This window comes from Puma concolor, chromosome D3 (assembly GCF_028749965.1).
Source record: "Puma concolor isolate L17-30 chromosome D3, mPumCon1.1.hap2, whole genome shotgun sequence".
Lineage (NCBI taxonomy): Eukaryota > Metazoa > Chordata > Mammalia > Carnivora > Felidae > Puma > Puma concolor.
In genome coordinates, this window is record NC_141678.1 from 70,899,200 (window position 1) to 70,971,288 (window position 72,089).

General features: G+C 41.3%; 1 protein-coding gene and 1 long non-coding RNA gene across 2 annotated transcripts; one reads left to right on the plus strand and one right to left on the minus strand.

The window, feature by feature from the left end:
• Positions 1-9,850: 9,850 nt before the first annotated feature.
• On the minus strand, positions 9,851-31,439 carry MEX3C (mex-3 RNA binding family member C). Its single transcript, XM_025931132.2, has 2 exons — positions 30,306-31,439; positions 9,851-12,885 (listed from the first exon to the last, which is right to left on the minus strand). Exons 1-2 carry the CDS (start codon positions 31,051-31,053, stop codon positions 11,660-11,662), a joined length of 1,974 nt encoding a protein of 657 aa, XP_025786917.2. The 5' UTR covers positions 31,054-31,439; the 3' UTR covers positions 9,851-11,659.
• A 13,257-nt stretch (positions 31,440-44,696) lies between these two features.
• On the plus strand, positions 44,697-56,450 carry LOC147575626 (uncharacterized). The gene is made up of 4 exons (XR_015242568.1): positions 44,697-46,641; positions 48,545-48,633; positions 50,693-50,828; positions 56,366-56,450. It is a non-coding gene; the product is annotated as an uncharacterized LOC147575626 (long non-coding RNA).
• Positions 56,451-72,089: the final 15,639 nt, after the last annotated feature.

Here is a 72,089-nt window from a genome sequence, read left to right on the forward strand (position 1 = left end):
GTGGTAGGTGCTCGGTAATGTGGAATTAAGATACACCAATGTCCAGGAGAGCCTGATTATTATGAACCCCATGGAATAGACGGGTATTTTTATGAATGAAGTACTTTATACTCGGGGGGACTCTGTTTGACCATAGTTAATATAAGGTATGAATTCAGAGCTTTAAATGCGGAAACGTTTTGAGTAAAGGTAGGTTCCAGGCTGGCCCTGAGGGAGACTTCCAACCAAATGGGCAGCGTGGGCTCAGCCTCCCCAGTCTTCATTCTGGCTCAGAGTCTCCTGGCTTTCAGTTCTGACAAATCTCTCGGAGCCTCATCTCCCCCCACCCCCATCTGCAAAGTGGGGGGAACTGCCCTACGTCATAGGATTGGCAGAGGCATCAAATATAATCATATAAGGAACTCTTTCTGGAATGAAGTCAGAAAAAGGAAGTGAGGCATTTAAGTGAGAGACCTGAAGGCCCTGAGTCTGGAGACCTGAGACGAAGAAAATTCTCTCCCTGGCTTGGGCTTCTGTGTCCCCTGCCGTGTGCTGTCAGGGTCCTCCCCCATTTGTACCATCTTTCCTGATCAAAATAGAATGTTACTCAAGTACAGAGCTGTTCGTTCCTCTTTTGGGTTTAGAAGCAACTGCAGCCTATGAAGTCCCTGAAGGACCTGACCTCGGGGAAATCCAGGCACGGATTCCAGTGAGGAAGGGGTTCCCAGACGCCCGAGGAAAATCATCATCTGTCGCGAAGCCGGAGGATTTCTTCTCGTGACGTGGTTTCGTAGACAGCGAGAGCACAAAAGGTTCTTAAAGATCTCAGTTCCACCTGCCACGAAAGACAGCACTAACACCAGGGATACGCGGTATGTGATAAGCACCTAGGCGCATCGGTTTTACTGTTAGAAGTGCATGTGGGGAGTTGAGGCGTTTTGATATCAAATAGGGATGTTGTTTTGGAAAATGCAAATTGCTCACTGATCAAGATTAAACACAAGTCTTCCAAGAAGTGTCGGGCTTGCAGCTTAAAGCAGTAATCCACAAGTCCGGCTTTGGGAGAGTGCAACCCCTCCACCTCCTCAGCACACAAGGCCTGCGTGGCCACCCCACGCAGACGGAGTCAGGACCTCCAGGGTGAGGTCTGGCCTCAGAGCTTCCAGAAAGGCTCCCAGGTGACTCTAATGTTCAGATGAAATTAAGGAGTGTGGGCTCAAGGGTGTGCTTGCTCTTGAAACTCAGGGTAGGGGCTGGAAAGGTCTGGGGCACGCTCCCTCAGCACTGGGTTCCGGTCCCTTTGTAGATGAGCTCGTGATTTCTCTAAGATCCGACTGACATCATGACAAATCCATCGGGGAGCTTTGCTGGATCAAACCAGTGTTCATATCAAGCCCTAGAGGAGGAGGACGTCCACCGAGGTTAGCCCCAAATCTTGTCGCGCTGCACAGCGTGGCCTAGGACACTGTATATAGATTCGGCAAAAGGAACCAAGGTGGTAGGTGGCTTTTTCCATCTTTTGATAATGAAGAGTGAACTATCTAAGGATGTCTCACAAAGCCCTGCAAGAGTAAGATAGCATCCCCCAACCCCTCCCACGGCCTAGAAGGTTTCTGAAGACCTCTGCTTCCTTCATGGAACCAGGGTTAAATGGATAAAACAGAAAAATTAGACTTCTCAGAAAGGTGCAAATGTCCTAACTTTTTGAATAAGACCTTGGCACCAGTTTATGGACTTTTAGGCAGCTTAGCCCTTCATTGTTTGCTCCACAAAATGAGCAAAGCTTCATTGTTTGCTCCATAGTGTCTTTGACCAAATAGCTTTTGGGGTGTCTTTTTTTTTTTTTAATTTTTTTTTTTAAACGTTTATTTATTTTTGAGACAGAGAGACAGAGCACGAACGGGGGAGGGTCAGAGAGAGGGAGACACAGAATCCGAAACAGGCTCCAGGCTCTGAGCTGTCAGCACAGAGCCCGACGCGAGGCTCAAACTCACAGACCGTGAGATCGTGACCTGAGCCGAAGTCGGCCGCCCAACCGACTGAGCCACCCAGGCGCCCCTGGGGTGTCTTGATACAGACACCAGGCTTGTGGACAGCCTGTCCGAGGTGGTAGGTGAAGCGGAGAGAGCCCTCAGTCCCTGGAAAGTGCAAGAGAAGGCTTTATGAAGAAGCAGGGGGAGTGCCTCTTAGGAACACCACCTGTGGCATCCCAACCGAATATAAACTGCTCAAGGGCAAGGAAGTAGTAAAGAGCACGGGTGAAGGAAGGCCTCAGAATCCCACCAGCCTGCGTCAATGCCAGTTCTGCCCCTCACTGTGTGGCCTCAGGCAGGCTCATGCATCTGAGATGGTCTTGTCATCTGTAAAAGAAGGGGTACTTCCTTCTCAGAGTTTAAGGATTAAATGCGGCTATATAAATACTTAATAGAACGCTTAACTCAAGTACTCATAAATGGTGGCTATTTTAACCATTTAAAAAGTTTTCTGTCCCTTGCCAATAGAATGTCTAGTACCTAGGATTTAGTCATGTTGACTGGCTGAATGAGGGCTTGGTCAAATGTTTACCTCAATAAATTCAAATGTTTATCTAAAGCAATGGTTCTCAAAGGGGCAATTTTGCTCCCCCCCCCCCCCCCCCCCCAGGTAACAATCAGCAGTGTCCAAAGGCATTTTGGATTGCTGCAACTGGGTGTGTGCGCGTGCGTGTGCATGTGTTTGTACAAATGCCATCTAGTAGGTGGGGAACCGGGATGTTACCAAACATCTACAATGCACAGGACAGCACCAATCCCCAATTATTTGGCCTGAAATGTCAGTAGTGCGGAGGTTGTAAAAAGGGAGAAGCGGGGGTTAGCCCACTCAGATGAGGGGACAGAGGGAAGCAAATAGACTGAGTCTGGGGTCTGGTAGTAAATGAAAACTCCTGCAGATATCCCTGGAAGAGGAAGCCTCATCTCACTGAGGATAGCATTAGCAGTTATAACACATAAGGTTAAGTTAGAAAACCTGGATTCTGAGTTGATACTCAGAGATCAGAGATCACATCTTTGGTTAAGATGTGAAAAGGCAACAGAAATTAGAAGATCAGGGGTGCCTGAGTGGTTCAGTCAGTTAAGTGTCCGACTTTGGCTCAGGTCATGATCTCACCGGTTTGTGAGTTCGAGCCCCGCGTCGGGCTCTGTGCTGACAGCTCCGAGCCTGGAGCCTGCTTCGCTTTCTGTGTCTCCCTCTCTCTCTGACCCTCCCCTGCTCATGCTTTGTCTTTGTCTCAAAAATAAACAAACATTAAAAAAAAAAAAAAATTAGAAGATCAGAATGGGAAAGTGGCTGGAGGTTGAAATGGTGTCCAGAAAAGAAAAAAAAGGCCTCACATAGTAGTAATAGATGAGATCCACCCCTGATTTTTAAATTTTTTAAAAAAGATTTTATTTGTGAGTAATCTTTCCACCCAATGTGAGGCTCAAACTCACAACCCTGAGATCAAGAGTTGCACACTGCACCAACTGAACCAGCCAGGAACATCCCCATCCCTCATTTTTTATTTTCTTCCCAGGAGAAGGCAAGCTACTCACTAAGAGACTATAAAGCACTAAGCAAAGGGAAGCTTCCAAGATTCCGTAAAGACCAATTCCTCAGAAAGTCAACAAAGGTATCTGGCTGGGCCAAAATCTGCTCATCCTAGGGCCTCCAAGATGAAATTAAAAACCTAAGTAAAAATCCCGACTTGAACACGGTTTAGGCCAATTTTGACATTTCACTTGCTGGCAGGGCGCTTCGGTGCTCAGTAGGAGTCCACAAATCAATTTTGAAACAAGAATTGGTGCCTTAGCCCAGTCCAAGTCCTTCTCTGTCCTGATAGTTTGAGAATACAGTGTGGCCCTATTGTGGGCTATGGAGACCTTTGATGGGAGTGCCCATGGACTCCCGAACCAGAGTTCAATGAAAAATGCTCACACCTCAGTTGTATAATCTTTCTGAAAATGTTTTCACATTTGGGGATTTTTATTTTTGCCTTAAGCTAGTTAAACTTTTAAGCTTCAGCTTTTTTCCCTGCAAAATGGAGGTAACAGTCCCTGCACCCTGAGGGCTGCGGGAAAGAGTCCGTGAGATTATGTACCTGAGTTCACTGTACCAACCGGGTCACCCAACAGTGGTTTTCTAAAACCCAAAGGCTTTTTACTGTTGGTTTACACTGCTCTTTAGCAACACTTCATATTTTCTCAGGGCTGTGCAGAGATTTAAAAAGAACCAGAACAAGAGGGATGCTATTTAGGAAAGCAAATTAGTCCCCTCACGGCACCTCTAGGTCTCTGTTTCTTGAGTTTCAGGCAATCCTCACTGGTAATTACTCCCATTTCACAGATAAAGACAATGAGGCTCAAAGTATACAATCTGCAAAATATGGGGTTAGATGCCCTCTACTGAAGCCAGGAAAGGGAACTTGAATTGAAACTGAGACCAACACTGAAAAATAAGCTTTGTGGGCCTAGCCCAGGAGCGGCTTCCAAGATGAAATGACCAGCAAAGCACAGAAATGACAAAAATGAGACGTAGTCCCTATAAGGTGGCATGCTCAGTTCCTCTCAGTGCTCTACTTGGACTTCAAGGCCTCAGAGAGACAGTCTGTCTGATTCCACCTTTTACCTGGAAAGATTCGCCTAAGGATATCCAAATGGTAGTGATGGAAGAGACGGGGGAAGAATGCTAATGCTAGCCAAGTTACAAGAGGTAGGGGCAGGAGCTGAAGGGCCACTGAAGAGGGTGACGAAACAGAACACCAAGCAGGCTGACCTATTAGCAAAGAAAGTAAAAGCAAAAGGGCCATTTCTGTAATTCTTTACCACAAATACAATCTTTAATCGGAGGCTAGATTTTCCAGAACATACTAGGAATCACCTGCTTGGGAAGAGAAAACATAAAATATGATCCTGGCTCAAGAGTCCTCAGCATAAGCTTCTAGCATGAGAATAAGATTTCTTTGATTTTCATGTGGATCAAGAAAAGCCACTGGGATAGGCGAGGAAAATTAGACACTTTCGGAGCTGGTTTTCTCAGCTTTGAATGAGACGGTGGCTCTCAGAATGTCAACTCTGGGAAACTTCACCATGTACTGAAAAAAACAAACCTATGTCTAGCCTCTAGATACTGGAACTTCCAGAATTAAAAAGAAATATCCTACGCAATACTATCGGGTGACTTAACACACGTGCAAAGAAGAATGTCCTTTCCAAGAAGTACGAATTCAGTAATGTACAGAATAACAGGAAAGCTGCTACTGAATCCAAACACAACCGAGAGCCCATTCATCATCTTTTCTTGGTTTTCCCCAATAGTCTGATACAGAAAAAAAAGTCCTCAGCTGAGGTAGTACAGACTTTTAAGAAAGAAGCTTTAAGAGCTGCTTTCAGACACCCACACAATTATTTTCACACATACACAGTTCTTAAAATTATTTCCACCAAGTTCTTGTAGACTCCACCAACATGGAAGAAATTAGCCCATCTCTCCTGTGTTCTCTGTGGTTTTAAAGTCTTACTTTCAGAAAAACTTTTTTTCCTAAGTGATATTAACCATTTCCTAACAATAAATAGGCATGGCTTTTCTTACTAACTCTACCATCATATTCTTCTAATTGTCACCCAACAGTGAACCTTGAAGACTTTAAATAAAGGTTATTTACAAACGTTCAGCATTAGCGAAATCCACAAGCTAGCAATCCTTTTTGAAATCTTAACTCTGAAAGTTGTAAGTTCATGTTTCAAGTACAAGGCCTAGTTTCCGTATTTCAGCACATCTATGACTCAGGTAGACGTGAAATCACTACCCCATTCAGGTCACTTGTTATGTCTTGGTAATTCCCTTGAAATTGCAGGAACAGAGAATGTCAAAAGTTCCACTGTTTGCTTTTGATCTTGGGAAATGTCACGGAAGATATGAGCCTTGATGCTTTAAAATAGAGAAATACCTACAATTCATTTCCCAGTTAAAAAAAATTGCCTTCTTACAGTTCCAGGATCACATTTAAAAAGCCCTCTAATTTTTGTAGTTAGTAGAGGCTAACTACTGTTGACTTTTCCAAGAACATTCTAACTTAACAGCCTCTCCATCTGTCTCTGGGGGGGCATAGGTCATCTCTGTATTTTGAAGTTTTATACAGCCTTTAAGATGGTGAGACCACCTTTTCCCATCTTGATGCTCAATATTAATGTATGCCACAAATTATGCAGAACACTGCTGGAGGCTTTGGGTAAACACTGAAATGTTGCTGGGAGGCACTGAACAAAAATTTACATAATCTTGGCCCTCATTTCCCGTTTCAAACTAGCAAGCTTCATATTACTAAGCCAGTTCTTTTCAGTTTTGTTGTGTTGAGCTGTGTTGAGCTGTGTTCATAGCTCCTCCTTAAGACTTTCATGTTTAATAAGTTATTTATGCACACTCTCACAAAGATTGAAGATTTATAATTTTTAAATTTTTTTTTAAATGTTTGAGAGACCAAGCTAGAGGGCACAAGCAGGGGAGGGATAGAGAGAGAATCCTAAGCAGGCTCCGTGCTGTCAGAGCAGAGCCTGACACAGGGCTCCATCTCACAAACTGAACCCTGAGATGACCTGAGCTGAAATCAAAGGATGCTTAGCCAACTTGAGCCACCCAGGTACCCTGAAGGTTTATAATTTTTAAACACAAACACAAAGGCAGCAGCAACTCATTTAGGCAAAATGTTACACCTCCATTTTCCATTAGATGTTAAAAAAAAAACACCCTGACGACCTAGAAATGTGTGGTTTCTCTTCAGCTCTTTTCCTCTTGGGTTATCAATCCCCATCTCGGATCAATGCACTCTGTTTACCATTTAAAGTATCTAGGGGCACCTGGGTGGCTCAGTTGGTTAAGCATCCCACTTGGGCTCAGGTCATAGCTCACGATTCGTGAGCTCGAGTCCCATGTCGGGCTCTGTGCTGACAGTTTAGAATCCCTGCTTGGGATTCTGTCTCCCTCTCTCTCTCTCTGCCCCTCCCTGACCCATAGTCTGTCTCTCAAAAATAAATAAATGTTGAAAAGAAAGTTATCTAACCATTTATCCTCCCAAAGGAAGTTCTCTTGCATTGGTGTACCAATGCTACCTCTAAAATGTAAAAGCAGGGGTGCCTACATGGCTCAGTCTGTTGATCATCCAACTTTGGCTGAGGTGATGATCTCACAGTTCATGAGTTTGAGCCCTGCTCAGAGCCTGGAGCCTACTTCAGATTGTGTTTCCCTCTGCCACTCCCCCACTGGTGCTGTATCAAAAAAATATATATATATAAAAGATATTTTTTTTTTAAATTTTTTATTTTTTCAACGTTTATTTTTGGGACAGAGAGACAGAGCATGAACGGGGGAGGGGCAGAGAGACAGGGAGACACAGAATCGGAAACAGGCTCCAGGCTCTGAGCCATCAGCCCAGAGCCTGACGCGGGGCTCGAACTCACGGACCGCAAGATCGTGACCTGGCTGAAGTCGGAGGCTCAACCGACTGCGCCACCCAGGCGCCCCGATATAAAAGATATTTAAGATGTAAAAGCAGATGAACATTAATACGGGGGCAGCATAGAAAGTCCCATATGGTAGGGAAATCTAACATTCAACAACTTTCAGTTATTTCACATGGTCAGCTTGAAGATACGTAATGGGAATACTCTAAGATACCCAAAAAGGAAGGTATGGCAGTGTAAAGAAAACAGCTATTCTGAATCTTTATTAAATGGAATCTCATTAGGTTACTCAACACCCCTTCCTAATTCATCAGTGCTCCACTGCCCATAGTTACTTAATCACTAACAGAAAACAGTTAAGGTGTGGAATAGCCATAAAACAGTATTACTGCAACCACTGAATTATGTGCTTCAGGAGACTGAAGTATACAGACATGAAAGACATGTTTGCAGTATATTATAAATAATCCTAATCCTTATTATTTACAAAAAGTTTTGGAATGAGCAAAGTAGAAACTTAAGTGGGGCTGGGAGTAGGGGGAGTTGGTAGCATATTGAGAACCATCGTCTGGTTTTTATGCTAACAGATGCACTGATAAGAACAATTGGAAGTGTTGTAAGTACCTGTTCGTGCTTTCAAAACGTAATTATTCTAGCCTCTTCATTCTTGCTAAAAACCTGCTTTGCAAGGGACTTTTGATAAAATCCTGTATTGAAAGAATTACTGCTAGCTGTTTTCAGTTCAGCATCTACCCTCCAAGGCTGTGAAAATGGAATACAGGTGACCTCCGCTATCTGAAAGTTTGCACTGCTTTGCTTTTATGAAAGACCCACATTAGTACCCGTTTTCGTCAACCAAAGGAAATCTGAAGAGGATTTTTACTTTTTAACTGCTTCTATGTCTGTTCGGTTTACAAAAGTTTTCACAGGAACACTTCAATTTCAGCTAGGGGGGGAAACATGTAATATCAAGTACTCAGTAGGTCTGCCTAATTCTTAATTGTTCACGTTGTGGATTATCCAGTGGTGCAGCAATTCCCTGGTAACACGGGTCCACAGGCTTCCTAGAGCCTCTCCTCTCCAATACTTCTAAAAGCAAGAAAATTAACGCAAGCATCCAAGGAAAGGCGGATCCAGACTTAGAACTTGGGTAAGTGCTTATCCGTTTTGCTAACATTGGTTTCAGATAGTTTCAGTTTCCTCTGGCAAGGAAAGCCTCCAAAGTAGCTTATTTTCAAGGTCCTCTGAAAGATCTTGACCTTATATTAGGTAAAATAAATTCATACTCACTGGTCAGCCTGCATTGGAGCTGACCATGAGCCCTAAATTTACTGTTTTTCCTTATACGTGCATGCCTACGATCAAGTTAGTTTATAAATTAGACACAGAAGATTAACAAGAATAAAAACAATTATAACAATATGTTGCAATAAAAGTTATGTAAATGTGGTCTCTCTCTTTCTCTCAGAACATCCCCCTTCTTTCGTGATGAGAGATGATAAAATGCCTACGTGACGAGATGAAGTCGGGTGTCTGTCTCCAGACCAACAGCAGCTGACCGTGGGTCACTGAAATGGCAGAAAAGGAAAACTGCGAATCGGGGGGACAGAACCTGGCACTGTAACACACCCCAAAATTTCGCCCTTGTAGAGATTAATCCTAAAATTAGCAAAGTAATTCCAGGGCCGTGATCTTACCCATCATCAAATCTATGTCTTCCAGTCTCCTAGCACAGCCTCAGAATTTGTCCAACACCTAGTATGGAAGGACTTACTATGGCTGTGCAATCTAAGAATGAACAGAATTTTGGTTTCTTTAAAACATCTTAGAAAGGTCTTTATTTTTGTTTTGTAACAAATGGCAACAATTTAATCAGTATCAAATTGTTTCATTAGTGGAGTAATATTTTTATCAACCACAAACCTTTCAGAAGGTACTAAGCAACTGAAAGTTAAAAACTTGTTACCTTCGTATTAGAAAGAAATTGTTTTTGTAGATTTAGTGATAAAAAGATAAAAACCCGTAACAAAGGATAGAAACTGAATAGAGTCTAAATGGATTCAGGATTTTAGTTAACGTCAGTGTATAAAAAGTCATTTACTGTTTTGTCTAATGTACTTGTGGTCAACTACACAAACAAGCAACCAATCTAACACTAGCTAAAATCTCTGATTTTACTATAATGTAACACTCATTTAAGGGAAAAGCTAAATTTGGGTAGGAGCCTAAGTGACACATTTAACACTAAGAACACACTAACAAAAACCACTGCAAGAAGGAACACAGGTAGCTGGCGTGTGAGAGGGGCAGTTCTGTAACAGACATGTTCAGTTTTGGTAAATGGCTATCCTCCAGTCTAAACTAATGATGGCATGAAAAACACCAGGGAGAATACATTCAAGTTAATGGAAACAAGTCTTTATTAAGTAACTTTTAATATCAGAAAAATAAAACTCTTATAATTCTCTTTACAGCAAATATATAATATCAGTGCTTTGGCCATCTTAAGTTAAAGGCCCTTTATCATAAAATATATGGTTTTAAACTTTACTCAAATTGAATTTATAATCCCTATGACTTCCCTACATATACATAACAAAAGAGTGTAGTAAAATTAGCAAATACTAAACTATATTGATAATTTATCATTCTTAGTTTGTGGTTTTTAGAAACAGTACACGCACCTAATATATGTCGATTCCTTGGCTTATTAGTTGCAGTGTACGATGCAACAAAATACAAAATACATGCTTGGTGAACATTCGTTCGTATCTACAAGACGGCAGCTAAAGATTAGGTTTCAATACTGACATTTAACTATCCTACAAGCAGTTAGCATTACATCATAATATGCCATCAAGGCAATTTTTATACTGAAAAAATCAAAATAAAAACCGTTATTTGTAAACTTTTATACGAAATGTAACTCTTCAAGTGGAAATAAAAAATAAAATTTGTCTATTTACTATTCAATACACATAGGATTTTCAATTTTTGTTATATTGAGAAAAAAAGCTCTTTTGTGTTGGGAAAATAATGCTTCAAAAAATAATTAGTAGAAAAACCCACCAGTATATTGTTTTTGTCCTTTCAATGCCAGCACAGATTTGGGAACATACTGAGGATGAAGTTACAGACATCCACAGGTGAAATGTAAAAGTGTATCTTAAAGAAATCTTTCCTCGTGATTGGAAATAGTTTTGAAATGAAGTAAACTGATTGAAAGTCATCACAGCTGCTTTTGTAAATTATGCTAAGGGCATTATTATCCCTCTCTCCCTCCCCTCCCCTAAATTACTAAAAAATAAAAATATATTTATAATGTGCAAGACAAATATGGATTGAACATAAAATGTTTCACATTTTGATCTATAGTCTAAAAATTAATCAACAGCTTGATCAGACTAATGAATGGAATGTTCGCATCCTCAATTATTAGCCAATATAGGTGCATCCCAAAGCCCTTCCCGAAATGGGAAAACCCAGGTGGTCATTTCCACATTCACCGAGGGAGGCAATGGGTAGGAATTCACAATCGACACAATTGCATTCCTGATCCAATGATCATACCAGCCGTGAGCATTCTGGGCGAGATGAAGGTCAATGTAGCAGTTTTTGTCCCAAATTATAACCAGTGATCGAGTAAACTGCCATCAGCCCTATTATTACCAATAAGTAATCACAATGCATTAAAAAGTTACTTGCAATCCTGCAGAATTAGGCATAAGTTGTTGTAAAATAAAAAACGAACCTGTTTTGTCAAAACTGGCAGTGTAAAGAAGGCAGCACTGGAAGTGTCTGAATCATCTGTAATGCCAAGTACCCTCCATAAACTCTTAATGTGGTTAGGCTTTGGGACCCACTGTTTTGAAATCTAGACGTATATACTTTTCTCATAGGCCACACAACCTATGATTATCTTCACTCAGCCAAGCTGAACTTCAGTTTTAGCAATTCTTATACAAGCTATGTCTCTGGGTCTACAGGATAGTATTAATAATTCAAACCAAACTAATAGACAAGAGACCACTTAGGTTTAGTGTTACCATAGCAGCCTTTTATAAGTTTACTAACAACTTTAGCCTAATCCCAATAAAGCCTGATAACAGTCATAAGAATTCATTAGGAAGTTTACTGGGGGTACCATTATACCCATGCCTTTACGAGTCCATATAGAGATATAGTATTTATGTATATATATATAGTTAAGAGTGAATCTGGATTGCCTGAGTAACAGCTGTCTGGCAAACTGGACATGATGGCGTTCTCTTTTCACAGATCTTGTTGGCACATTCCATGCAGAAGAGGTTGTGGCCACATGGAACTAGGGCAGCAATAACTTCATTCTCAAAGCAAATCACACAATCGTGCTTTCGTCTCGATTCTGGAGGCGAGCTAGAGGTGGAACCACCATTGGAAGAAGAGTAACTATTGGTACCATTAGAAAAAGCAGGGATGTATATTGGAAGGCCGACATGGTTGCCTGTACTAGGTGGGTCGCTCCTAACCCTCCGAGCAAGTGGGTGTTCAATGCTCTCGGGAAACGTAGGAGACAGACGAGGAGTAGATGGCTGACTTCCTCTACGCTGAGTCTTCATGTTACCAGAAGGATCACTCCCAAAGCCAGAGAGTGGGTTAACTGGTTCAAAGGGGGTCCAGATAGTTTGAGCAGACGTTGGTAAAGAGTCAAAGGCAGGAGAATCAACCGCAAGATCTTCTGAGCCTACAGATGGTAGTGTATCTCCAAACCAAAAGTTCCCTGTGCTAAATGGGCTCGTTGGACTAAAGTCAGCCAGCCTATTGCTTCCAAAGTAGGAATCTGTGGAGCCGCTTCCCAGAGAACTGGAACTATCGTTTCGGTAATTGGAGATCATTCTTGCGCGGCTAGGAGGAACCGGATTGGAGGAGAGCCACGCGGAGCCAAGAGTGCCACCTTCAAAGCTTACGTCGGTACCGTTGTAATGGAAATCATTCTCTTCGTTGAGCTCAATATAGTTTCCTGTACGCATGGCAATATGCATTTCTATTTCTTCTCGCGCTCGGTCGACATTTTCGGGCATCCCTGTCACTTCAAAGACAGGCTCCTTATCTCTGCTTGGAGTTACTATGTATGTGTGGGTCTGCTGCTGAATTCTTTTAATAGTTGCTCCTTTCGGTCCAACTACCAATCCCACGACACGATAGGGGACCCTCACTTGAACGGTGGTTTGACCGGGCAGATTTGGACTACACGACAATCCTCCCAGGGCAGGGCCATTTTTGTTTCGAGATGCACGAATCATGGAGAAGTGCTCTGCAGCTGAGAGAATCTCTCTTTTGGCCATGGCAACATCTTCTTTCCGTCCAGTGACAACAAAAATGGGCTCCTCACCACGAACAGGTGTCTTGATATATGTGTTTGTCTTGGCTCTCAGTGCTTTAATTTTACAACCTGTTAGAAAGAACATATTTCATAAGAATCAACATTTATGTCAATGATATTGATAAAGACAAATCACAGAAAGCTCCGTGCAAGCCAAATGTCTGCTTCTGGACAGCTGCGTTTTTGTTGTTGTTGTTGCTGTTGTTGTTTTAATTTTAGTTTTTCTTCATCATAAAAACTTATCACTAGATGAGAAAGCTTTCCTAACTCCACAAATGCTCCCTGGTCCTCCGGTATACTTGTGTCCTGGTCTTTCACTTAGGAAGAGGCGGTGCCTCTACCAGGAGATCTTAGAAGTCATGCTAATTGTTTCCTTTCTCTTGTTATCAGTCACTGCAAATGATGCACGAAATCCTCTGTACGGGCAAGCTAGACCACAAGCAGGTCTGACTTTCAGAACGGTAATACTTAGCTCGCTTGCAGGATGTTGGTGGCAAAGAAAAAACCACTAATGCATATGTAAGACACTGACCATCTACTGTCTCATTCAATCTATACAAGAACCCTAAGAACTTGATTATTACACTTTTATTGATAAGGAAAATGAAGCTCAGGAAAACGGTTAAACCCAGTCTAACTTAAAATCTATGGTCTTTTTGTCAGTCGAGAATCTCAAATTTCATACAACTATACTATAAAACAGAAGTTCTTTAACAGCTTTCCACTTAATTGTCATCTTTTAACATTACTCTTTCCTCTGTAAACTCACCTGATGAGCAAAATGCTCATGGCCCAAAGGCTGTCTCACATCTGCTGCCATCAGTTGAATGTGAGGCTTACTAAGTAAGGTATCCCCATAACTGCTTATTCTAGTTGTACGCAAGCACTAACTCAATTAACTATGACACAAACCAGTGAAACATGAATGCAAAAAGACACTGTACTTGTATGAAAATTAAGATGATTATTTTTGAAAGTCTCAATAAATATATGTAGCTTAAAGAAGAGAAGGGTGAATTATGCATGAGTGAGATGACTGTAAAGGCCTGGGGTAAAAAACTAACACAGAATGATGCTGCACTCACTGTAAAGTTCTTGCTAAATTCAAAAGAAACATATTGGAAATTGTATGGAATATGGGCACTGGATGGATTTTATTAAAAGACTACTCAGATTGGCAGACCCACTCTCAAATGAAAGGTTTTGGCCCCAAATCCTAAATGCATTTAAGTTAAAACAAAATATTGGAGATGCACATACATAACAATCCATTAATTTTTTAATTGACTTTTTAGAGCAATCACCTATTACCAGAACCAACTACATGAGATTAGAGGGCTTCAAAGTGTAACTTAAGTGTTAAATGGACAACTGAGCCATGGGGTTATAGTTTTCAAAGATCTTACCATGAAGCTTGCTAGAATACATCTGTTCTCATGAATATATTATGTTATCTAGGTTCCTCAAAAGGAAGAGGACAGGTTTTTTTTGTTTGTTTGTTTGTTTTTAGAGAGAGAGAGAGAGAGTGCAAATAGGGGAGAGAGGGAGAGAGAAAGAGGAAAAGAGAATCCCAAGCAGGCTCCATGCTCTACACAGACCCTGACGCGGGCGGGGCTTGACCCTTGGGATCATGACCTGAGACAAAATCAAGAGTCACTGGCTGAGAAACCCAGGTACCCTGAGGCCAGGTGCTCTTAAAGACACATGTCACACTTTGGGGGTGGTCTTTTTCTTAAATCTTTCCTCCCTTTTTTGCCCCCAATGAATTCATAACACATACAAACTGAGTCTTTACATATATCATTTCTAACCTGCTAACTGTAAAAGCTCCTCCTCCCCCAAGTCTTCCTGCCTCCAGTCCCACCTCACTCCAACCCATTGGCTATATTCATTTTAATCAAATGATGGTTTCTAAATAAAGCACAGATCACATGATCACTTCTTTGCATAAAGTGCTTTAATGGCTCCCTTTTACCACAAGGATAAAGTCCAAGCAATTTGGCACACAAGGCTCCTCTTTACCTGGGAACCGATTACCTCTCTCTAGATCTATCTCTTTACCACTTGCTTTTTCTCCTTCCTCACTTCTGTAACTCTGCAGTGTGCTCTTACCGTATTAAACTCCTTACCCATGCTCCCTTGCTTCTGTGACTAGAATGTTCCTTTGTCCTTGCCTCTTTACTCCCACCTCTGCTTGCTTTTTAATTCCTGCTGGCCTTCATATTTTAGTTTAGATGCCTCATCCTCTACAAAGGTTCCTATCCCTCAGGACTGCTTTGTGTACCCTTTTAAGCATAAGCATTCCCAAACCACTGGATGGTTGACTAGAAGTATATACCTTTAGGGCGCCCATACAGCACGTGTTGAAACAAAGATTGGTTTCCTTTATAAACACTGGGCCTTTCTTATACATATTGCTTTGAATGTAAGGTTGTTTTTTGCTGAGCTTTTCAAGACTTTCATCTTCTAGCCCCACATTGCTAAGGCAACTTTGTTGAAGGGAACTGATTATGCTAACTTCAATTGTAACATATGCAACACAACTTTCTTCAACCTACCATTGGATTTTTGGAACTTAACCCACACCTATTCCCCCTTTCAACAAACTGTAAAACTTACAAAGAAATGGCTTGTTTTCTCACTGCTGGATCCTAGGTGCCTATCATAAAAACACTTTGAGAGTCAAGATTACTCTAATTCAAAGATACTCATTTGAGAAGATTTGGCAGGGAGGGGCTAAAAGCAAAACTGCAAGGAAAGCATTTAGTGCAGTAACTGGATAAGGTAAGAAGGGTCAAGGGGGGGAGGAGGTGGCTTGGGGGCAATCAAGAAATTACTTCAGTGAGTTGAATTTATGCTACTGTAAAACTCGAAAGTTTTAACTACAAAGACTCTGCTGTAGGGGTGCCTAGGTGGCTTGGTCGGTTAAGTGTTGAACTCTTGATTTTGGCTCAGGTCATGATCTCACGGTTGTGGGATGAAGTCCCGCACTGGGCTCTGTGCTGGGCACAGAGCCTGCTTGGGATTCTCTCTCTCCCTCTGCCCCTCTCCCTTGCTTGTACATGCTCTCTCTCTCTCAAATGAATGGATGAATGAATAAATAGTGCTGCTGTAAATTTACATTTATAAAGAACTACAAGAAGATTGAGTTGATAGTGAGAACTACAAGAAGATTGAGTTGATAGTGTTACTTTTGACTATAAGGCAATGCTACTGCTTTTGCTCCACAATAGAGAGTGAATTAGAAGACACGAGCAATAAAACTTCCATATCTATTTTTTTATATAGACTGAATCTTCAGAAGACTCCCTCTTTCAGCACAAAAGATGTTGCTTAGGGCTGTGAACCGAGAGCACTTTCCATTGGCCAATATGTGACTGATGGAGAGCTATCTAAGAAATTCTAAAAGGCTGTGATGTGAACAAATAACTAACTGTTCACATTATACATCCAGGGGAGTTATTGTTATTATTCAGATACTCTGGGCTACAATTTAACAACAAGGCAGTCTGCTGGAATCACATTTCTAACAAAGAGGGTCCTGTTCATCCTGCAGAAAAACACTGGGAATTTCTATTAAGGACAAAGAGAGAAATAACCAAAGAGTTTGAGGTTAGTTCCTCTCAATCCTTACTGATACTGACCACTAGAAAATTGAATTAAGTAAACTTCTCCAAATAAATACTTTTGAGACTAGAAGCAACCATCAGTCGCATGATACAACACTTTTTAATACCTAGTAGGAAGAAAATATGCCTAAAGGTACCCAGAATGCTATCTGGCCTAAGGCCGGTACTAACAAAGAGGTGTTTAATAACTGGCTCTGGAGGACTGAAGACAAATATTTTGAGTGGGGACCACTTCTGAGATAGGGGAGTCAGATAGGCCTATCCTGCCCCAAAGGACTGTGTACTTATTTAGGTCTTCCAGGTCAGAGGAGGTAATGGGAAGGTAGCAAAGCCCAGCCCCTCTAAGCCACTGCCAACAAAAATAAAAGAATGTATTTCTTCTCTCTCCTAAATTTTCTAAGACAGTTTTAACACAATAGCCTCAATTTGGATTAGGACTACAGGAAACCTCATCAATCATAATGTTGTTTCTATAGGAACATATACACTGAGGTTCAAACAACCAACACATGATTTCCAGGAATGAATGAATATATATATATATATATATATATATATATATATATATATATATATATATATATAACAAAGTTGGGGACAATCTGACTAGGGAGACTTCTAAATAGGCAACACAAACTAAAGAAAAAACAAACTTGTTTTATTATTTTATAGGTGAAGGAGGTCAAAGGTTTTTAGAGTATTTTAGATTAAGTTTCTATTTGCAAAGTCTAAGATATTTAAAAAATCACTGAAGAATTTATAATCTCAGAGTGGCATAAAATTCAGAGGCCATAAAAGTACAGATAAATTAGATTACACTTAAAAAATCTGCTGCATGGCAAAAGTCACCAAAAATAATTTAAAGAAATAATTATTTACAACTTATACCACAAATGGCTAATTTCTCTCTCTTACATACATACATATACCTGCCCTACGTATCAGAACACCAAAACCTAATTTAAAAAAAATAAAAGAAACTGTTCACAGAAAAGGAAATCTACAAATGGCTACGAAACATGAAAATTCCCATTTCCATGTGAACTGAAGGGTCTTTTTCCACCTATAAGAATATCAAATATCAAAACAAGTATCAAAAACAGTGCTACTAAGAACAGGGAAAAGGACCTTTATATTTAGTTGCTGGGAGTATGAACTGCCCAAGGGCAGTTTGTATTATTTATCAAAATTACAACTGCATGGATCCTTCTGCTCCTACAGTCCCACTCATAGAACTGATCCTGCAGAAATACTTGCACAGGTATAAAATGACCTTTGTATTATATTACTTAATTATATTAGCATGAGGCCAGTACAGCTATATAATGGAATACAATGCAGTCATAAAACTGGTTCACTTAGGGGAACAGGGTAGAAGGGAGCCTTAATTTTCCTCCACACTCTTTATATTATTTTAATAATTTTGAACCGTACAAATGCATTAGTTTTTTCCAAGAAGTATGATTAAGCCAGAAAAGTTTTTTAAAATATAAAGAAATGACACATTTTACTGGACTTAGCATATATATTCATTAGACTTTTGGCTAGTACTGACATTATTTTAAATTGTATGAACTGCAGGGTAAATGATTTCATAACCTGAAATCTGAACAAGGCTTTTTAATTCTAAGAGGTGAGGTCTAACCATGGTCTTCTTACAGCTACTGATAAAAAGAACAGATGTCAAGCTTTGTACCAGAATGTGTAGATGTAGAACGTGTAGATGTAGAATGTGTAGAATGTTAAGAACTAGGATAGCACAGTTTTATAGTTGTAATTCTGTTTTGATTTGGAAGTAAATCCCCCACATGAAAAAGTCTCCAATCTAGCCCTAGTATAAGAACTCATTTCCCCTTTCTATCTATATCACTTGGCTGGGGCTGGGTTTGCCTTAAAACCCTGGAGCTGTGGCCCGATTCATGGCCTTCTTGCTCCCTGGTGAGCAGAGGTCCGGTCCCACCTTGCTTCTGCAGAGTAAAGAGAACCTGTCCTGCCAGAGGCCTCAGCAGTTAAGAGGGACCCGTCTCTCTCTCATTGCTGGGAGAGGAGTTAAAAGGAAGAAAAAGAACTGAAGCGATGGATGTTCGGGGTTTCTCAAACCTGGGGTTGCAGTATCAATTTAATAGGCTGTAATCAACATTAAAAACAACAATTAAAATTAAAAACAATAACGAAACTCAACATGTTCCAAATATTTCAGTACAACATGTGTAAGAAGGGCTGCAATGCCAAATGTTCTTTTAGTGGGGGTGGGGTGGGGGTTATCAAAGAAAAGTTTAACTGAAAGTAGTAGAGAGAGGTGATGTGCTCTGGATAGCCTGCGAACAAGCCAACAGTCCCCACTGTGAACTGCCTAGGGAGGCCTTCTGGCAGGACACTGTAGGTGGACTCTAGGAGCTGGAAGGAAAATGGAAGGCTCAATCCAGAAATCTTTCTCCGTTCTTTAATTTTGCTTACTATCTGCCGCAGATTTCTAATGCTACCAAAGTTACCACACACAGTGAAAGGTGGACACATCTTCAATGACAGCAAGGGGTTTAAATTCCATCTTGTAGGGGCAAAGAGTCTTTTTTTTTAATGTTTAGTTATTATGAGAGAGAGGGAGTAGGAGGGAGGAAGGGAGGGAGAGGGGGAGAGAGAGAGAGAGAGAGAGAGAGAGAGAGAGAGAGAGCGCGCGTAAACGTGTGCGTGGGGGAGGGACAGAGAGAGAATCCCAAGAGGGCTCCACGAGGGGCTTGATCTCAGGAACTGTGAGATCATGACCTGAGCCGAAATCAACAGAGTTGGACACTTAACCTACTGAGCCACCACATGTCCATTTTTTTTTCTTTCCTTCTTCTTTTTCTTCTTCTTTTTTTTAAAGAAACAAGCCCCAAATGTTATGTGAGCTGTTGCTGATTTTTCACAGAGTATTTTGTTTTCTAGAAGTTCATTGTATTTTCCATTCACTTCATAAATTAGCTACATATACCTTAACTTAAGGTGACTTGAGAAAGCTAAACACCAAAATTGCATTATGTATATATATCCACTTTGGGTCATCCTTGGCATGTACCTTTATTCAAAACTTCTCCCCAAGAGTGTTGTTTTAAGGGTAAAGAATCCTACTAGGATATCGGTGTAGTACACACACACACACACACACACACACACACACACACACACTTTAAATAAGTCGTGGTGGTGGTAGGGCGCCTGCATGGCTCAGTTGGGTGGCTCTGCATTGACAGTGCTGAGCCTGCTTGGGATTCTCATTCTCTCTCTCTCTGCCCCTCCCTTGCTTGCAGGCTCTCACTCTCTCTCAGAACAAATAAACATTTATAAAGAGATAGACAGATAGACAGACACACAGACACACAGATAAGGAGGGGGAATGAAACTCTGTGAGTAGCTCTTTTACCTTTGAGAAAATTAGAACTCCTTGGCCTGACATTAAAACCACCCGCTGCCCCCCTCCCCCACTTCTCTCCCATCGAGTAGCCATAACCCAGCTTCTTCTAGACTTTATCATCTCCTAAACATGCCCTGTTCCTCCTGTTCCTCTTCTGTCTCTGCTCAGATACTTCCCTAAATAATGTGGAAAACCCATAGTACTTCTGCTCCACACCTTATAGCTTCTGAGTAACAACCATGGCCGTTTGGAAGATGAGGCTGTACATGTGAAGGCTGGCTCTATGAACTCAAAATAGTACAAGGTGCTATTAGTAAAGGTGCAGACTCATTATTACTGCTACCACATATGAATCTTCCAAGGCATAGTTTAAAGGAAACAATGTAAGAAGCAAAATACTGATCATCTGAAGGCCTGGGTCTTAAGTCTATCACCAGTTTCTCCCCCCCCCCCCCCCCCCACCCCGTTTCTACTCCTGGTTTCAATGTCAGGTCATTCAACCTCTAGGTCCTTTCTGATGCTTACATTTTTGACCAAGTCCCTCTTCTCCTAGGAAAAAGTCACTGTTTCTTTTTTAAAGTCGTAAAAGAACTTGGGACAATCAGATACTACCTTATTTCATACACATATATCTTTTCTTCCTTTCCTCAAGGAAAAGTAGGTTGAGTAATAATGGTTGGGAACATTGACTTCGGATGATCACTAACCAGCTTTGTGAACTTTAGCAGGTCAGTAAACCTTTATCCTTCCTTCATGGGTGAGGAACTACGATTAAAGATACTTTTCTCACTTGGTTCTTACAAGGATTAAATGAAATCATGTATTAAAAATGCTTATTACAATGCCCGTTTTTCAAGTAGGTGGCTCTGTAAAGGGTAACTTTTTTTTTAAGTATTTATTTTTGAGAGAGAAAGAGCACACACATATGTGAGGGAGGGAGGGGCAGAGAGAGAAGAGGACAGAAGATCTGAAGTGGGCTCTGCTGAGAGCATTGAGCCTGATGCGGGGCTCGAACCCATGAAATGAACTGTGAGATCATGACCTGAGCTGAAGTCAGACGCTTAACCTACTGACCCCACCCTGGCTCCCCAGTAAAGGGTAACTTACAAGACTACCCAACCATGCCCAACCACTCTTCAAGTATTTCCTGAAATAATAATGATAAAATAAAAATCTGTAGCACACTTTTCAGTCTTCCAAACTTGTCTAGATTTATTCCCATTTAATCATCATACCAGTGCTTTAAGAAGGGCAGGAAAGAACCTGAACTGCTCAAGATCTCCCAGTGGGAAAGTCAGATCTCAAACCCACGTTGTCTTAACAACCCCACATGCCTCTTATGACTCCATACTATTTTTTTCTAAAAGCACCGGAGGAACATATTATTTCATGTTTCATGATATATTAGAATTAAGAGGGGATCCTATTCCTTGAGGGATAGTCCAGACACACTATTCAAAAGCTCCTTTAACTTTACAGGAACTCAATTTCGGTATTATGTTTTCAAAGACTGATGGATATCAGCTAAATCCCAATAAGAGTGTTTCTTATGCATACTAACTTAACCCAACAGTTACATTGTTTAGATCAGCAATGCAAACTATTCATAAATGCACAGTATCATAAATGCTTTCCTTTCTAGAGTTCAAGTGAAGTGTCCTTGTAGCTCTTCTAGTCAAAATCCTCAAATTTTTTGTGAATACAGTCTCACTGTAGATATCATCATTCTGTCAGCACTTCAAACAGCTTCATTATTGTGATTTTAGTTTTGTTATTATTGACTTTTAATGCCTTAAATCAAGAAGGCTGCTACTGGCCATAAAACAAAGCTCCAAATTAAGTTCAGGTTGACTGGCTCCTTACATAAAGGGTTGGGGATAAAAGCAAGAGGGAAGAAAACCCCAATTACCACAATATGGAAATTAAAACAGGAATAGTAAATGGCAAGTCTAATCCAACAATCCAGTTAAATACAATAAACATCACAAGCATCTACCTTGCTTTGGGTACTTTATCAAGGATGCAAAGATGACCAAGATTCAGTGCTGCCCTCACTGACTTGTATCAGTTTCAAGCACCAGAATGATCTGATGTCTACACATGTTCATGTACAGATATCAGTCTCTCTTCTTATATTGTAGACAGTATTCAAACCTTCTGTGTCTTTGCTGATCTTTTTGTCTGCTTGTTCTACCACTTACTGAGATAGCAGTGTTTAAGTCTCCAATTCCATGAGATTGAGACCCTGGGTAAGTTACTTATATCCCCATAGATCTGTTTCCTTATCTGTATGGTGGGAATAAGAATGGATCAAATGAGACGATACACTGTCTCACACACTTGAAGGTTTATAATTAAAAAAAAAAAAAAAAAAGTTGTTTGACTTTGAATCAATTTTCTATAGGAAGTTGAAAACACTTAAAGGATTTATCTCCTGAAGATAAAACTTAACATTTTGATTATATAAAGCATGCTGAAATATTATCAACTTTACTGAACTTGGAGGGGATATGTTGAAGTCAATCTAACTGGGAATCTGAAATCTGGTATACTTTTGCATGATTGTAGGGACTCTTTTTGGACAAAAATCAGAATGTGAGAGCACTAAGAAATAATCTAATTCAACCTCATTTTATACATGAAGAAAACCAAAGCCTAGAATTGCCCAAAATTATGAACTAGTAACTCCTAAAATACACCATTCTCTCAACCTAACTTATTTTTCTAGTAGATTCTTAAGGAGTTAAACAAAATCTAAAATTCCCCTTCTTTTTTCACTTAGACAAGAGAACTGAAATACTTAATAAAAAAAAGGCTCATATTTAGCCTTTCATCAAAGCTGAAACACCTAGATAAGGGTGTAAATTAGAGAAGAAAGCTAGAACAATTCTCCTAACTGGGGATTTTAAAATTAGGATCATGCGCTTTAGAGGATGTTAATAGAAATCTTAGAATTACTTCTATTTGGGTACCATATAATAATCAGATTCATTCGTAAACTTAAAAAAAAATATATACTGTGGACCATTTAGTTAGTGGTATACCCTGGGAAAAACTTACTAAAGTGACAATTTTCAGTTTCAACGTAGTATGTGCTCAGAGTACAAATCTAGCAGAAGATTTATAAACTTTACCCTGCCTCATATATAATTTATTATGTCTGTACTTTCAATTGTGCTATGAATCTGTACTAATGACATCTTCTCAAACTTGTTCCCAACAAGTGGGGGATGGAAGGGGCCAGGAAGAACAAGTCATTGAAACAGGTTTTTTTCCCACAAGAAATGCTCAGTAAGGTTAAGTGATTTGTCCAAGGTCACAGGCAACAAATGGTGAAACCAAGTCTTTAACAAGTTTTTTTCTAAACTCCCAAGTTCCAATGTCCTTTCCTACAGTACATTAAAATGGTACTGATGGCAAGGGAGAAGGTATGTCAAAGGGAAGATGAATGGTAAGGAAAAAGGGACAGTAATAAAAAGGTCAGCCTGAAATGTAAATACTGTTAATAATAGCAACCCTTCTGGGAAATTTTTTAGTTGTTTGGAACTATTCCCTCCCTACACTCCTCCAATGGTGTCCAAAAGATCAACTACTTCACGCTAATCTTGAACTACACCTGCAGTTTTCATTAAAGGACTGTCTTTATAATTTCAAGGCCAATCTTATTATTCCATGGTACTTTATTTGTAGTCAAATCAGGATTCTCTGCATATAATGAATTGCAATTTTTGCTTACTAGACAAAGGCAACAAACCATGCCCACATGAATTGTTCTTAAATCCCAAACACTGGCACGGAAGAGGTTCTAATGTTATGCAGTGCTCAATCATAGAATAAAGACTCGAACTGTCCAAATGGCACTAGGCTGTGCATATATTCAATGTAGTATAGTTGGACTTGGTAATACTAATACTAGAAAATTATTTTAAAAGCTTAAATATCATATTTAATCTTTAAAAATGTCCATATGGTACCTAATGGTGGCATGGGGAAAAAGTTAAAAGTAAACTCAGAAATTATGGTCTAAAAGCCATCTGGGAGGTATTAAGATGTAGTTTAATAATAATAATAATAATAATAATAATAATAATAATAAACTATCACTTTGGAATTACCTGAAGATCAATGGGGTTTTAAAATAGATCTTCCATAATCTACCTGGAGTTTCCTAAAGGAGGTTTTAAACTGCAAATAAACTTACCTATTTAGTCTCTTATGAACATTGTTACTTATTTTTTCATTTGGAGTTCAACTTCAAAAATTCTACATGGCCTAAATTACATTAAAAATTCTGTAACAATCCCTTTGATCATAAAATAATACTGTGGTAGTCACTATAGCTGTTCAGTAATATTCTGGCTCTCTTCTGTGGGCACATGGTTGTAATGGACCTTCTTACCTACTTGAAGTTAGGTGTGGCCCCATGACTTACTCTGATTAACAAAACAGGAGATGTAATTATTACTTCCGGGTCTAACATTTAAAGACCAGCATGTCCTATGCTACTGTCTCTTATTCCGCTGGCACATGGGAAGACCAGCTAACACTTGAGATGGTGGCCACTGCACTGGCCCGTGTCCCTGAATAACTGAAATGAGCAGAGCCCCTGCGAATAAGAAATTACCCTTTATTGTTTTAATACCGAGATGCTGGGGTTCGTTGTCATCACAACATAATTCAAATCTATCCAGACAGAAGTGCCCTGTAGCCAGAAGGCATTCAGACATCAGATGGTTCTAGTTGTTACACGTTAGAAGAATATAATGTGTGAAACTGCTAAAGCCAAGAAAGGTAAATGAGATTAAAAAGTGGTTCGACTTAATTTCATATTTAACTCAACAAAAACAGTATGTACTTATCGCTTAAAGTTTCATGTGTTTCCATTTATTTGTATCATTCAGTTTCTAGAGGTATTATCGATAAGGTTACATCCAGCTGAAGAGGTATCTGAAGCCTAGGGAGCTTAAGTGACTTGTCCAAGATCACAAAGTGAGTTACTGGCACAGAGTAATCAAATTTAGAAATTTTAATTTCTGATTGTAGACTCTTTCCAATATACCACAGCTGAGCAGAGACTGTTGAGGGAATTTGGGTAGTTTTTTATATTAAAACATATATTCTGAACATTTTTGTATTCGGTTTAAGGCAAAAGTATCAAATCTTTCAATCTGTACAAATATCAAATTCATTCAAAACCAAATCCACAAAATATTAAGCACTATCTTATAACTAAATACTATCTTTCCTTGAAAACTTAAGATATAAGAAGAGCTACATAGAATTCCAACCCATAAACTTTGTTGAAAATTTTCCTAAACAGGAATCTCTAACAGAGTAACAGTTCCCGTATACTTGACTCCCTGGATCATTTTTAGATTGTTGGTAACCAGGGGGTAGAAAATACACCCTTGTATTACCACCTTATTTTCCATTTCCTCCTAGTGAATCCAAATAGTTCATTAGCTGAATGAGCCAGGAAGAAAAGGCAGTAGATTCCCCACCCATTTGCAAAACAATAATTGAACCTTTCTCAATGGTCCCAGAGCTAACAAACTATTATCAACTAAATTTAAATTTTAAAGCCTAGAAGTTACAATATAAGCTTTGTAAAGCTAGTAGGTATATAACACAAATTAACTTTCTGAACTATAAATAACAGTGAATTTTTAGTTAGGCATATGAGAAGGAGAATATTAGAATGATAACTGCCTTCTGGGTAGCAGAGACATCAAAATTTTATTAAGTAAATTAATTTGGAGAATGAGGATATTTGAAGTTATCTATACTAGAAATACAGTATCCCAAAGATTAGGGAAGAAATTAACTCAAATATCATTAACCTTCCTGAGCAGGATGCTTGAATACAGAGGCAGCAACTTAATCTTTGATGTCAAACAAACTGGTCTAAATCCAAGTTCCACTTTTTTTTCTTGGAGCAAGTTATCTCTTGGAGCTTCAGTTTCTACACCCATAAAATGGGGATAACGGCCTAGAAGGATTATGGTACCTGGCAAAGAGAAGGCCAATAATCCCCCCTACTCCATAAAAGAAAAAGATAATGTACTTTAGCGTTGTTCTGAAACAGTTTCTCCTCAAGAAATGTGTATTTCTTCTTGAATAGGGAATTTATGTATGGCATGACCTAAGTTTCTCTTTTTCTTTTGAACAAACATACACAAATAAGCATATACCTTATTTCAATTATGTTAAAACTTAAGAGTGGTTCTACCCTAATAAAATGGGGAAAATTGTCATAAGGATGTGTTTATGAGATATTGAAACAATGTAACATATTCATTATTTTAAAAGTGACCACACAAATAACCACTGGGAAATCAGTGGAGACAGAGCAGCTCAATAAAGAAGAAAACAATGTCCGAAGGGGTCTAGCTCAGTGACAGCCAAAGGTACAGAGCCCACTAGAGTGTAGACACACAAAAAAATAGAACTCCAATTTCCACTGTTACCTCATTCTTTAAATTTTTTACATGTTTTTATAGTATATATCAGATACATATCATTCATACATAAATATACAAACTTTGGAAGTACAAGATTAATTTTTTTGACAGGATGTACAATCAAAAAAAGCTGGAGACAACTCTTCCAGGCTATGAGGCAAGAGAACAACATACATATAAAGTCACTATTGAAAATAGATGAAGACCCATGTTAAGCTTAAACAGTAACATACACCCCCTATGTTACAAATTTCTAAGACAACTGAATATATGACATTCAATATTTACTTATAATGTAGTTAAGAATGGGTATAGAGTTGGGGCGCCTGGGTGGCGCAGTCGGTTAAGCGTCCGGCTTCAGCCAGGTCACGATCTCGCGGTCTGTGAGTTCGAGCCCCGCGTCAGGCTCTGGGCTGATGGCTCAGAGCCTGGAGCCTATTTCCGATTCTATGTCTCCCTCTCTCTCTACCCCTCCCCCATTAATGCTCTGTCTCTCTCTGTCCCAAAAATAAATAAACGTTGAAAAAAAAATTTAAAAAAAAAAAAAAAAAAAAAAAAAAAGAATGGGTATAGAGTTTATTTTAACTCACTTTTTAACCTAACTGGACATCAATGGCTGTACATTAAACCTCATATTAACCACTGCGAATGTGTCTTGTGGGTACCATGTTCAACAAAAGTTTAAGTTTTAAGTCTGTTGTCAGGTTTTTTTTTTTAAGTTTACTTCATTTATTTTTGAGACACAGACACGCGCGCACACACACACACACACACACACACACACACACACACACGAACGGGGGGAGGGGCAGAAAGAAACGGAGAGAGAGAAGGCCAAGCAGGCTCTGCACTGTCAGCATGGAGCCTGATGTGGGGCTTGATCCCACAAACTGTGTGAGATCATGACCTGAGCCTAAATCAAGAGTCAGACACTTAACTGACTGAGCCACCCAGGCTCCCCAAGTCTATTGTCAGGTTTAATCTCTAGCCCATATTCTAAAACTTCAGTGCTTATCAAAAAGCCCCTTTATTTAGCTCATGGCTTTATTTTACAGTATTGTTGGTTTCAATATGAGATGCAAATCTTAAAAAAATGGGGCCAATTTAACATTTGCAAATATGGGAGTGCAAATATGAGGTCAACACTGACAACTTTCATCACTATCAAAAGCAGTGGGTTGTTTTTTTTTTTTTTTAAAGATACTGGAACCAGAGGCCATCTACATGAGTTCTAGTCTATATGACTCAGAATTCCATTTGTCCTACCCTTTGCTTCAGAGCTGAAGTCAGAAATGTCTCCATCTGTGTCATATTTATTTCCAAAACCAATTAAGAGATGACAAACAGAAAATTACGACTTTAGGTAATGAATAAAATGGCAGGAATGGATAATCCTTAAGAATGAAAGTTTAGTTCATCCAAAGCAGACAAGTAAATTAAGTGATTTGCCCCATTTATTCGCTTGGAGAAAAGAGAAATTACCACCCTATAGAAGGATGCAAACATTAGAAGTTGCCTTGTTCCTGGTGGGAGTGGGAACACACTTTACAGGTTTTGTTATGGTGCTGGCTGCCAGGTGGAGATGGGGAAGGGGTCAATGATCCACTAGGTGCATGGTTCAGAACAGGAAAAGGGGGACAAGACTTTCTGCTCTTAAGATAAGATAGCGGATGATGACATCCTTTTAACAGGACTGTCAGCTCTGGGAAATATTAAGTGCAAGAGAATAGTCAGCAATTTGTCTCCATGTCCTAAGACATAAATAGAACCACATTTCCTTATTAACCAATGAGCACAGCCCAGAAAAACTAAAGATTTTATCTCATTTGCTGTAATTCAGGAGATGGTACAAAATAAAAACTCAGAATGAATTCAGTTTACTTTTAAATAATGGATTTGTATAAAGACAACAGTCTGTGCAATTAGGGATCATTTTTTTCGTGCTTAAAATATAGAAAGGGACAAAGGTTTGTATTTAACTAAATATACAAAAGATATCATTATCTTGTCCTTAGTCAAACTGGCAAATAATGTAAATGTTCTTTTCTTTTGTTATCCTAAACTGTAAGCATACTGAAGCAACTTGTGCTCAGGCAGTGCAATCCTAGTATAGCATTTAGTTTTTCGTACTTTGGTCTGAATAGACACCTTCCCAGCCTCTTTTCGCCACACTCCTTTTAAGACCCCAAGTATCAAAAACAAAAACAAAACTCCCAAAACTTTCTAATCCTACTTAGAGATCATTCCTCCACACCTTTCCTCACATTGTTCCTCAGTCCTTCTCCTTCTTCATCTCCATTTAAGTCCTATCCATTCTCCAAGTCCCTACAGGGTTGATGTTCTCACAAGCCATGCCTGTTTGTCACACACTCACTACAGTGAGTGCCATTAAACGACATGTTAGTTTAGTGCCATTCCACTGTTTATTAGACTCCTAGTTTAAGGGCAGCAAGTTTGTCTGAATCAACCTCACATTCCCAACTGCCATAAACCCTCACCTGGCAAAACAGAAGCTTGAACATAGCAATTCCTTGATGTACTTAATTGAATGGCCAACTCATTTTGGATTTATAAATTGAGATGTTACAGTTTTATTCTATGTAAGGTGAAACAGCGCTCTCCTAGATTAGTATCTTAAGTATGGCAAAACAAAGAACAAAAAAGCCCCCAAGCCCATCCAAACAAGACAAAACAAAACAAAAACAAGGCATCTGAATCTTATTTACCAAACTATAGGAATAAATTCTCAATTGAATGGTACCAGCTTCGAACAGTGCCTTTAAAGTACTAGTCATCAGGCAGTCTGAAATAAGCTATCTCCTTTATCCAGATTTCAGACGGGTTTTTCTTATTAAAATCCGAGAGGTAAGAAATGAGCCAACTCTGACATCTGAAACCACCATTTCCACAGACCTCTTATTTATGTGTACTTTAGACCACTTGGGAAAGATGAGATCATTTAAGCAGCAGCGCCATTATTTCTCTTTATTTGACCCCAACAATGCTCTCAACCTAACAGTAAAGAGACATCAACCAGGCTAAGCTATATTGAAATAAGGCAGCTGGGCTAGTATTTACTCCTTTAGTATTGGGGGGGAGGGGCTGGGGGGAAGCTATACTAAAGAGCAGAGGACCTTCCCTAAAAATGTCGGTTACAGAGGTACTCTGGGCATCCCCTTCCCCCACCTTCACAAATCTACTCCTGGAATCTGAGACATAGGTCCTTTGTCTGAACAATGTGGGAGGAGTCTGTCTGCAGTGCTGGTGTGCTGGCAAGTGAAGAGAATTTACTGAAAACTGTATAATCGCATAGAGTTCCTTAACTCAATTACCTTACTGTCCATTTTCTCTTCATCGTGTCCACTAGAGTAGTTCTAAAAGACAGCCAATGTGGCATTTCGAGAGTTAAAATGTATCAAAGGGAATACAAAAAGATCAACAGAGTTAGGCTGCTCTTCAAAAGCTAAGTTTCTGAATAGCGGAGGGGTGGAGGGGGGTGATGGCATTACCCACCACTTGAACATCCCCTTCCCTCTCGACTGAGCTCTTGTACAAAGCCTCCATTCCTGTCAATTTCTTCGTCTGAACAAGCTGCTCCCTAAGGTGAGCTGGGTACTGTCGGCTGCGCAAACTTGCAATCTCGCAGCTTTCCGTGCACAACACCGAATCCACCACCGACCCGACCTTTTACCACCTCACTGAGGTTTTTGGTGCCACGCCAGCCTGGTGTTCCACGAATACAGCCCGAGTTAAGTGAACACCACCGGATTGGGTGCCTCGAGAAACTTAACACCTTTCACCATGCAAAACGAGCGGAATGCCGTGGGTTTTCGCAAGGTGACCCACCTTCTCATCTTATCTACCCACGGTTACTCGCAGACCCCTTCGCGATGGATTTGGGGGACTCGCCGGGTTCAATGTTGCAGCCGGGAGCTCGCCTCTTTCGGCTCCCCCACCCACGCCCGGGGCCATGCCCGGCTGGACTCCCCTCCTCCCCGCCGCACTCACCCTGGCGACCGACAATCTCGGCGACATGCTCGGAGCTGGGCACCGGGACGCACTCGGTGGTGTTGACGCTCTTCCTCCGGAGCAGGGCCGCCTGCTCCCCGTTTAGGGCGGCCGCCGCCGCCGCCCCGCAGCCGCCGGGGCCGTAGGCGTGGGACAGCATCGCCGCCATCATGCCCTGGGCATCGTCCCCTCCGTAGAGCACCCCCGCCGCCGCGGCCGCCGCGGCCGCCTCCCGGGCATCGAAGCCGGCGGCGGGCAGCAGCACCGACCCCAGGGACCCGCCCGGGATCGGCTGGGTCTGGGAGGTGGCGGTCGCGGGCGGCGACAGCAGCAGCAGCGACTGTCGGTCCTCCTCCTCTGCCTCCTCCAGCTCCTCCTCCTCCAGCAAGTCTCCGTCCAGCTCCGCTTCCTCCCCCTCCTCCTCCTCCTCGTCCTCCTCCAGCTCCAGCTCGGCCGCCTCCGGGGCCCCGGGCCGGCCGGGCGGAGCCCGCTCCTCCGGAGGCAGCCCCGCCGCCCGCCGGGCCTGGCCCTGCGCCGCCGCCGCCGCGGCCCGAAGCGCCGGGGTGCCGGGCTCCGCCGGGCTGGGGTCTTCGAGGCCTAGCGCGGCCAGGCGCTCCCTCAGCAGGAGCCCGTCCCCCTCCAGCTCCGGGCCGCCCGCGGGCGGCGGCAGCGGCGGCGGCGGCGGCGGCTGCGGCAGGGGGGCCGGGGCCGCCGCCAGGGCCAGGGCCGCGGAGCTGCCGCTCGGCATCGCGGCGGCGCGCTGTCAATGGCGGCGGCGGCGGCAGCGGCCGGGTCAGGCGCGGCGGGCGGCGAGCCCCATGGCGGACAGGGCTCGGGCCCTGCTCAGCGCGCAAACACCTTTCCTCTGGGGAGGCGGCGGGGCTGGCGACCCGGGCCGAGGAGCGCCAGGGCCGCCCGGAGACTGGAGAGGGCGGGGTGGAGGGGCAGAGGAAGGAGGCAGAGGTAGGTAACTAGGTGGGTGGGTGGGGACGGCAGCGGGGCGGGCTGCTGGAGGTGGCAGCGGCTCCCCTCTCAGGGTTTCTTTTGTTTCATGGCCTTAACCAGCCCCCGGCGCGCGCGGCGGCGGCGACGCCCCACGCCGCTCTCCGAAAGAAGCCGGCGAGCTCTGATTGGCTGCTTTTAATCTCTGGGAGCCCGCCCTCTGCTCCCCGCAGCCTTCTAATGCCTTTCCCTAGCCCCACTCCCCACCCTCTTCTCGGGCCCCGCCCCACTCCTCCCCAGAGCTCTCTGATTGGGTGGCCGGGACAAGCCAGTCCCCGAAGCCTTTTCCTTCCGTCCTCTCCCCTCCCCCCTCCCCTCCCTCCCCTGTCCCTACTGGCTCACGAGGAGAGGGACTGTGATTGTTCGCTTTACACGTCACTCATTGTGACGTACCCAGGAGGGGGCGGGGAAAAGTAGGAGGGACGAAGGCGCTGTAACAGGCTGAAACTGGGGCCGAGCAGGGGTTTTCGCGCAGGCGCGTGCAGCTGCAGCGCACAGCTAGGTTTCTTCCTTTCTCCTCGTCCCACTTGCCCACAAGGGTCGGGTCTTTTAGGGCACTGTGTGAGCGGCCTTGGAGTGGGGTAGTCGTGGGCACGGTGGGCGTTGTTTCCCCCGGTTGAGAACGAGATTACCTTCTTTCAGGGTAAGGGCCTAGGGAGAGTCATCGGAGGAGGGGCCAGTGAAGTGTCCTCCTATCCAGCCGTGGGGGTGGTTTACTGAGCCGCGTGGCTTCTGGGCCTTCCCTGAGCGACCCGGGAGCGCTCCTCCCTCCGGACAGGGCCCTCCCACGCCTGGCTGGCCAGGCTTCCAGTGCCAGGAGGCCGTTGGGTTACTGCGGGAGCCTTGATGGGCCGAACTTTCGATCTTTGGGGCTTTTCAAGGAAATTAAGTCATTGTTTCCTCCTCCTAGACGAGAGCGTCTTCCCACAGTATGGCCCGGGTGATTCCGGACCGTGCTATCTTTTCTAAGAGGTTTATTCTTAAATGGCTTGTTAAAAACCAAGCCCATTACTTTCCAGCATCTTAGGCCATGCCATAACCCCCACCCCTACCCCAGGTACCAGTTGGGTCTCCCCAGGTCAATCTTAACCCACGTTGCCCTAAGAGATATAATGTGAGCAACATAGTGTAATTTTAAGGTTTCTAGTGGCCCCATTAGAAAAAATGAGAAGAAATAGTAGACTTGATTCAATGTTTAAAATGTCATTTCAACATACAATCGATATAAAATTATTAGTGAATTGTTTTATAGTTTTTTCAGTCATTGAAAATGGTGTGTATTTTACTCTTGCATACACTTAGCATATCTCAGTTCAGTTCGCTTCACATTAGTCATATTTTAAGTACTAAGTACAAGGACCTCTGGACCTCTTGCTTTTTGAATTATAACTTGGGGCCCTTTCTACATTGGATTTATTTATGATATCTTGCTTCAAACTCAGATCTTATGAATGAATTTTAATTGAGCACCTACTCTTCTAAGTTGTCTAGAATGTTCCAAAGCCAGTACAAGAGAAAGCTATAAACTATGTCTTCTCTTTCTCTTGTTTGATCCCTTACGGTTACCTGCACAATCCTTACTCTAATTTACCCCACCCCTCCAATCAAAGGCCTAGAGAATTTTAGCTAAGACTAAAACGTCCCTGTTACTCCAGGGTTTCCCTAGACTTCATATTCTGTATGTTGCTTCTGTAACAACTTATTTGTAGATCTAAGCTCTGGAGCAGTGATTTCACCCCTGGATGTACATCAAAGTCAAGAAGGGCTTTAAAAAAAGATAAATGCAGAGCGGGGAGAGGCAAACTCTGGGTATTTGGATTTACTAGATCTGGAGTGGACATGTTTTTAAAAAGCCACACAGGTTCTTCTGAAGCTCAGCCAGGGTTGAGAACACTAATCTAGGGTGTGGTTTTGGGTTTACAGAAGGAATTTGCCATTAACTGTACTGAAAAGTGATCTTTTTCTCCCCTACCTTCCCAATTAGGTACAATTTTCACTGATTTATTACACCTACACCCTTTGTGAGATATGCCCCAAGGACGTATTATTTCACAACATCTTAATAATATACCAGTGAATAGCTCGTATAACTCAACATTTACTTAATATAATATACAAATACTGTATATTTGCTGTCTGATATTTCAGTTTAAACAATAATCATTATTTGAAGGGTAGGTCATCTAGCAAAGCAAATCTCATCAAGGGTGAAAATCGAAATATGCAGTGGCCACTCCCAGAATACGTTGGTCATTGGCAGAAAATACGTAGAAGTACAAATGAAATTCTCGGAAGTTCCTTTCACCACCTCTTTCCGTGAGTTGTCATGTAATGCTCATGCCTGGGTCCTAAGTTCTCTTCCCAAGGACCCAAAGCAAAAGCGGGAGTGATCCTCTGCCAAACAGTTTTCTTCTGAGAGGGAGAGATGTGAAGAATAGATTCATACAGGGAAGGTCCACTCAGCTAAGATTTTTTAAAATGCTAAATGGTTTAACTTAGGTGTTCATAATATAAAAATTGCTTTCTGCTTCATTCTCACGTAATAAATGAGGTATAAGTTCCCATACACAAATGTATGCATTCATGCATTAATTTATACTTGATCAATATCGTGATTTATGAACAAGGTAGGCGATATTGAAGCTCACGGACCTTCCCATTTGGGTCTAAATTTGTCTTGTATTAAATTTTGTTTAGGAAGCAAATTTAAGATTTGCTTCTGCTCTAAATATATGCTTGGGATTCTTTCATTTAAATTCACTTAACAACCCAATCCTTTCTATCCCAGCCACACAACACACTAATTTGTCCCTGAGTAGGGTTTCTCTTTCATTCCTCTGCTGCCTTTATGAGGTGGGTTGATACACTGGGGCAGAAGAGTTGCTTTAAGGATCTCAGGACAAAAGGTGAACGACAGAATTGGCTACATTTTATCAACTCACAGGCTGACTGCTGAACTAGCCTTTTTTTTTTTTTTTTTTTTTTAATTTTTTTTTTCAACTTTTTTTATTTATTTTTGGGACAGAGAGAGACAGAGCATGAACGGGGGAGGGGCAGAGAGAGAGGGAGACACAGAATCGGAAACAGGCTCCAGGCTCCGAGCCATCAGCCCAGAGCCTGACGCGGGGCTCGAACTCACGGACCGCGAGATGGTGACCTGGGTGAAGTCGGACGCTTAACCGACTGCGCCACCCAGGCGCCCCTGAACTAGCCTTTTAAACGTATCTAATTATAATGATTTTAAGGTTGGAACAACTGTACACTAAACAAAGCTTAACAAAGATGTTGGCCCTGGCAAGAACACAGATTATCAGACAGCAATTTTGCAGCAATTCCTTAAAGACTGCCACAAAAGTGCCCACAAAAGCACACTGAAAGATGCCACTGAGACCCTCATCTAGGACCCAAAACTAAACATCTGCTTCATTTTAAGGCAGGATAAGTTTCTTTAGGATAGGACGTCCCGTGGGAGTGGCAGTACCCAGCCCCAAAATAAGTCTTTTAGAGCATGACAATGACCATGTCCTCATGCTTGAAATGGCTACTAATCGCCTAGGAGCCAAGTCTCCTACCTGAAATTCCAGGCCTTCCACGCTCTGGTCAGTCATTCTTCCAAGTGCTCAAAATTGTTACCTAAACACATTTAAATCTTTCCTACATTAACAAACAAGAAGTGTTCCTTGATGGCATCCCCCTTCCTGTCACCACTCTTTTCTCCAAATCCACTGCTCCAACAGTTGTCTGGGTTTTTTTTTAATTAAAAAAAAAAAAAAAAGTTTATTTTTGAGAGAGAGACAGAGCATGAGCAGGGGAGGGGAAGGGAGAGAGGGAGACACAGAATCTGAAGCAGGCTCCAGGCTCCAAACTGTCAGCACACAGCCCGACATGGGGCTCGAACTCACCAACCATGAGATCATGACGTGAGCTGAAGTCAGATGCTTAACTGACTGAGCCACCGAGGCATCCCTGTCTGTTCTTCTCCACCGCACACTGCTGTGCACCCATGGGTTCTTGCGGTTTCCTTGAAATTATCCTCACCCTGCCCCTGAATTCAATGAGCACTGTTTATCCTTCCTCAGCTTAACCTTTCCACGGCAGGATTTGACACCACTGACTGCTCCTTAAAAGCTCTTTGTTTCTTGGTCTGCTTTCTGCTTCCCTTCCTGCTTCCATAGTCCTGCCTCGTCTTCTGCAGGCTCCGTGTCCGTATCACTCCCTTGGGTAAGTCATCCAGGATCTGTCTCAGGCTGCATTCTGCTTACTCCATACTCTCCACCTAAAATCTTATCCATTCCCAAGATTTCTGTTACCTTGTTGACAATTTCCAGATTCCTGACCTCTCCATTGAGTTCTATCGATGTCTCCACTTGGCAATTCAAGTTCGACTCCAATTTAAGCTCCACTTCCTAAACTGAAACCTCAGTGAAAAGCCACTTTTTAGCTTCATACTCAAAATCACCACTATCTACTCAGTTCCTCTGACCAAAAGCCTGGTAGACATTCTTGACCTCCCCTTAACCTGCATGCCCTGTAAAGATCAACTCCTGTGGGTTTTACCTCAAATCCATCTATCTTTCTGGATTTTTACCACCATTCCCATAGTCGAGGCCACCATCATTTACATCATGAACTATCACAATAGTCCCCAAACAATATTCTTCTATCCAGTCTTTGCTGCCCTCCAATTCATTTGCCATGCTGCAGCTGAAATGATTTTAATTCAGGTTTACTTCTTCCACTGCCCTGCTTAAAATCTTTGCTGTCCTTAGAATAACATCTTAATTTGTTAACATAACTTATAGCGTCTTTTATATCTGGGTCCTGCCTACCTCTTTAGCCTGATTTCATGCCATTCTTCCTCTTTCATTCTTCCCCTCTGCCAAAGAGGACTTCCAGCAGCCATTTCTATGTGTATGATACCTACTTTATTATGCCTTCAGGCCTGAAATATGGCTCTCCTCTGCCCACTCTTAGCTAACACGTGCTTGTCCTTCAGGGTTCAACCTATGTATCACTTCCTCTAATCTTCTAGGGGTAAGATTAGTGTCCTTGTAGCAGGCTCTCATGGCATCCTACATATCCGTAGCAGCTATTCATATCTCATTGTTTAATTGTCCCTCTTGCTCTGTTTTCACCCTTACCGAGCCAGTGTCTACTCTAGGTCCTGGCACATAGATGAGCCATATGAATTTGCATAACTAAATGGATATTCTTCCAAATAAACTCTATACTTCAGCTAGTCTGAGCTTTTGGCCATTTTTCAAACACATAATCTCCCATCTTTGTGCCTCTGTTTGTGATGTTTTTCTGCCTAGATTCCTCTTACCTTCTATCTTACCCTCCTACCTCTCCACCTATTGTTAAGCCTCAGTTTAAATTTGACTTCTCCCAGCATACTTTCCTAATTGAGAAAGGGCTAATTGGTCCCTCTGCCTAGGAAAATGAAATTTTCCCTTGCAAAATGCAATTGAAGGCAACATTTTGTATATGTCTTCTGAATGCTTAAACAAACCTCTAAAGTCTGTCCATGGACCCCTTTAGGTTCCTTATACCTGTGACAGAGACTGGTGAGATGCTCACTAAGACCATTTTCTCTTCTTCCTGAGCACATAGCTAGCCGACATTTCCTGGGCTCTACTGCAGTTGGGAGGAGTTTTATACCATTTCCATTCCAAGCCCTTAGAAATCCCTCACACATTATCTTCCGCATTCCTTTCCCATCTGTGATGTAGATGAGTGTGATGCCCATGGAGCCACATGTTAAAGATGTCAGAGCCACAAGATGAGAGGAGTCTGAATCACCACATGGAGGAGAGGTGCCCTCCTATCAGAGATATGTGTTTTAGACTTATGTGAGAGGAAAAATGTTTTTGTTGAGTTTGAAGTATTATATATTTTTGTGTACATTTGTTAAAGCAGTTAACCCATTTTAACTAGTATAAATGGCTGGGTTGAAAACCTCCAGTTTGTAAGGAGACAGTGAAATGATCAGTTGTACCAGGCATTAAGGAAAAGGAAGAAATAAATAGAAGGAGCACAGAGGTGGGTTTTTAGGGCAGTGAAACTATTCTGTTTGTAACTATAATAGTGGATATATGTCATTATACATTTATCAAGACCCATAAAATATACAGTACCAAGAGTGAACTCTAATGTGAGCTAATGGCTTTGGGAGATAATGATATGTCAGTGCAGGTTCATTGGTTGTAACAAATGAACCACTTTGATGCAGGGTAGTAGAGGGAGAAGCTATGTGTGTGTAGAATCAGGGTGTACTTTCTGCTCAGTTTTGTGGTAACCTAAAAATGATTTAAAAAATAAATTCTTTTGGGATACCTGGGTGGCTTAGTCAGTTAAGTGTCTGACTCTTGTTTTCCACTTGGGTCATGATCTCATGGTTTGTGAGTCTGAGCCCTGTGTGGGGCTCCACGCTGACAGTGCGGAGCCTGCTTGGGATTCTCTCTCTCTCCGTCTCTCTCCACCCCTCCTCTGCTCATGCTCTCGATCTCAAAATAAATAAACTTAAAAAAAAGTCTACTAAAAACGTTTTTAAACTTGTTTTGCACATTGGCAATATCGAATTTGAGAATTGGTATGCTTTGGTCACAAACTGCCTGGGATGATCCCACTTGTAGCACAGAACCTGGTAATATTTATTTATACGAGGATCAACCCACTGAGATGACACAGCATTCCTCAAAGTACATGCACCAAACAACAGAGCTTCAAAATATATGAAAAACAAAAAAACCTGATAAAGCTGAAAGGAGAAATAAACAAATTCACAATTATAGTTGGGGCCTTCAATGCTCCTTTCTCAGCAATTGATAAAACTGTTAGCCAAAAAAATGAGAAAAAATGTAAAAGAACTAAATAATACAGTTAGCCAAGAGGATCTAATTGATATTTATAGAGTACTCTACCCAACAACAGCAGAATACATGTTTTGCCAACTGCCCATGCAAACTTTCACATACATATCCTGGGCTGTGGAAAAAAATCTCAACAAATCTAGAAGAATTGAAATCATATAGAGTATACTCTCTGACCATAATAGAATCAGACTAGAAATCAATAGCATAGAATAAATAAATTTTGAAATACATGGAAATTATATAACACTCTTCTAAACAATCCATAGATCAATGAGGAAGTCTCAAGGGAAAAGTTAAAAAATACATCAAATGGAATGAAAACTAAAACGCAACATTAAAATTTGTGGGACACAGCTGAAACGAGTAATTTATGGCATGAAATGCTTTTGTTAGAAAAGAGAAAAGTTCTCAAATCTTTGTTAGAAAAGAGAAGAGGTCTCAAATCAGAAATCTAAGTGCCTATCTAAAAAAAAAAAAAAGAAGAGCAAAATAAACCCAAATAAAATTGATACAGCTTTAGCAAGACTGACAGAGAAGATACAGATCACCAATATCAGCACTGCAACAGTGAACCAGTGGACATCACTACAGATCCTGCAGCCAGGAAGAGGATAAGAATATAATATTGTTAATGTTCATGACAACTTAAAACAAATGAACTCATTCCTCAAAAATCACAAAGTACCAACCAATATGAAATAGACAATTTAAATATCCTGTAATGGTTAAGAAAAGTGAACCTGTTTTTTGTTTTTACTTTTTTAAGTTCTCATTTAAATTCCAGTTATTTAATATATAGTGTTACATTAGCTTCAGGTATACAATTTAGTGATTCAATACTTCCACACAACACTGGTACTCATCACAAGTCACTCCTTAATCTCCATTACCTGTTTCCCCCCTCCTCCACCCACCTCCCCTCTGTTAACTATCAGTTTGTTCTCTCTAGTTAAGAGGCTGTTTCTTGGTAAGAAAATTGAATTCATAATTGAAAAACTCCTGAAAATGAAATCTCCAGGACCAGATGGTTTCACTGGAGAATTCTACTAAATATTTAAAAAATTTTTTTTTCTTTTCAACGTTTTTATTTATTTTTGGGACAGAGAGAGACAGAGCATGAACGGGGTTGGGGCAGAGAGAGAGGGAGACACAGAATCGGAAACAGGCTCCAGGCTCTGAGCCATCAGCCCAGAGCCTGACGCGGGGCTTGAACTCACAGACCGCGAGATCGTGACCTGGCTGAAGTCGGACGCTTAACCGACTGCGCCACCCAGGCGCCCCATCTACTAAATATTTAAAGAGGAATTAAGACTAATTTTATGCAGTCTCTTCCAAAAAATAGAAGAGGAAGGAATACTTCACAGTCATTTTATTATGGCAGCACAGATACTAAAACCAGACAAAGACAATACAAAGAAAACAAAATAAAACTATAGACCAAAATCTCTCATAAATACAAACACAAAAATCTCAACAAAATTTTATAAAATCAAACCTAGCAACATATAAAAAGAAGCATACATACATCACCACCAAATGGAATTTATTTCAGCTATTTAAAGCTGGTTCAATATTTAAAATCCATCAATGGAAAACATATGTTCACACAAAAACTTGCCAGGAATGTTCATTACAGCATTATTCATAATGGCCAAAAAATGGAAACCACCAAGATATTATCAGCTGATAAATGGATAAACAAAATATGCTGTATCCATCCCATAGAATATTATTCAGCCATAAAAAAAAGAATGACACAGAGGAACCCTGAAAACATTTTGCTAAGTGAAAGAAGTCAGTCACAAAAGGCCACATACTGTATGATTCCTTTTATATGAATATCCGGAATAGGAAAATACATAAAATCAGAAAGCAGATTAGTAGCTGCCAGGGACTAGGGAGTAGGGAGAAAGGGAGTGACTGCTGAAAGGTACGGAGTTTCTTCTTGGGGTGATGGAATGTTTTGGAATTCATGGGGATGGTTTAAAATCCTGTGAATATTTTAAAAGCCATGGAATTGTACACTTTAAATGTGTGCATTATGTTGTAAATTATATCTAAGTTAAAAAGCCAATGAATGTAATCTACCATATCAACAGTCTAAAAATCTCATTATCCTCTCAATTGGTGCAGAAAAAGCATATCACAAAATTCAATACACATTTGTGATAAAAACTCTCAGAAAACTAGGAATGATGGGACACATCCTCAACTTGATAAAATCTAGGGGAGCCTGGGTGGCTCAGTTGGTTAAGCATCAGACTTCGGCTCACGTCATGATCTTGCAATCTGTGAGTTCAAGTCCCACATCGGGCTCTGTGCTGACAGCTCAGAGCCTGGAGCCTGCTTTGGATTCTGTGTCTCCCTCTCTCTCTGCTCCTTCCCCACTCACGCTCTGTCTCTCTCTCTCTCTCTCTCTCAAAAATAAATAAACATTTAAAAAATTTTTAAAAAGCAAATAAACATTAAAATTTTTTTAATTAAAAAAAAAAGAAAATCTACCAAAAAACCCTATAGCTAACATTATACTTAATGGTGAAAGACTGAATGCTTTTCCTCCAAGATTGAAAACATGGCAAAGATGTCTACTCTTAGCATTCTTATTTAACATAGAACTGGGAGTTTTAACCAGAGCAATAAAGCAAGAGAAAGAAACAAAAGATATGCAGCATGGGAAGGAGGAATATTTATTTATTGTTATTTTTTAAAGTTTATTTATTTTGAGAGAGATAAAGCATGTGTGCATGTGCTTGCATGAGCAGGGGAGGGACAGAGAGAGGGTGAGAGAGAATCCCAGGCAGGCCCCATGCTGTCAGCGTGGAGCCTGACTCAGGGCTTGAACCCATGAACTATGAAATCATGACCTGAGCCGAAACCAAGAATCCGATGCTTAACTGACTTTGCTACCCAGGTACTCCAGAAGGGAAGAATATTTAGATGGAATTGTCAAATATAAACAGGAAGTTAGTTGAAAACCCAAAAGGGAAGACCATCTCAATAACAAATTTCTGTTGTTGTTTTTTTTTTCAAAAGAGAAACCAGCAGAATTGATCCCCAAATTTATATGGAACTGGTTTAAAATTCTCATTGCAAAGGAGTAGTTATTACAAAAAGTACAGTCAGAAAAAATGACACATAGACACCAAAAAATTGAAAAGGGAGAAAAAGTTTTATTGGCTAACTAAAGAGTTAAGCTAACTAAGAATTAACACAAAGATAAGCTATGGCAGATGCTGTGCAAAATATATAAAACAACACATTTGATGAAAAATTAAACAAAAAAAAAACTGAAGAGGGAAGTAAAATGCAAGCTATAAACAGGGAAAGGAAAACTATTGAAATGAATCTGGAATAAGTAAGTAAATATTAATTGATAGAGATGCTAAAGAAAATGTCTTCATAAGGCTGGAAAGGAAATCTGATTACACAACCATGTTGCAAGTAAACAACATGATTTGTATTGGAAATTTATGATTATAAGTTTATAATTATAAGTTTAAATACTCAAGCTATGTAAAGAAGTTTGATGGATAAACGTGTAAACAATTACATTCTTTCATTTTTTCCCTTATTTTGGGTAGCAGCGTACAGGACTCTTACTCCACTCTATTTCTAATTGTCTGCCTGTTTTTAAAATTTAATTATTGTGTAATGTTGGCTTTCATAACTTTGGAGTTTCATCCATTCAGAACTCAGCATCTCTACCAAGTTCTAACCCATGGAATATGTCTTTCGAAGACAGTGGGAAATGTGTACCAAACAAAGGGGAGTTTGCTACTTTTCAGCTCGACAAATTGTTTACCCTGTCTGTGCCTCAGTTTCTTCACAGATAAAATATGGAGTCATTCATTCATTTATTCAAAAATAATTATTTAACTTCTACATGTCCCAGGTGCTTGGAAGTATTTGGAATACATTAGTGAACAAAAGAAAGATCTCTGTTCCTGAAGAACTTACACATTTAATGGGGGGGGGGGGGGGAGCATAAAAACATAAACAACAAATGTAATATATAAACTACATAGTATGTTAGAAGGTGATCGTACTATAAAAAAGAAACAAGAGTGGAATAGAGGAAGGATGGTATAGACTGCAAGGTCCTAGGGCATGATGAAGCTTTGTATTGGAAAGTCGGAGTAGGACTAATTGAGAAGATATCTAATCAAAGACTTGTAGGTGAAGACGTCATCCAGGTGCAAATCCGGGGGAAAAACAAGCCAGGAAGAGCAACACATCTAGAGTGAAGGGCTAAGTTTGGAGCAGATTAGCCAAAGCTTTGTAGGCCATTTAAAGAACTTTAGCTTCACTTTGTGTAGAATGAGAAACCATTGCTGGGTTTTAAGCAGAGAAGTGATGTTTTCAAAGGTGTTGAGAATTTTGCTTATAGGAGCCACAGATAAGAGCAGGGTCATAAGACACAGTAAGATTCAGGACACATTTTTGAGGACAGGGCCAGCTGGCTCTGTGGTTTTGACGATCGTGGCAATCAGAACGATGGTGATTCCATCAGCGGCGAGAGCTGCAGCCAGATCAGGTTTGGGAGACATATTTTTGGATTTCAGGATCATTGGTAGCCTCTTTTGTGGCTCTTCTCTGACTTGGTGTTTCTCATCATCCCTGCTGGTCATTCCCCTCGTCATCTTTGCAACCCTCTAAGTCTTGTTTTTAGGGAGGTAGATCAGCCTAATTTTCCAGGCAGCCTATTGGCTGGTTTCTCTCACACTTAGCACTTAATTGTCAGTGTCTGCTAAGCCCTCTCCCACAGGACGGTGGTCCTTGAGGGAATATGAATGACTCTTTGTTGGGAAGAAACAGAAACAAAAACAAAAAGCCTCCTAATACTTTCATTCTTCTTAAAGTTTTTTGATGATTAATTTTTTCTTAAAAATTGTTCTTAAAATTATCTTTTACAATAACTCAACTTTTGGACGCAAATTTGATATTCATTTTGCAATACGAGAGGGTTAATTTCTCTAGATAAGGAGGATATGGAAGCATTTTTTTCTTCCTGTATTTAGTAGAATGTTTGGACCTTGATCAGGAGGAACTCCCCTTAGGGATGAGCATGAAATACACCTTCCATATCAATGTAATCTCTGATTTCTTTATTTTGGGTCAAGTGTAGGAGTTTTTGAGTTTGCAGTGGATAGGATGAGTTTTAAAATATGCCAATTGTCCCCTAGGACTTGGGTTGAAACGATAAACTTATTTTATTCTGGTCCCTGCATAATTGTGATAGAGGCACTGGTCCCTGTGGTCAGGTTTGCACTAAAGTCATTGCACAGCAAAACTTCCCCAAGGCTACGTTTTTATGTTTCGTTTTCAGACTGTTGGTGCCATAGGAGCAATTAAAATTTGTGAATAATGTCTGTTTCCCCCTTGGTAAGTCATGTGGATGGCCTGCAGTCTGCTCTTATTCATGGCAAGGGATTTAACAGGCTATTGTGTTAGTAACAATGTGGATGCAAATTGTAAACATTTGTCATCGCCAAAGTTTCTTGCAATTTTCAAAGCAATGCCAATTGAAACAGATGCTCTGAACCTCCCAAATAAAACAATCTTTAGCCCAATTTCTCCACATTCTTCAAAAACACTGTGTCTCCCCATAACTGGTAATTTCTTATAAAAAATAATATTGTAAAATCTACTAGAAAGTGAGTAGTAAGGGATAAAAATTTTAATGTAATGTCCTTTAGAAGTAGTTTCCTATCTCTTTAGATGCTATGAACTATTATTAAGATGTATCAGTAACACCTCCCATATTCTGGAATGTAGGAGCAAGTTCCCTTTGCATGTTTACGAGGAGGTAAACTGCATATATGCTAGTGAAATTTTCCCAATATATTTATCTACAATCTCAGGATTTTACAGTTGGTATTATCTTCACTCATGAAAATCACTCATCCTAATAGGACAGGCCAAAGATTTGAAAGGCTTAACATGGAACTAATATTTTGCCAAGCAGGGGAAAATCTTGAAGAATTCTTACGTCTCCCAATACAGTGGGTTGAAGGAAACAGACATGGACCAACATGTATTGGCTAATTTCTTCTTACAAGGCCTTGGACTAAGCATGTGGAAATACAAAGATGTATAAGGCATAGACTTGATCTCAAGAGGCTCACAATCTAGCTTGCAAGATGGTCAAAAGTTAAAACATTAAATGGGCATAAAAGACAATAGTAATTAAATGGATATCAGAGAAGCATATTTTAGGCATTTTGAAAAAACGATTTTTGTGAGATAATCAGGAAAGACCTTTTTTTTTTTTTTTTTTTTTTAAATTTTTTTTTTTTTTTTCAACGTTTATTTATTTTTATTTTTGGGACAGAGAGAGACGGAGCATGAACGGGGGAGGGGCAGAGAGAGAGGGAGACACAGAATCGGAAACAGGCTCCAGGCTCTGAGCCATCAGCCCAGAGCCCGACGCGGGGCTCGAACTCACGGACCGCGAGATCGTGACCTGGCTGAAGTCGGACGCTTAACCGACTGCGCCACCCAGGCGCCCCAGGAAAGACCTTTTTAAAAAAGTTATTTATTTATTTATTTATTTATTTATTTATTTTGAGAGAGAGACAGAGAGACAGAGCATGTGAGTGGGGGAGGGGCAGAGAGAGAGAGAGAGAGAGCGAGAGCGAGAGCGAGAGAGAGAGAGAGAGAGAGAGAATTCTAATCAGGGCTCCGCACTGGCAGGGCTTGAATTGATGAACTGTGAGCCAAAACCAAGAGTTGGACGCTTAACCTACTGAGCCACCCAGGTGCTCCCCGCCCCCACTGCCTTGTTTTTTAAAGTTTTTACAATTTATTTAGATAATCAGGAGAGACTTAATGGAATAAGTAAAATTAATCAGAGATTCAAGGAAGGTGAACTCTCAATAGGGTGAAAAGTGGGGGGCAGGGGAGTAGGCAGAGCACTGGTGAGAAAGTATTTCTTTACTCCAAGTACAAGAGAAGCTGTCAGGCTTGGGGGTAGAGGTGGTGGCATTGGGAGACAAACACACAGGCTTGATTAAAGTGAGGGATAGAGGTTTGGCAACAAAAGGAAGCAAAGCCTGGGAATTTGAAAAAAGTTAAGGTGTTTAGACTCTATTTTGAGGCCCATCCACTGTGAGGAGCTTGGTTTTCTGTATAAGGATTCAGGCGACATAGATTCAGTCCCAGGTCCGCTACGTCCAAACAACATGTTACTTAGTGATTTAACTTTTCCGAGCCTCAGTTTCCCTTCTATACAATGGAGATTTTATCTACCAAGCAGAGCTGTGAAGGCTGCACAAAATAACATTTTCATTGTCACATTAGCTGTCACTTCCTCTCTAGTAAATGGGCAGGGCAGGGAGGCTTGTGAAGAGGAAAATGACATTATTAAAGGGATGGATGTGATATTATGGGAATGCCAATTTTGTGAGGGTGTGCAGGATGAACTGAGGAAGGGGAGCGTGTGTGTGTGTGTGTGTGTGTGTGTGTGTGTGTGTGTGTGTGTGTTAGAGGTGGGGGGAACCAGGAACATGAGCTTGTTAGACCACATAGAAAGACACAGGGCCCTGAACTAGCCATACTGGCTATGGCCACATCAGTGGAAATGATGAAGTGAATATCAGGAGGAGGAATGAAGCATTTGGTGAAGATAGAGCCACATATAAAAAATGAAATCCAGAAGAAAAATTTCTTGATTTCAGGATGAAAAAAGCAGCATACTAGTAAAAGAAAGTACTGAGGAAAATTGTCTAATGGACACTTGATTTTTTTTGTTTCTGTTTTATTTTGTTTTGTTTGCTTAGTGTCCTAACCCACTGTTTCAGGTTAGCTGCCCTATTCTCTCTGGATAGATCCTTTTTCTGGCAAATCAGAGTCGTTCATTTTCTTGGCACAAAGACTGGCCTGGAGGTAAGCTTTTCACAAGGTTAAGTCAAAGTCAGCCAGAGTCCTTCTCTAGGATTTTCTACCCGAAGATAAGTCCTCTTGATCTCTTTTATTTTTATTTACTTATTTATTTTTAATTTATTTTTAAAAAAAATTTATATCCAAGTGAGCATAGAGTGTAACAATGATTTCAAGAGTAGATTCCTTAATGCCCCTTACCCATTTAGCCCATCCCCCCTCCCACAACCCCTCTAGCAACCCTCAGTTTGTTCTCCATATTTATGAGTCTCTTATGCTTTGTCCCCCTCCCTGTTTTTATGTTATTTTTGCTTCCCTGCCTTTATGTTCATCTGTTTTGTATCTTAAAGTCCTCATCTGAGTGAAGTCATATGATATTTGTCTTTCTCTGACTGACAAATTTCGCTTAGCATAATACCCTCTAGTTCCATCCACGTAGTTGCAAATGGCAAATTCTTTTTAATTTTGGCCTCTCTTTTAGAAGCTAAAAGGATATCAGTCTGGAGAAAGCTGAGGGTAGACAAATAAGAAGCCAATTGGAGACCAGAGGAAATGAGGGAAGCAGAAGAACAGACTTACAGGTTGGATGATGTTGAGATTAGTTTCATTTCCTAAAATCAGAGTTGCCCTGATTTCTGTAGGATCTCTTTGTATGTTTCTGTGAGCTAACTACTATCCTTCTAATAACCCCCTTTATATTCTTAAATAGAATAGGTTGTATGTTATATGAAAAAGACACCAACAGATTTGATTGAACAAAAGTTAAAAGTTTCTGCAAGGCAGAGTATGATAAACAAAATCAAATCAAAGAAATTGGGAAACATTTGCAACAAATACAACATGACCAAAAAAAGGGGTAACTATTCTTGTTACATGGAGTTTATAGATCAGTAAGAAAATACTAACATTGCAAGAAAAAAATAAGTAGAGGCCATGAACCATTTGCAGAAGAAGAAATACAAAGAGTAAATAAGTAAGAATCTGCCTTAATTATATATATATATATATATATATATATATATATATATATATCAATCAAAACAATTCGATACGCTATTTCACTAATCAGGTTGCAAAGGTGAAGAATATGGTAAAAATGATTGGGTATAAGGTGTATGAGGGTTATTCCACTTTAATTAATTATTTATTTATTTATTTTTAAGGTTTTTTTTATGTTTATTTATTTTTGAGACAGAGCATGAGCTGAGGAGGTTAGAGAGAGAGAAGGAGACAGAGAATCAGAAGCAGGCTCCAGGCTCTGAGCTATCAGCACAGAGGCCGACACGGGGCTTGAACTCACAAGGTGTGAGATCATGACCTGAGCTGAAGTCAGACACCCAACTGACTGAGCCACCCAGGCACCCCCTCCACTTTAATTTTTTAATGTATTTATTTATTTATTTATTTATTTATTTATTTACTAGAAAGAGAGAGCACTTGGATGTGAGCCAGGGAGGGGCAGAGAGAAGGAGAGAGAGAATCCCAAGCAGGCTCTGTGCTGGCACAGAACTCAACATGGGGCTCAGTCTTACAACAGTGAGATCATGACCTGAGCCAAAATCAAGAGTTGGACTCTTAACTGATTGAGCCACCCAAACATATCTTTTTTTTAAATTTATTTTTTTAAATTTATTTTTTGAGGGGGGGAGGGGCAGAGAGAGAGGGGGACAGAGGACCCGAAGCAAGCTCCTCACTGACAGCAAAGAGTCTGATGCAGGGCTTGAACTCATGAACTGTGAGATTATGACCTGAGCCAAAGTTGGATGTTCAGCTGACTGAACCCTTTTAATTTATTTATGGTTTATGATTATTATTATTTTAGAAGGGGGGTAGTTATTCCACTTTTCCTGAAGGGTTTTCTCTGCTTTATGTATCAAGAGCCTTAAAAATTTCCATAACCTTTGATTGAAACATTTTACTCCTAGGAATTATCCTAAGGATATAATCAAAGATGTGAACAAGGTTACATGCAAGGATGTTTATTGCAGTGATAATTATATTAGCCTAATTGTAAATGTCTGATCGGGTGATGGTTGAATAATTAATGAAAAATGGACAGTCATATAATAAAAATTATGAGCCAATAAAAATCACATTTTTGGAAAATACTTCCTTGACATGGGAAATACTCACCATATGATACTAATGAAAAGCAAGTAGGGTGTAAAATGATGTGATGTGGTTCCAATTATTATTATTATTATATTATATTATATTATATTATATTATATTATATTATATTATATTATATTATATGTGTATGTGTGTGTGTGCGTGTTATACAGGTATTAGAATGTGAAGTGAAATTTTTCTATTGAACTTTTTGTCAAAGCCCAAAGCTGAAAATAATTGATAATAGTATCCTCACATTCTCAAGAAAGGGGTTAAAATACAGTCTCGCATTATGTAGTATAAATTTTAGAAAGAAAAAGAAAAATTAAAGAAGCCTAGTACTTTAATTTTCCTTTCCTTTTTCTTTTTCAGAAGGAATGATCTGAGGTGAATGTATAGGGTTAGAGTGTGCTTTTCGGCACAGACCCTTGTGCCTGATGCTGCCCTGGAGGTATCTGAAAGTGAGAAATTGGCTGGGCAGAGAAAGGGGTGGGGGGCAGCAGTGGGACCCAGGCCTTGGTTTTACATTTGGGGTAAGTGCATGGGGAAATTCCTGGGGGATCCCCGCGGTGGGACAAGGAGCAGGAAAGACCAGGCCATTGCCTCCTTCTCAGCTCCCAGTCCCCAAGGTCCAGAAAGGCCTGGGCTGGTGGGAGAAAGCAGCATTGCCTTGATGTAGATCCCATGGGACTTTTTCACTTCTGCACATGCAAGGGTTTTGATGCCTGAAAGTGACGGGACAGCTGTGGCTCTGTCTGCATCATGGCCAAGGGCCAAGGACGGAGAAACTCAAGCTGTTTTACCTTTGTACTCAATCTAGCTCACCTCATTTAATAATCGCTCCTAAAGTCACCAATCAAGGCTGGGAAAAATACACCAAAAACGGTTATCTCAAACCATCTCTGGGCAGTGAGAGGAGAGGTGCTTTTCAATGCCTTCTTTATATTTTTTCTATATTTTTCACATTTTCCAAAGTAAAACATGTGCACTTTTATAATAATTTAAACAGACATAAAAAAAGAAACGTGGAGAGAAAATGGCTCAAGAGAAAAAAGAAGACCCAAAGTTAGAGCTTTAAAAGTAAATGCATTGCCCCCTTCTTAGTCTAATGAGCTGCCTATTACATCAGTATTTCTGTTGACAAGCCTTTTGTAGGTCCCCCTGTCTTCATTTTCATGCTACCACACCGGTGCTGACCCTCCCATCTCCCTCTTAGAGATGGCAGTGACCTCACAATTAGTGACCTTCCTCCCACCCACCTCCACACCCCAAGTAGGACCATCTTTCCAAACACTATCTCCTCTCTTTCATTGCTTCCCAATTGTTCCCAACCTCCCCCCCACCCCCCACACCCCTCCCTGCTTCAAGCAGGCCAGTTTCTTCACAGTCTCTTGTGAGGGCTGAGCTTGACCTATCCGGGCTCTCCAAAGTGACCTTTCAGTCTATTCAAATAATAGCCATCTCCCAGAGCTCACCTGGGTTCCCGCCCCTTCTCTCCTTTCAGAAAGCAAGAGGCAACTTGGTTTGGGAGTTGGTTCCATGTAAAACAGAGATCTCTACTTTGTCATACATGTAAATTGAATAAAGACATAGAAAGTCCACAGGTGATGGGGCCTTTTTGGCCCACAGTGTGCTTTTGTGTGTCTATCTCCACATCACACACTACATTGTTTAGTACAGAATGTCTCAGAAGATATTGTTGAATTTATTGAATCTAAGAAGTTATGGAACTATTAATCTGTTAATCCACTACCAAAGCTACTAGGATTCTGGCATGTAAAATAGCTCATCGGTTCCAACCTTTCCTGAATCTGGTAAATTTTCTAAGCCATCTTTTTCTTTTTTCACTTCTGGTATGTGGTCATGCGAAAGCAGTTTGACATCATAATATATAAAATGTAGAACAAGAGGGGTGCCGGGTGGTTCAGTCAGTTAAGCATCCGACTCTTGATTTCAGCTCAGGTGATGATCATGAGATCCTGGTTCCTGGGATCGGTCTCTGCATTGGGCTCTGCCCTGACAGCGTGGAGCCTGCTTGAGATTCTCTCTCTCTCCTCTCTCTCCACCACCCCCCTCTGCTCCTCCCTCTGCACGTGCTCTCTCTCAAAATAAATAAATAAACTTAAAAAAAATGTAGACTACAAAAGTGGACTTAAATAAGAGAAAACAACACTTAATTAAGTCCATTGAGTGGGTGGGGTGATGGGTGAAATAGGTGATGGGGACTAAAGAGCTCACATAGCATGGTGAGCAGTGAGTAATGAATGGAAGTATTGAATCACTATATTGTGCACCTGAAACTAATATAACACTGTATGTTAACTATACTGGAATTAAAATTTAAAAACCTACAAAAAAATAAATAAATCCATCCATACTTGCAATAAAAAAAACTCGCTTACGTATTACTATTGTCATTTAAATTTTACTTTTCTGAGCCTTCTAACAGGAGCAATTAAAAATACAGCAGTCCCCCTTTGTCTGCGGTTTTTCTTTCCTTGGTTTCTGCCCCATCAACAGCCAACTGGAGGCAGATGGTCCTGCTGACGACGGGTCAGAAGGTCAGTGGTTACCTACCTCTACGTCACAATCCTGCATCCTTCACCCGACTTCTCATCACAGAGGCATTTTCTTATCTCACATCATCACAAGTAGGGTGAGTACAGGGCAATTAGATATTTGGAGAGAGGTTCTCATAACTTTTATTACATTACATCAATTTATAATGGTTCTTTTTTTATTACTAGTTATTGTTAATCTCGTACTGTGCCTACTTTATCAATAAGACGTCACCCTAGATATGTATGTATAGAAAAAACATACATAGGGTTCAGTACCATTTGTGGTTTCAGGCATTCACCGGGGGTCTTGGAACCTATTCCCTGCAGATAAGGGGGGACTACTGTATGGAAACCTTTTGCACCCCTTTCCCTACTCCACAACCTAGGGAAACATTTTTTTTCTTGGCCTTTCAAACAGATCCAAGGAAATAAAATAGAGGCTCATGCTTGTTTTCTCCACACTAAATTTTTTTATTTGCAAGCAGATTTACCCTGACTCCACAGAAGCCAAGTATTAATTAAAGTGTAAGTAAGAGAGAGAGATTGGACATAGAGGTGAAACGTTCTCTCGTGTCTGCAAAAGGGTCACATCCAAGGGGACTTATAAACGTTAAGTATTTCTGTGGGTTGTATAATTCAGAAAGCTACGGTATAGGTATTAAATTTGATCTGACCTCCTTAACAAACATAGTACTGATCACAATATCAATCTAGCTTTAGTTTTTAAAAGTTTGTTTTTTTTTTTTAACTCCTTATTTGACCTCACCTAGAAACCCACAGACCACAGACACATTTTCCTTAGTTCCTACCCGCTCTTGCATTGGAACTCCCCCCTCTCTATAGCAGCAATGCTGTAGTGCGGACCAGGCGTGTCTTGTGGGGAGAAGCTCAGGAAAGCAGCCTGTGTCTCTGGAAGACCCTAAAACCCAGAGGCTGCTGGGCTCTCCCACCCTCCACCCCAGCTCTCCTCCCTCTACAGTCTGGTTCCTCCTCCCAGCGTCCCCCTCACCCAAACCCCTTTCTTAAAAATAAAACATTCTAGGCTTCTGGCGTTTCCCTACCATTGGGTTGGCAGGCTGCGGAAGGTGAACGCTGGCCTGTCCCTGCTGATAGCAGAGACACAGGTATGTTCACGGCTGGAACTCAGAGCTCATTTTCCCACAGAGACAGTAGAACTGTGCTGTACTGTTAGGTAGGTTCTGGAGTACATTTAGAACTCCAGATGAGGTAAGTGAGTCAAATGGACTTTTGTGAGTTCTCTCTCTCTCTCTCTCTCTCTCTCTCAACATACTCCTTTTCTGTTGTTCCCTTAGGAAAATGGCTCTGAGCTCCAAACAGTTGACCATAAATTTTCTTTGTGTAGAGGGAACCCCAGGGGCAGAGGCCTAAATTGTTTGCTGTGAATCCAGACTGGTGTGGGCCCCTTTGGGGGGCATGGCCCACTCTACACCACTCCAGGCCCAAGACTTCTGAGCTGTTAGAGAAACCAGGAGCCCCCTTAGAGTGAGCACCCAAAAGGAAAATAACATACCTAAATGGGGGGAGGGTGTGTATGAACTTGGTACAAGACCATGGCTAAGGCAGGAAGGCAGGAGGCTTAGGGATGGTAGGGGTAAAGGCCCAGCTCCTAGAGATTTTAATCGTGGTATACTTTGAAGGTAGTTTCTACAGATAAGTGCCAGTCATTGACAGGAGGGTTATAATAAAAAGCAAGTGGAACAAAGAACTAAATCTTTAGAGTACTCCATGAGATGGAATCTGGGAGTAGAGTACATCACGTGTGTGTGTGTGTGTGTGTGTGTGTGTGTGTGTGATTCCACTGTTCAGCCAGAACAAAATAAACGTGTAGCTATAGCCAAGGCCACACCCACCTGGTGATGACAGGAAGTGTGATAGTAACAGTAGGGAAAGCAGGTAACCTTTTAAAATGATGAATGAACTGGAAGCTGCCATAAAGTAGGAGAAAAATGATCATGGCCATTTATGAATCTGTGTGGGATCTCCTAGGATCAGAAAGAAGAGGTTCAGGGACACTGGAATTCAGAGACTGAGATGGAGGGGTCTGATCTAGATTTAGCAAATAATTACTGTTCTTGTCACTCTTTTGATTGTGCTCTGGGGAATCCTAGCTGCTTTTATATATATCCTTTGGTGTTTAGTATGGTATCATGCATAATAAAGTAGCCCTCAATAAGTATTACTGACAGCCTACACAAATAAAACTAAATAAAAATAGAATAAAACTAAATAAATATATTGAGATTCAGACAAAAGGTGAAGAGTGTCATGTGCTCCAATACTGAAGATACACTGCGTAGATCTGGAAGCTGATTTTAGTTTTTGTTTGTAACTGTTGAGTGTGTCCATCCAGGAACTCAATTATGAAGAGAAACCAGCCTTTACTGAGATAAAGTTTGTTTTATGGTCTTTAGAAGTGCTCTGCTAGGGCTTTGAGCCTTCTCTCCTAACTGGGGATGTGGTAGATGATATTATGGAGCATGAGTTGGCAAGATCTCAAGGTGATGATAGGAGTGGTGGCCATGGTGGGGAGGAAGGAGTTTTGGATAAGACGTATAACATGTATTCTGACTCCTGTAGCTGGAAGGAGCTGTCGCAGGCATTGGGAATAGAGTATGACTGCAGACAGAAACTGGCCCTTCTATCCAAAAATTCCACCTATGTGTAACGTTTTGGCACATGAGTTGGGTGTGGGGAAAGAGGACTGCCTTGCTCTAATCTATGCAATAGACAAAATGTATGCAACCAAACTATTTATTAAAAGATTTTACTCATGAAAAGTGCCCTTAAACATCTTTTGATTTAACAAGCATATATTGAACTCTTAATATGTGCCAGGATTCGGCCCTCTGGAGGTACTGGCGATGGCCTCAAGTTTCTATGTTTTTATGACTATAATTCCTGAAGACCAGAGACTTAGACCATTTAATTCATTGTTTTATTCCTTTGTGTCTCTTTCCTGGGGCTTTTCAATGCAGCAGTGGAAGCTATAGGTCTCTTTCTTTTTAGATTCCAGACTGCTGGCAGACATGTCCCTTGCCACTTGGAGGGCCTTGAGAGAATGAGCCCTCACTACAGGCAGAAGCCAAGCAGAGAGGGAGAGCAATGAAAAGAAGAGAGAGAGAGGGCATGACAGAGAGCAAGTCCTGATAATTTTAGATTTAGTTGTGAAGTCTTTGATACCTATACCTTTCCATCATCTGGCTTTATGAACCATGAAGTTGCCCAAGGTAGTTTGACATGGCTTTTCAGGACTTGCAGCCAGCAAGTCCTGGATTACACAATATGCAACACTGAACCCAATGTTTTCCTTTCCCAAAGCTACCCCTTCCTGTATCCTGGTTAATGGTTCCACTTACAACCTCATCCCCTCAGGTCAGAAATCTGGGAGTCATTCTAGAATCCTCCCTTGGCATCACTCCTGACAGTCAGTGATAATCATCAAGTCCTAACAATGTGGCTTCTAAAGAGCCCTTGAACCTATCTCCTCCCCAATCCTATGATCACCACTTTAGGACAGGCCCTCATGAACTCTTGCCTAGGGCTTTGCAATGGCCTTGTATCTGGGCTTCTTTTAGTCTCGTCCTTGTTAAATCTCATTTCCACATGGCAGCTACCGTAAGGTGCAAATCTAGTTTTGTCAATACAATGCCCCAATTTCCCATGACCCAGTCCCTACCTCTGCAGTTTCTCACTTGACATTTTACACTGTGTTGATCAACACAAAGTTTATTTCACACACGAACCAAGTTCAGGCTGTCATGTTACCAGCGATGAGCGCTTTGATACTGAGGAGGAGAGATGGTCCGTTTCCATTGACTTAATCTTCAGCAGTCTCATTTCCTACAAGATGTAGCCTAAATTTTGTAGGTTGTCATTTAATGACTTCCAGTCTTTTCAAGCTCCCCTCTCCCCAACTGACCTCTGTAAGAATCATTGCTTCAGCAGACTGTTCTATAATAATACAGTTACCTGTCAACATCTTTCCCCCTCTGGTTGTTTGTTTACGCAGAGCTTTGTGCCTGAGGAGCTCTTTACTTCTTTTCTGCCCATTCACTTGTACCTACCCTCAAGGCATTCCATCCCACACTGATTTCTTGCTCTTTCAGCATCTAAGTTCTTATTGTTTGCACAGTTCTTTTGATCACTTATTATATATTCCTTTATATTGATATTTGACTTTTCATGAATATGTCCTACCTCTGCCACAAGTTTCCAAGCTCTGTGAGAACAAGAACCATGCCTTAAGCCTTTGAGTCTGCCTAGCACATTGTCCTGTATATGATGAGTACTCAGTAGATGTCTGTAGATTTTCTTCTACTGGATCCATTCTCTGGAGTCATGGCAGCCCCACACTTTGGTGAATTTTTAATAAATGGGTCCACAGAAGATAAAAGGTTAGTGTCTAAAATATATAAAGAACTTATATAACTCAACACCCAAAAAACAAACAATCTAATTAGAAAATGGTCAGAAAGCATGAGCAGACATTTCTGCAAAGAAGGTATATGGACGGCTAACAGACATGAAAAGATGGTCAACATCACTCATCATCAGGGAAATGCAAATCAAAACTACAATGAGGTATCACCTCACACCTGTCAGAATGGCTAAAATAAAAAACACAAGGAACAACTGGTTTTGTCAAGGATGTAGAGGAAAAGGAACCCTCTTGCACTTTTGGTGGGAATGCAAACTGGTGCAGCCACTGTGGAAAACAGTACGGAGGGTCCTCAAAAAGTTAAAAATCCAACTACCCTATGAGCCAGTAATCACACTACTGGGTATTTACCCTAAAAATACAAAAACACTAATTCAAAGGGATACATGCACCCCTATGTTTATAGCAGCACTATTTGTAACAGCCAAATTATAGATGCAACCCAAATGTCTATAGATAGTTGAATGAATAAAGAAGATGTGGTATATATATTTGTGTATACACACACACGCGCACACACACACACACACACACACAATGAAATATTCATTCATAAAAACAAATGAAATCTTGCCATTTGCAATGACATGGATGGAACTAGAGAGTATGAGGCTAAGTGAAATAAATCAGAGAAAGAAAGACAAATACCATATGATTTCACTCATATGTGGAATGTAAGAAATAAAACAAACAAAGGAAAAAAAAAGGGAGAGACAAACCAAGAAATAGCCTCAACTATGGAGAACAAACTGATGTTTGCTAGAGGGGAGGAGAGGAGAGAAATAGGTGATAAGGATTAAGGAGTGCACTTGTGATGAGCGCTGGGTGATGCATGGAATTGTTGAATCATTATATTGTACACCTGCAATTAATATAACACTGTATGCTAACTATACTGGAGTTAAAATGAAAAAAATAAGCAGGTCCATAGAAGACAAGGTCAGTAAATTTTCGCTTCCAAAGGTAAAAGTTATTCAAGGTCAAAATCTTCAATTCCCACAAAGAGGAAAATCACTTTTGTGAGGTGCCTAGCAACGGTCTTAAGTTCTACTGAGCAAGTCCCAGGAGTCTGTAACTTTTGTGTCAATGAAAATTATAATTACTGAGTACAATTACAATGCCATGGAAATCATGAATATTATAATTCATGCATCTGTAAAATTGCCATTTCAGGGCTCATGAAAGATACAAGCTCAAGACAAAAGAGAACAAGAAAACCTTGGAACCAGATTTCTGGTCACAATAAAGAAATTACTTTAAGGCAGTCTGGGACTATAATTTTTAATTCCAATTTAATATATTCCTATTTATTTCTGACTTTCACAAATTGGAGTTCATAACATAGAAACTCTTCTGGTATTTTAATCTATTTTCCTGCTCTCAAGATATTTTTATCTGCTTTCATAATCTCTTATGATTATGATAAGAATTTTTGTCAACCTTTGATCATCTTGATGTATAAGGCATTTTCTTTAAAGGCCTTAAACATAGGTTACATTTCATTTATCCTCCCATAGAATTTAGCATTCTTTCTATTGTAAGTGACATTTTGTACTTCCTTGGCTTATTCAAAAATAAAAGAATTTATTGGCTCCTCTAAGTTGAGAGTGTAGGCTAGATCAAGCTTCAGGCACAGCTGGAGTTGGAGCCAAAAAAATGTCATAAATATTTGGTTTCTCACAATCTTTCTTTTCTGCCTCTAGTCCTATACCGGTAGCAAAATGGCAGTAACAGCTTCAGGCTCTGTATCTCCTCACGTTTCAAGACCGTGGAAAAGAGTGATACTCTCTTTCATAGAAGTATCAACAAATGGATCTCATTAACACTCTGTGGTTACATGCCCACCTCTAAACCAGTTACCATGGCTATAGTTTACTTAAACCTGGTGGGGAGGCATGGTAGTTACCCCTGACCTCAAGGGTGTAACCTGTTCCACCGAAGTTTATGGACTAATAGTGTAGGTGAATTGGTATTGATCTTCCAGAAGTCCACTCCCTGAATTCTTAGGAGCATCAACCTTGTTGACGACATCCTCTTTTAATACTATTTTCTTGTCTTTTTTGATGCTGTAGGATCTTGGTGCCTTTTTATCTGGTCATTGAATGTTCAGGTCTCTCAGTGCTACGTCCTAGACACTCTTCTTGCTGGCCTCTATTCTAGGTGATTTCATTCATACACAAGGATTTAATAACCACCTAAAAACCAAAGCTTTGAAATTCTTCTGCAACACAGAGGAAACTCTGAATTTCTATCTCCAACTACCCACTGACCTTTCTGTTTGGTTCTCTCTCTTTTTTTTAAAAAAATTTTTTTAATGTTTATTTATTTTTGAGAGAGACAGAGACAGAATGCGAGTGGGTTAGGGGCAGAGAGAGAGGGAGACACAGAATCTGAAGCAGGCTCCAGGCTCCAAGCTGTCAGCACAGAGCCCGATGTGGGGCTTGAACTCACAAGCTGTGAGATCATGACCTGAGCCGAAGTTGGACACTCAACCAACTGAGCCACCCGGGTGCCCCTGTTTGGTTCTCTTAAAGTCACTTCAAACTCAACATGTTCAAAACCACATCCCTTTTCCCCCAAACAAACCTGGTCTGAGCTGTGTTTTTTTGTTGTGGTGAACTGAACCACTATTTATCCAGTTCAGCATGTTAGAAACCTATGTGCCATCTTTTTAAAATATATATATAAAGTTTATTTATTTTGAGAGAGAGAGAGAGAGAGAGAGAGAGAGAGAGAGAGAGAGAGAATCCTAAGCAGGTTCTGCACTGTCAGTGCAGAGTGTGCTGTGGGGAACTTACAAACTGTGAGATCATGACCTGAGCTGAAACCAAGAGTTGGATGCTCAATTGATTGAGTCACCCAGGCTCCCCTACGTACCATCTTTAACATGGCCTTGACCCTTACTACCCACTGCTTAACTTATCTATTGCCAAGTCCTACAAGATTTACTTCTTCCATATCTCTCAAATATTTCCATTTCTCTCCACCTTTAGGGCCACCTCCTTATTCCAAGCCATTATGTTCAATCATCTAATTACTACACAAGGTCTCAACTAATTTTCAATGTTTTTTGCCTTCTTTCAACCTATTTTTAATTTTTTTTAGTTAGAATGCATTTTTTCAAAATGCAAATTCAATGACTTTCCATTGTCTTAAGATACAGAACAATGGGGCGCCTGGGTGGCGCAGTCGGTTGAGCGGCCGACTTCAGCCAGGTCACGATCTCGCGGTCCGTGAGTTCGAGCCCCGCGTCGGGCTCTGGGCTGATGGCTCAGAGCCTGGAGCCTGTTTCTGATTCTGTGTCTCCCCCTCTCTCTGCCCCTCCCCCGTTCATGCTCTGTCTCTCTCTGTCCCAAAAAAATAAATAAACGTTAAAAAAAAAAAAAAAAAGATACAGAACAAAATCCCTGCCATGGTCTACAAAACTTTGCTGATAGGGCTCCTTCCTTGTTTACCATCACTATAACTCTCCATGTTCCCTTTACATTCACCATTGTGGCCTTATTTCACTTTCTTGACATACCCTAGTAGACAGAATAATAGATACCCCAAAGATGCCCGTGACCTAATCACTAAAACTTCTGAATATTACCTTATATGGCAAAACTGACTTTGTAGATGAGATTAAGTCGGGGATCTTGAGATGAAGAGTTTTCCAGTTAGTCCCAATATAAGAGATTATCCAGTTAGTCCCAATATAATCACAATGAAAGGTGAAGAAGCAGGTATGATGATGGAAGGAGAGGTCAGAATGATACGAGGAGCAGATGGCAAGTCAAGGAATGGAGGCAGCCTATAGCAGCTGGAAAATGAAAGGTCCTCCTTTAGAGCTTTCCAAAGAAGTGCGATGCAGCCGTGTGAACACCTCAATTTTAGGACGTCAGAACTGTAACTGTTCAGAACTGTAACATAATAAATTCATTTTGTTTTAATTCACCAAATTTGTGATGATTTGTTATAGTACCAACAGTACACATACCATTGAGCTGAATCTTGATTCCAACAAATTAATTTATGTTTAAGAACTAATAAAGTTAGCAGAAAACTTATGTATGTTTGAAAAAACTTGGGCATGTGAACCTACTTTATCAACTGCAAGTTTATGAAATTTACAGATTAAATACTTCTGATGAAAATTTAGTGTCTGAATAGAAATGGGCTTTACGTATGGAATACACGCTGGATTTCAAAGACTTAATAGAAAAAAAATGTAAAATATGTCGTCAGTAATTTACAAATGTTGATTACATGTTGGGGCTCCTGGGTGGCACAGTCGGTTGAGCACCAGATTCTGAATTTTGACTCAGGCCGACTGGCTGAGGTCGTGGGATCAAGTCCTGCAATGGGCTCCATGCTGAGCATGGGGCCTGCTTAAGATTCTCTCTCCCCTTCTGTCCCTCTCCCCTGCTGGTGCCCTCTCTCTAAAATAAAAATAAAAAAGTTAAAAACTCAAATACTGATTACATGTCAAAATGAAGTGTTCAATCTATTGAGTTAAATAAAATATATTAGAATCATTTTCACCTGTTTCTTTTTACCCTTTGTAAATACAGCTCTTAGAACATTTGGAATTGTATACGTGGTTCACATTGGTATTTCTCTTGGTAAGTTCTCTGACTAGAGAGTGCAATTCAAGAGGGCAGTTTTTTCACCTTTGTATCCCTTCACCCAGTGCCTGATGCTTCTTAGTAGGTGCTCTACAAATATTTAATACATGAGTGAATGAATGGAAAATTGTGTGTACTCCAATAGTGTGGACTAGCTTTAGGAACACTATCTACAGATCTGTAGTCTGCATCACTATATATCTTAAAAGCCAAAGTTTTAGGGGCACAGTGATAAAACCAATAAGTTTAATGAGGTCCCAGCATGTTTCTATCTCCATTGCATTCTGGAACCTGGTAGGTGTAATAGCTGTATCTAAGCAATGGCAAACTAGACCTTATCTGGTGATGGGGTAGAGTGTATGGCAGAGTAGATTTTGCTGCACTTGGTCAGAGGCTGGCTTCTAGGTGGTCTCTAAAGAAGGTGAGAGCCAGCTGTGCCTGAAAGTGCCCTGGCACTCATTTATGAGAATAAGCCTTCTTCCTGCCAGCAATGCTCCCTTCTCTACACTGCCCATGTTTCCTTTTTGAAAAAAAAATTTTTTTAATGTTCATTTATTTTTGAGAGAGAGAGAGAGTGTGTGTGAGTGGGGGTGGGGCAGGGAGAAGAGGGAGACACAGAATCTGAAGCAGGGTCCAGGCTCTGAGCTGTTAGCACAGAACTGGATGTGGGGCTTGAACTCATGAACTGTGAGACCATGACCTGAGCTGAAGTTGGACACTTAACCAACTGAACCACCCAGATGCCCCGCCCATGTTTCCTTTTTGCCCAACAGGGTCATCCCTGTCATTTTGCTCTGGTTTCATCCAGCCTACCACAGGGTGTTATACCCAACCCCCTGCATCCAACTGGGGATGCTTATTGTGTGGACAGTAGCCCTCTGCTTACCAATATGGACTCTTCAAAGGAGATGGGACAGTTAGATCACCCCCAAAGTTGATTTTTCTTAGAGGGAAATCAACTGTATTGATAAGACTTCTGCATTTTGGGTCACAAATCTTCATCTTTTTAGCTCCAAACACCTCTTTTCAACTTACAAAATGGTATCCTCCCAAATAGCTTACCTCTTGTCCCTGAGCTCTCTCCTCTCTTTCAGAAGAAATGCCTATAGACACAGGCAAGACAGTGACTTCACGTCTTTATGATTAAAGTCCCTTGAATGTTTACTCTGCCTGTCTGACTAGGAATGCCGTAAGGTCTGAGTCTGAGTCCTGGGGAGGCTCACAGGGGGACTCCCTTTGCCAGCCCATCCCTGCCTCTCTGCCCATCTCCTTGCGTTTTTCACAAATCTCGCACAAGCCAAATCCAGCAGCTTATTTTCATTCATTCCATCTTTACACCTCCTTTAGTGCAATGACCTACTTAAGTTAAAGGGAAATACAAACCCCCAAGGAAACTTGCTGACAGCTGGTTCCTGGGAGAAGTAGGTTGGGCATGTGCTGAGAGAAGCTTATGAGCTCTAAGAATCCTTTTGGCTGGAGAGGGCAGTGGAAAAGAAGGGCCTGAAGGTTTAAAAAGAAATGTCCGTCGACAAGGGTCCCTGGGTAAGTGATTGGAGACGGACGATGGCAGGGAGGGTTGGGTAGGAAATAGTTTCTCCAGGGCAGGTCTAAACTGGAATTTCTACGTTCCCTTTAGCCCTCCTCCCTCAGTGCGGGCTCCAAAGCTCTGCTCCTAAGGTCATGGGTCTGAAGAGTATCAGGGTCCAGATGCAGCAAGCAATGCCAAATCATGATTCGAAATAAAACACACTTTTGGCAGGCCGTACATGAGAGCGCAGCTTGGAAGATAATTTAAGGATGAAAGAGGACAGGTGGAAATGGCTTTTGACCAAGAGCCTGGACACTTGAATTTTTATCTTGAATTTGCAGGAACTGGCTGTGTACCTTAAGCGAGTCATTTTGACCCTGCTCAGCTTTACTTTTCTCATCTATAAAATGCGCGGTTTACACGAGATGATGGCTAAGATGCCTTTTAGCTATTCAATTCTTTGAAACCCATAAAATAATTAACCTATTGGCTAAGCTAGCTAAAAGCACTATAATTTAGTATCGTTGTTAGCAAGTAATCAGCCTGATTTATGCTTTATCTTTTTCCTTTTTAAAATCCTCCTAAAATTTTTTAACTTTAATTTAAAAATTTTCCTTTTCCGATTTTTTTGACAGAGGTATTTTTGTAGGCTGGCCAAAAGGTGGGGCACAGAAAAGATCAGAGATTCAAATAAACCCCAAAACAGACAGCTGGCCTCTGAATTGGCTGTGGACCGTAGAATCCTTTTGGCGCCCTCTGATATGAGTCACAGGCCTCACAGTCCCAGGCATCCAATCCCATGAGATGATCCTTATCTATTTGTCTGGTATGTGGGAGGGCCAACCACCCCCATGACTAATGGGCCAGAAGCTCCTGGCTGAGCCCTAATGCACACTTTGCATGCTACCTTCATTCAACCGCAATGGTGTGCGTGCAGCAGGCACTGATGATGTGTGGTGCTAAATTCCACAGTAGATCATCCGCTATTTAGTAGAGGAACTATCAGAACTAGGTAGAGCAAATAAAAGTACTCCTAGGTTAGTTTATAAGCTCAAGCTTGTAGCGTTAGAGGATTTTACAGTTAAAAGAGCCCGGACTCCTGTCTGATCTGACACTTTAGAGATGAAGGGCAGATGAAATGACTTGCCCAAGGTTACAAGGTTATTAGTGCAAAATCAGGACTGGAAAACACCACCAGATTCTCAGGTCTGTGGTCTTTACTATGCTCTATTGCTTATAGAAGAGTCTGACTACATTTTCCAACAATTATTTAATTTTAAATATGCAATGCATGCACTGTAAAATGTAAGCCACGGAGGGTTTACAGTGAAAATTTGGCCTCCTATCCACTACCGTCTCTAATTTGTCTCCTCTCTCTTTGGTCAATCTGGACCTTATTTCAGTGTAAGGTCCAGATTTCAGTATAAGGTATGATGTAGAGATCCAACTTAATTTTCTTTAAAACATTTTTTTTAACGTTTATTCATTTTTGAGAGTTAGAGCATGAGTGGGGGAGGGGCGCGCGCGCGCGCGCGCGCGCGCGCACACACACACACACACACACACACACACACACACACACAGAATCTAAAGCAGGATCCAGGCTCTGAGCTATCAGCACAGAGCCCAATGCCGGGCTCGGACTCACCAATGGTGACATCATGACCTGAGCTGAAGTTGGATACGTAACCGATTGAGCCACCCACGTGCCCCTATTTTTTTAGATGGCTATTCAGTTATTTTACCAGCTGATAAGGTGTCTTTATTTGTGCTTCTGTTTTGGAATTTTTGTGTTTTGTTTTTTCTCCCAGGTGAACTTGACAATCAGCTTACCCATTAAAAAAAAGTTGTGTTGGTTTTTAAAAATGGGATTGTGTTAAACTTATAGATTAATTTAGGGAGATTTGATGGTATTATGATGTCTCCTATAGAGCTTCTGGATATACTTTCTTCCCTGATAAAAAGAAATGTGGTAGGAGATACTATCCTTTCTGAAGGGTGATACGGTTCTGTGAGGGTGTGGTGTAAACAATGCACCTTACCTCACACCTTATACTAAAATACATGCCAGTTACATTGTCTTCCTTGCTGTTTCTTGAACTCAACTGGTAGGTTCTCTATTCGGAACAACACCCAACACCCCACTGCCAGATATCTGTATGTGCTCCCTCACCCCCTCAAAGTATTTGCAACAATGTTGCCATCTCATCATGATGATGAACCCACCCTCATCACTCTATTTAAAATCACTATTGCCTCCACTCCCAGCTTTCTTAATTTTCCTCGTCCTGTTCTGCTTTATTTTCCATACCTCCTACTGCCTTCTAATGCACTAGGTAACTAGTCAGTATGCTTATTTTCATTGTTTCTCTCCACCACTAAAATGTAAACCTCAAAAGGGCAGAGATTTTTGCCTACTTTATTCACTGCCATATCCCAAGAGCCTAGAACCATGCCTAGCATATAAGTGTCCAATAATTGTTTGTTTAGTTGTATTAAAATAAAGATAGTCTTCATCTAGTAAGAGAGGATATTAAGAGTAGACATTACATTTTTATCAACTACCAAGCATACTTTCAGCACCTATAGAAATAATGACTACTTTCTCCTTTCATTCCCCAGACACAGTAAGTGATATGTTAAATTTCCTGATGGTGAAATATCCTTGCATTTCTAGAATAAACCCCACTGAATCATAGTATGTTAATTTTTTTCTGAGTTACCTGATTCTGTTTGCTATTTTATTTATTATATTTAGGTTTTTGAATTGATACTAAAAGTGAGATTGGTGTGAAGTTTTGTCATGGCATCCTTGTTGGCTTTGTTAGCACAGTATGCTAGTTTCGATAAATAGTTTAGACTACCCTCACCCACTTAATTAAAAAAAATGTTTCTTGATTCTTGAGAGAGAGTGTGCATGCACACACACTTTTGGGGTAAGGGAAGAGAGAAAGGGAGACAGAGAATCCCAAGCAGGCTCTGTGCTGACAGCAGAGAGCCCTACGGTGGGGCTTAAACCCGTGAGCTGTGAGATCATGAGCTGAGCTGAAGCTCACCCACTTTTTTTTTAATGCTCTACAATAGTCTAAGTAGCACTGACTTGATTCTTTCTTTGAAGTATGGTTACTCATGCATTCCCATGATTGCAGTCTCTGGGTCCTTAAATTTTCTATTTTGTTATGCTTAGTATCTTATAAATATAGGTTTAATGTTTTTTATTTACACATTCAACATTAATCTACAGTTAATTATCTCAGGAAATTATCAAGAACAAGTTATCTCATCCCATACGTTCTTTTTAACCAAGTTTAAATTAACTTGGGAGTTCAGGTAATATTGCTATAACTTCCCTCCCTCCCTCCCTTCCTTCCTTCTTTTTTCCTTTGAAGTAATCAAGTCTTTGCTACATTTTAGATTTATGTTTTGTTTAAGCACATTAAAAAAAAAAAAAAACCCAATTCCTAAACTACGTATTTTCCTTCTTGAATGCTCCTACAATTCTAAAGCTATAAATTCTTGTCTTCTAGATGTTAAAACAGAAACCCAGGAAGTTCAAGTGCCCTGCCCACTTTCATTCTTACAGGAGGGTCAGAAGTAGGTCCCAGATCTCAGATGGCCTTTGTGTTATCCCATAGCTTCCCTTGTGTGTGTGTGTGTGTGTGTGTGTGCGCACGCACGCACACGTGCACACACACACGTCTTCTGTTCTTTTTCTTTTAATGTTTATTTTTTGAGACAGAGAGAGAGAGCGCAAGTGGGGGAAGAGCAGAAAGAAAGGAGACACAGAATCTGAAGCAGGCTCCAGTTTCTGAGCTGTCAGCACAGACCCCGATGTGGGGCTCAAACCCATGAACTGTGAGATCATGACGTGAGCTGAAGCCGGATGCTTAACCAACTGAGCCACCCAGTTGCTGTGTGCCCTGACACATGTCCTCTGTTCTGTTCTTTCTTCTAAGCCTTCTTCTTGCCACAGACAAATGTTAAGTACCAAGTATGTTCCAGTCATTGTTCAAGGTGTTGGGAGATATGAAGATAAACAAGGCAGTCTTTGTTTTCTAGAAATCTGCCGTTTAGTAAGAGACTCAGACGAGTAGACAAATAATTACAATACAGCATGAAGATGGTGCATATAAAATGAAAATAAATGGAAAACACAGTAGAGGCGGGGGGGGGGGCGGTCACTGAATGTGACTGGAGGCTCAGGAAAAGTTTGACAGTCTTGGACTTGATCAAACAAGGAGGATTCTGCTCCTGTTGAACTCAAGTGTTCTATCAAGATTCCCACATATCTAAAAATACTCTCATTCCACGGAAGCTACTTCTGCCTTTAGAGCCCTGTGGGTAATGGACCTGTGTTCTCTGTACTATAGTCTCCATAACACTTCCTGTCTGTTGGTTAACACTGGGCATAAACCACTTTGGAGTTGCCTGCTCCATCCTGTATAGCTTGTACTCTCAGATCCTCTAGATAGAGGCATCCCTTTGGCAATGTTCAAAGCCTTCAGCAGTTCTTCAAAGGTAGGAGTTTGTTCTTGAGATGGCAGAAGATGAAGATGTTTACTTTTATGATTAAAACAAGAGTCCCCTGGCAAATGGCTAAACTGTGTTCACTTAGTGCACTGAGGGTAACGCTATTGGTTTATCTGTCTCAACGAATTTCTCAGCTTATTTATTTTTATCATCATTCCTAAACGAGTTCTTTTATTGAACACATTGTGAGTGCCTGTTATGTGCTCATCTCTGGATAAGACATTGTGGGGATACAAAGAATTAGAAGATATGCTCCCTGTCTGAGGGAGTTTTTAGTTTAGTTGACCAGACAAGACAGATAGAAACCAAAGATAGCAATAAATCAAGTCACTGTATAACATGTCTCAAGTGGACATTATAGACAATTATAAGAATTTTTTTAACGTTTATTCACTTTCGAGAGACAGAGAGAGACAAAGCGTGAGTGGGGGAGGGGCAGAGGGAGAGGGAGACACAGAATCCGAAACAGGATCCAGGCTCTGAGCTGTCAGCACATAGCCTGATGCGGGGCTTGAACCCATGAACCATGAGATCATGACCTGAGCCACTTGGACGCTTAACTGACTGAGCCATCCAGGTACCCCAGACATTTATAGTATTAAGTGCAGAAGAGAGAATATACCAGTTCTCATTTGCCCCTGATTTGCCCATTTTCAAGCCTGTGATGGTTAGTTTCATGTGTCAAGTTGGCCAGGCTATGGTACTCAATTGTTTGGTCAAACGCTAGTCTAGATGTTGCTCTGAAGGTATTTTTTAAAAGGTGATTGATGCTGGAGAGGATGTGGAGAAATGGGAACCCTCTTGTACTGTTGGTGGGAATGCAAACTGGTGCAGCCACTCTGGAAAACAGTGTGGAGGTTCCTCAGAAAATTAAAAATAGACCTACCCTATGACCCAGCAATAGCACTGCTAGGAATTTACCCAAGGGATACAGGAGTACTGATGCATAGGGGCACTTGTACCCCAATGTGTATAGCAGCACTCTCAACAATAGCCAAATTATGGAAAGAGCCTAAATGTCCATCAACTGATGAATGGATAAAGAAATTGTGGTTTATATACACAATGGAGTACTACATGGCAATGAGAAAGAACGAACTATGGCCCTTTGTAGCAACGTGGATGGAACTGGAGAGTGTGATGCTAAGTGAAATAAGCCATACAGAGAAAGACAGATACCATATGTGTTCACTCTTATGTGGATCCTGAGAAACTTAACAGAAACCCATGGGGGAGGGGAAGAAAAAAAAAAAAAGAGGTTAGAGTGGGAGAGAGCCAAAGCATAAGAGACTGTTAAAAACTGAGAACAAACTGAGGGTTGATGGGGGGTGGGAGGGTGGGGAGGGTGGGTGATGGGTATTGAGGAGGGCACCTTTTGGGATGATCAGTGGGTGTTGTATGGAAACCAATTTGACAATAAATTTCATATATTGGAAAAAAATAAAAAATAAAAGGTGATTAACATTACATGGCGTGCAGTAAGCACTCAATACATGTTAGCTATCTTTTTTGTGACTATATACCAGGGTACTGTGCCTGGATTTGTAGAAACAATGGAAAATATTATACAGAGGTAGCCCTTAAGTTCCTCCTGGTTTATTTGGGGTTAGAGAAACAAAAGTACAGTTCCCGTAGAGCATGCTAGGAACTTTGACGGAGGTATGCACAGGACCATGGGCTGCTCAGGGAAGCATGAGGTTGGTGCTCAGAACCCTGGGTGGTCTGGAGAAGGAAATCCATGGTCTGAGCTGCAAAGTTGGAGGAGGTAGCCTCTGGGACACTGGAAACTGAGAAACTGTGGTGTGCTCAAGGGAGCGGTCTGCCTACAGCAGAGAGTGTGAGGATGAGCTGGTGGCAGATGAGGCAGAAGAGCTAAATCTGGGGACGGATGATGGAGGGCTCTAGATTGCCAGAGAAGCAGATCATCTGATCTTACCTTGCTGGGGGCTAAGAGCACCACTTCCCCAAGGGCCTAAAACCTTTCGAAGTATTCTGGACAGGGAAGCAATAGGGTAAAACAAAGAGGTACAAACATACATACAGGCACCATGAACACATAAATAAATATATAATTGAATGAATGAATGGCTGTTTTTTTTTTTTTTTTTAAATGGGAGAGCAGTGAGTTGAGCAGAACTTTGGGTGTGGAAAGTTCCTGCAGAGTGGTGGCTTTCAACTGGGGTGATTTTGCACCCTCTTCTCCTCCCTAGGGGACATTTAGCAATCTTGGGAGATGTTTTTGTTGTCACAATTGGGGTGGGGAGTGTGACTACCATGTAGTGGCTAGAGGTCCGGGATGCTATTAAAAGTTTCACCTGCGGGGCGCCTGGGTGGCGCAGTCGGTTAAGCGTCCGACTTCAGCCAGGTCACGATCTCGCGGTCCGTGAGTTCGAGCCCCGCGTTGGGCTCTGGGCTGATGGCTCAGAGCCTGGAGCCTGTTTCCGATTCTGTGTCTCCCTCTCTCTCTGCCCCTCGCCCGTTCATGCTCTGTCTCTCTCTGTCCCAAAAATAAATAAACGTTGAAAAAAAAAAAAGTTCCACCTGCACAGGACAGTCTGTGACAATAAATAAATAATGTTTTAGGGGCTCCAGGGTGGCTCAGTTGGTTAAGTGTCCGACTCTTGATTTCAGCTCAGATCATGATCTCATGGTCTGTGAGTTCGAGGCCTGCGCCAGGCTCTGTGCTGACAGTGCAGAGCCTGCTTGGGGTTCTCTCTCTTCCTCTCTTTCTGCCCCTCCCCCTCTCATGCCCGCTTTCTCTCTCTCAAAATAAATAAACTTTAAAAATTTATGTGTTTTAAATGGTTATTGTATAGTAGATTCTGACCATCTGTTATTTGATTCCTATAACAAGAATTTAACATAATACCAGTTAATATAAATACACATACTTAATTTTAAATTTAAACCTCAAGGCAACCTTCTAAAGTAGTTATTATTATTAGCCCCATTTCACAGTTGTAGCCAGAGCTCAGAGAGCTGAATGGTCAAGGTCTCAGAGGAAATGGTAGCACTAGGCTGCAGGTCAGTTGTGGTTCTTTCTGTCCTAAGTGCAGCAGCGTAGCTAGAGTTAAAGGTGTGTGTGTGTGTGTGTGTGTGTGTGTGTGTTTGTGTATTCCCCTTCTTTTTCTTTTCTTTTTCACATCGGTGTCCCAGTAGTCAGAAGTCCTGCTGAGTCCTTGGAGTTCATTTTATATCATAGCACATAGACTGCCTTATAACCCTTTTTAGTGGCTGCATAGAATTCTCTTGTAATGGCAATAATTTACTCAGCATTTAGGTTTTTTCCTTTAAAATTTTTCTGTGAGAAGTAATACTGTGACGAACAACCTTGTGCATAGATTATTTGCACATATGGGACAAGCACACCTGGAGAATGAATACGTTCCTAGAAGTAGACTTGTCATGTTGAAGGACGTATGTATGTGCTGGTAGTTTTTCTGGTTGATGTAAACCACTCTCCACAGAGAATATACCCCATTGAATCCTTCCTCCCCCAAACAGCGTACAGGATTGCTCTTGTGTTCTTAAACTTACATTTTTTGTCCTTCTGATGATAGCTTCTTGCACTTTTTATAGGGTGGCTGAACATCGTTTCATAGGTTCAAGAGACATTTGCATCCAATTTTTTAAAATTAGCATTCTTAATATCCTCTGCACTCTGTGACTCCTAAGAAGGGTCCAATTTGTCCTTGCATCTGCTGAGTCAGTACAATAGGGCAGATCCTTGGCTTTCCTTTCCCTCAGTGATATGTACTGAGTTGACTGGCTCTTCCTCTGGCTTTGTGAGAACTCTCCTTGAACTTGGTATCAGCCCTTTCTGGCCCTTTTGCCATGCTCTGCCCAGTTCTGGCCATAAGCCTCTGCTGCACTGACCCAGCCTCCATCTCTGACTTTCCTGGGTGTTTGTCATCACCCGGGCCCACCTGGAGTTCCACGCTTTCCTAGCCCACTTCTGGTCACCTAATCTCAATAACCATCAGTGTCGTTGAGCCGCCCATAATGATGACATCTACACCCTCTTGGGGAGTGTACTATGGACCCAGCACCGTTGTCTTCGTTTGGGCTGCCACAACAGAATACCATAGACTGGGGGTCTTATAAACAATAATGTATTTCTTACACTTCTGATGGTTGGAAAATCCAAGATCAAGGCACAGACAAATTTAATGTCTGGTGAGGACCCTTTTCCTGGTTCATAGCTATGCTCTGTCTGTGTCCTTATGTGGTAGAAGGGGCAAAGGAGCTCTTTGGGGTCTCTTTATAAGGGCACGAATTCACAAAAGCTCCACCTTCATGACCTAATCACCTCCCAAAGGCCCCACTTCCAAATATCATCACATTAGGCATTGGCACTTAACACAGGAATTTGGGGGAGACACACAAAGACTTTGTCTATAGCGATAGTGCCAAGTGCTCTACAGGAACTGTCTCATTAAGCCTTTATAAGAGCTCTATTTTGTAAACGAGGCACCTGACGCTCATACAGGTGTGAGTGCAAGAGGTGGGCTTGCATCTCTGTTTCACTCTAAAGTGTATGTTGTTACTTGTCCTAGTGGTGGTGCTAACCGGATCTTGACCTTTGGAGTTCGTTCTTTGTTGCTATCTGGGGTTTGCCACCATCTCTCTCCAGCTCATGTGAACCTTTCTGTCTCAACTTATTAAAAATTGCCTTCCTCTTCAAAGAGGCCAGGTCTGTTTTGTGGGGGAGGAGTGGGAGAGGAGAAACTGCTGGAGGGGTCTTCTAGCATAGGAGCTAGAGCCCAGAGTGACCTGTTCTTACAGTTTTACTATTCAGGTTTCCTCTCCCTGAAGCACATGCACACCGGGGCAGAGGCAAAGTATGGAGGGAGTGGAGAAGGATGATCGATGGTCTCCCATTGTAGAGAACCCATTACTCCCATTTGGCACATTAGCCTTGCTGCCCAGTCTGGCCAAACTCACCATTCCAGACTTCTCCCTCACTCAGGAGATTTTTCACTCCGGAGCCTCTTTGTCCTCCTTACAATCTGGGTTCTATCAGGAGACCCGGCCATCAGGCCCGTGCGTAGTTGGATCCCTTATACCACCTAGTCTTAAAAGATTCTCCAAGGGGTTCTCAGGGTCTAGCACATCAGGTGCTATGACTAGACCACTGTTTATGGGTCTCTGAATCTTGCAGCAGACAGAGGGTTCATTGTGTGCTGAACATATGGAAGACCAACAGGGTGTTGCGGCCAGCTGCACGTACATTCTTGGGTCTTACCCTGGATCTGCCAAACCATCCCTTTACATACCTGTACTCTCATCCCAACTGTGTTCTGTGGTCTTGTCTGGAGGAAGGACAATGGACTAACCAGAGTCTTAAAGTTCAGTTCCCTTTCACCTGTTTTTCTGTTCATGTTATCATCAGAGACCACTGTCTCTGAATTGTCCAACTGATCCCAGTGTCACTGCCTTGGGCAGACGCTCCTTCGCATTCTCCTTCCAAGTAGCGTGGTCCACACCCTTCCTTCCCAAGTGCACTTCCTAGTCTTGTTACACAGGCACCTGTTTATCCCACTCCTTGTCAGCCAGCACTCCAGTGGCCCTTCCCAACTGTCCTTTTCCCCCATCCCAATCACCCAGGCAGCTTGGATTCTGGTTCTGCTTTCTGACCGGTCCCCACAGTGCTGAGCCACAACCTAGAGGTATTCCATCCGCAGAGATTTTCTCTAGTTTCTCTGTCTGCTGGAGGACAGAAGTGGGAATGAGAGATTGGTTATCCAGGACTGGAAGGTTTGTAGCCAGGAGCTGTACCACTCCACAGTGATTCCATTTGCTGTTTCACCCCCTCCCCCCACCTCAGGTGGAAGTATGAAAACAGGAAAACTGGAGATTGAAAGAAACATCAAGGTCCTTTGATCTCGTTAGCTCTGGGCTATGGCCTTGGGCAGTCATTTAACCTACTCTGCCTGCAAGCGGAGGTCAGGCAAGATAATCTCTTGAAGTCCCTCTCGTAGAGGGAGGCAGGTTTATTCTACTGGTAGATATCCAACACATACACACACGCACACACACACACACACACACACACACACTTCTAATATGAAAGTTCCAAGGTTTTTGGAAGAAGAAGAAAAAAATCCCTTCCAATAGAAGCATTATGTTGTAACTTGTGATACCAACAATTGGGTTGAAAATAGAGTTGGTTTAGAAGTATGTGGCATCGTGGAGGGACACGGTGTGAGAGTGGTAGCCTTGGTGCTCAGTA

Excerpts from the sequence above, each read along its gene's own strand:
- MEX3C (XM_025931132.2), bottom strand. The coding sequence starts at position 31,053 with ATGCCGAGCGGCAGCTCCGCGGCCCTGGCCCTGGCGGCGGCCCCGGCC. Across the intron at positions 12,886-30,305 it reads CGAGATTGTCGGTCGCCAGG|GTTGTAAAATTAAAGCACTG; the intron begins GTGAGTGCGGCG and ends TCTTTCTAACAG.